This window comes from Physcomitrium patens, chromosome 12, assembly GCF_059467195.1.
Source record: "Physcomitrium patens ecotype Gransden chromosome 12, ASM5946719v1, whole genome shotgun sequence".
NCBI lineage: Eukaryota > Viridiplantae > Streptophyta > Bryopsida > Funariales > Funariaceae > Physcomitrium > Physcomitrium patens.
In genome coordinates, this window is record NC_143421.1 from 7,751,106 (window position 1) to 7,804,353 (window position 53,248).

The 53,248-nt window shown below is 36.2% G+C and overlaps 4 protein-coding genes and 1 long non-coding RNA gene across 10 annotated transcripts; 2 read left to right on the forward strand and 3 right to left on the reverse strand.

Moving 5' to 3' along the window:
• Window positions 1-5,445: 5,445 nt before the first annotated feature.
• On the reverse strand, window positions 5,446-18,520 carry LOC112289699 (uncharacterized). Of its 5 annotated transcripts, none has more exons than XM_024535165.3 (26): window positions 17,529-18,520; window positions 17,258-17,344; window positions 16,265-16,345; window positions 15,144-15,243; window positions 14,877-14,961; window positions 14,274-14,323; window positions 13,769-13,816; window positions 13,428-13,510; window positions 12,992-13,051; window positions 12,716-12,815; window positions 12,174-12,251; window positions 11,938-12,005; window positions 11,614-11,682; window positions 11,383-11,460; window positions 11,146-11,241; window positions 10,718-10,788; window positions 10,068-10,145; window positions 9,765-9,858; window positions 9,318-9,428; window positions 8,847-9,076; window positions 8,469-8,583; window positions 8,123-8,254; window positions 7,593-7,700; window positions 7,289-7,467; window positions 7,057-7,164; window positions 5,446-6,918 (listed from the first exon to the last, which is right to left on the reverse strand). In XM_024535165.3, exons 2-26 carry the CDS (start codon window positions 17,276-17,278, stop codon window positions 5,904-5,906), a joined length of 3,258 nt encoding a protein of 1,085 aa, XP_024390933.1. In that variant the 5' UTR covers window positions 17,279-17,344; window positions 17,529-18,520; the 3' UTR covers window positions 5,446-5,903. The 5 variants fall into 5 exon arrangements, with proteins under 5 accessions (XP_024390933.1, XP_090110887.1, XP_024390932.1 ...); XM_090254761.1 differs by having other exon boundaries at window positions 13,751-13,816; XM_024535164.3 differs by having other exon boundaries at window positions 13,751-13,816; window positions 17,258-17,334; window positions 17,529-18,478.
• Window positions 18,521-20,898: 2,378 nt separating this feature from the next.
• Window positions 20,899-22,352, forward strand: LOC112289267 (uncharacterized). Its single transcript, XM_024534348.3, has one exon. It carries the CDS (start codon window positions 21,088-21,090, stop codon window positions 22,129-22,131), a length of 1,044 nt encoding a protein of 347 aa, XP_024390116.1. The 5' UTR covers window positions 20,899-21,087; the 3' UTR covers window positions 22,132-22,352.
• A 786-nt stretch (window positions 22,353-23,138) lies between these two features.
• Window positions 23,139-24,661, forward strand: LOC141045988 (uncharacterized). Its single transcript, XM_073537520.2, has 2 exons — window positions 23,139-23,609; window positions 23,909-24,661. The coding sequence occupies exons 1-2, from the start codon at window positions 23,341-23,343 to the stop codon at window positions 24,018-24,020; spliced, it is 381 nt and encodes a 126-aa protein (XP_073393621.1). The 5' UTR covers window positions 23,139-23,340; the 3' UTR covers window positions 24,021-24,661.
• A 12,088-nt stretch (window positions 24,662-36,749) lies between these two features.
• Window positions 36,750-40,656, reverse strand: LOC112289363 (uncharacterized). Of its 2 annotated transcripts, none has more exons than XM_024534519.3 (5): window positions 39,260-40,656; window positions 38,760-38,813; window positions 38,339-38,645; window positions 38,108-38,206; window positions 36,750-37,972 (listed from the first exon to the last, which is right to left on the reverse strand). In XM_024534519.3, the coding sequence occupies exons 1-5, from the start codon at window positions 39,391-39,393 to the stop codon at window positions 37,220-37,222; spliced, it is 1,347 nt and encodes a 448-aa protein (XP_024390287.1). In that variant the 5' UTR covers window positions 39,394-40,656; the 3' UTR covers window positions 36,750-37,219. The 2 variants fall into 2 exon arrangements, with proteins under 2 accessions (XP_024390287.1, XP_024390288.1); XM_024534520.3 differs by having other exon boundaries at window positions 39,314-39,973.
• A 5,375-nt stretch (window positions 40,657-46,031) lies between these two features.
• Window positions 46,032-49,525, reverse strand: LOC141046050 (uncharacterized). Its single transcript, XR_012218725.2, has 3 exons — window positions 47,898-49,525; window positions 47,585-47,769; window positions 46,032-46,774 (listed from the first exon to the last, which is right to left on the reverse strand). It is a non-coding gene; the product is annotated as an uncharacterized LOC141046050 (long non-coding RNA).
• Window positions 49,526-53,248: the final 3,723 nt, after the last annotated feature.

Below are 53,248 nucleotides of genomic sequence, written 5' to 3' on the forward strand. Positions count from 1 at the left end.
ATTAGAAGCTCAGCATGAAGATGCACTTACTTCCAAAATTTCATAATGATCCAATTAGGATGCACTGAGAAATGCTTTTTCGAAGGTGGTTGGTCTAAACTGCCAAGGCAGCCGACCCCCATGCACTCAAAATTCCACCAAAATTCCGTCCTTACTCCAAATTAAGTGATTCTTACCTTGTTGGAAAGCTAACAACAAAAGCTACAACTTAAAAAAGAATTAATATAAAAAAAAATGAATGACTGATTGAGGGAAATCCGAAGCTCTTGAATCCTTGAGGTACTTGGGAGGCCAAGGGAACTATATACCACAATGATCTATGTCTTAAAATCCAATGACTACTCTAAATCCATACATACACAACCACAAGTTTACAATGAAATCAAAAAAAAATTTAAGATTAGGATTTAGGGCCAAAATTTGCCATGGCTTTGCCCTTCATCTAAGAGGAGAGAGAGAGAGAGGGCTTGGAAAACCAAGCCTCTCTTATACAATTGAGTAGAGGCTCATAGAAGGGTGGCTGCATCTCCATTCTTAATTTCTAAGATCTCTAATCTAGATCTACGGCCTTCATTCATCCAATAGTTAATCTCGTTATCAAGGCTGATTGCTCTTGTAAGTAGTCAAGAAAGCATTTTTTGGTAAATCTAACTTCGCCATTGTGTTCAAAACACCTTTTTAAGCTAAGATCAATTACTCATATGCCTTAATTCATGCTCAATTATAATTTTCATGGAAGTATTTATTTACAAGGATCTTGGCAATTTTTTTGTAAAATTTTTGTACAATAGTATGAATAATATGTCGGTCATGGCAATAGCTGGAGAATACCTTTTCCTTGCACTAACACCAAATCCAAAAACTGGTTACATCAAAATAGAATCATTGAAAAGCTTGCATCTTCTTAATATTTAAATTTTTTTCTACTTTCGGTGAAGAAGAGTCATTTTTTGATTGGTATAGAAAAATGTTACAAAAAATTCAACTATCAGCATAATATCCATTTCCTTTGAATTAAGATATCTACCTATTCTAAAAGCATTAGAATATAATAGATCTATCATCCATATCACTTTAAAATATCCTCCATCTCATCCGGAACCTTTTTATTTGGAAAAAACTTCCTAACAGATCTATCACCATTGGTTTAAATCTTCCTATCTGTATTTATTTATATTTTTTATTGGAAAAATCTATTGAAGAAGAATAAATGGAAATACTTATAAAAAAAATTGTTCAAAACTACTATGTGATAAATGTTGTATAATCCTTTGAAGTACCATTGAAGAATGAGTTGGATGAAATATTAAATAAGAACATGTGTGTAATTAATGCTCAAAAAATTATTCAAGCTTATAGAAATAATTTCCATGCATTCTTCACACCATTCTTATGGCTACTGTACTAATATAATTTGATCATACCAAAAATGGTTTCACAATTTAAGTATAAGGAGTGATCCTAAGTTTTCTGAAATATAAGCAATGGCTCTTAAGCTTTCAAAAATGTAATCTACTTTTATGGAGTGCCCTAAGAGTATGTAAGATACTTCATACATGCAAGACTGTTATAGAAACAGTGTTTGTAATCTACGTTACAATTACAATCAAATAGTAAATTTTCATCTGAATTATTAATTCCAATTGTGAGATCTTTAATATTAGTATTTATATTAATATGATTCATTTATTTAATTTTCGTAGTATTAATAATTATTGCAATATTAATAATTGCTCATTTTTATAAATTATCTTTCATAGATTTCAACATCTTCAAAAATACTATAAATATTTTCTAACTTCACATCAAAACATGTTAAGATTTGTTGCTTAAAGAGGTGAAGCATAGTTGACTTCATTACAATATAAAAAAAATTAAAAGCATAAAAACATCATCGTTCATTTTCAAGTGTTTGTGATATTTGAGATTGATAATATTCTATCTTGTATTATAGTCACACAGCTTTGTAACCCATTGCAAGTAAATTAGATAGTTTAAAATTCATTATGTATAGTAGAATATTTTGAATTAGTTATTATATGACTAAATGGTTGCTTATAAAGTGGTTGAGGATGTTGAAGCTGAATTTTGTCTTGTGATCAAATTTGCATAAGACTTAAACTATCTAGGCCTTGTTAAATCAACTATCTCAGTTTATATGGAGCCTTAGATCAAATTATAGTAGATGATAGAATATCCTTAAATTGGAAGATAAGAAGTGATTTGTTTTCAAGACTAAGATGTATATAAAAAAAATAAAAATAAAAATAACTAAAAAGACAATAATCAAGGGTTAATGTTAAGAATAAGAAAGCCTAAAGGCCATAAAAAGAACTAAATGAAGAAATGAGTTGATAAGACTAAGGAGGGCCTCAATCTTATCTCTACTTATACTACTTGTAAGACCTAAGGTTAAGAGTCTAAGCATTTCATGTCTTGCCATGCAAGCTATTAAATATCTTATTAGCCAAAAGTCTCAAGAAGCTCTTTAAGAAGATTCCAAAATAGACTTGTGGTCCAAGGTAGACTTCATTCTTATACTATTCTATAATTTTTCTATAGCTCCAAACATAAGGGACAATTCAATTTTTTGACTAGTAAAGAAGATATTGTATAATGAGTAGAACTTAGCCACCTAGCTATCTTCATACCGAAATATTCTTGTGATAATTAATTATATGTCGTGCTCTATGCTCCTACACTTATAAAAGAATCGTAAATACATTTTACAACAAATAAGGATTCAATTTCTATTTAAATCAATGACATAGTCAAATAGAGGTAAGATTTAGATATTCTAATCAAGCAAAAAAAGGCACTAATAATGGCTAAAAAGTCATAGATACAAAAAAAAGAAAGAAAAATAAAATATCTATATATATATATTTTTGCTATTAAAATTTGCCATCTATGATAAGTCAGTCTTGTCCATTATCAATGTTGAATAAAAATGTAGAATTTAAAAAATCATGCGTATTTTTATTTATATATTAATATTATTTTAATATAAAAATATAAGAACGCCTTTTTTGTGAAATAAAAAAATAAATAGTTAACAAAAAAAATATTCTTATTATATTTTTATTTTTTATTATAAATTATTTTACTTTCTATATAGTTTGGAAAATAAAACATATTAGAATTATCAACAAAAAATTTAACAGAATAAAAGAATTTAAAAAAATTATTGAATGAGTGACAAGTTGTGACAATAACATAAACTTTGGTGACATATGATGGATGACAAAGTGTGGTGACCAGTAACATCTCTTAGAAATGTTAAACATCAATGTCACACAAATCTGTATTTGTTCTAAACCTTTCACATATGGGATACTTGCTGCTAATTAAGGTTTTGCACAATCAAAATCAAATGAAAATTTTAATCCAGTAAAAAGACTTGTCTAATATCCAAGTAAGCACCAATAAATATATAAATATATATATATATATATATATATATTTTATACAACAAATTCATACAACATATCCACTGCTTGTATATAAAGTTGAAACTGCAGAAAACTTTAAACTCTAAATAATTATATTTTGAAACACAAAAGATTTAAAAATACTTCCTAAACCAAAACCATAAGATTTGTGCAATTGAGCTTTCAAATGATAAAACTTAAACGTAGATTATCAAATTCAGAAGAATAAAATTACCTCGAAATACCAAATATTTATACCATACTGATGTTGCACAAAAGGAAGATATTATTTCCTAGTAAGATTGTTGCGTACATTATTTCATTTGGATTATTTCATTTGATCATAATTTAATAATTTAAAATTTATTTAAATTTTATTATTTAATTTATTAACAATCATTTTTAGTTGTAAATTCATTTAGAAAGTAAAATGAACAATTATCTTGTCACACAATAATCATAGTTATCATTTAATTATCTTTTTTAGTATATACAATGTATGTACATATTTTGAGAAATTTCATTTTTGTCCAAAATCCTCAATGTGAAATATTTTTTAAAAAAATTACTAAAATATTTTATTATTATTATAAACTAAATATGAGTACAAATATAATTGTACATATGTTTATACTACTTTTATACTGAATAGTACCATGAGTATTTTATTAGATATCTTTTGATATATTTCTTTGACAAATATTGTCACAATAATTAAATCAACAAAAAAAAATAATAAAAATAAAAATAATAAAAAAAAATTTAAAAATCCTAAAATAGAAATGCCCAACATGGATATGTTAATGTATATTGAATAATATTTTTTAATTTCTATTTTTAAAACTTATTCATTACTCAAAATTGGTGATAATTTTAAAACTTGGGTTTAATGCATAAATAAATATATATTAACATATCAATTAAGTGGAGTTGCAGCTAAATATAATGTGTCTGATTTTATGTTTATCACATGCAACTGACTCCCTCCAATCTTGTTTTAAAATGCCTTTGACTTGCTACAATCAGCTCAAAGAAGTACACATAATACATCAGAGGACAAATATCATCTGATTTTTAATTGGAGATTCACAAATTGCTCCAAATAAATATATTTCATGAAAGAGTTCTTAGATGAAAAAAAGCCTTCAAATATTTTGATATCCAGCATTTGTAGTATTGTCACCTCAAATTTTTCATGCGACTACAACAAAATAAGTGATGAAAGGGCCTTATAAAGAAAATGTGATCGGCAATGAGACCAAAAAGGAAATAAAGGTATGTGCTCAGTGATGAACAATTCGTGATTTAATTATGATGATTAATATTACAATATATTTTGATATTTGTTTGATTGTTTAATTATAATTTTCTTTATGTATATTAAAGGAAGATGACTTTGATATAATGGCTACATTGGCAATGTTGCCTGACTGAGCCTCCATAGATGGTCCAAATTATAAAAATAGAAGTTGATGCTTTTGAAGAACGATTCAAGCTTCCAACCAAAAAAGTCATTAATACAAGCTTATGTCTTGGAAAATATAACCCATCTTTAGGCACAAACAATAGAAAAAGGTCTAATGTTGTTGGTCTTAGACAAATTTCAAATCTTATACCATTTGAAAACAAAACCCACATTTCAGCAGATACTATTGAGCCTATTAAGTTAAACAATAAAAGACTGATTCCAAATGGACTTAGTATAATGAGGTATAAGAACGAAGTTGACAATATAGTGATGAACATGAGGTGAAATTGAGTCTTAATACTTCTTTCTAATGTACCCATTCTATGTAACAGCAGTTAGATCTATTTTTCATGATTGTGAACAGATTCCCTTAGTGATCCTCAGTTTTAAGTCAAAGCATATTAGTGAATCAAGTTTGAAAGTACTCTCAACACATGGAATCACTCTAGATGTTAACTAAGAAGATCTATAACCTATGCTCGCTCTGGAATCATTCAAGGAATCCACATGAAGTTTCACTAGCTAAGCTCATGGCCATACACAGCGTTGAATCAAATAGATCATGTTTATTAGTACAAAGGAGTGAGGCGGAGTCAACCGTGAGGGCCATGTGTAGGCAGAAGATTCTCGGCAGTATCTATTATTGATTAAGTACATGGCTTAAGATAACAATTCCAGCCAATGTCTGTTATTGGACCTTGCAATAGTAACTATACTGTGACAGAACGTGTAACGGTGGTCAATATGAGCTTCTCTACAGCCAATACGCCACATGCCCTCGTGAAATATGCCCAGTCAGCAACTCCACCTCTGTCTTGAACATAAGACCCATCAGCACCATGCTGATTGAAAGAGACAGAAATCTTCTTGTGGGTTTAGGTTTAAAAGAAGAGATAGCAACAATGAGGTGGAAAAAGGAGCTGGAGCAGACGGACAAAGCAGGAGCAACGTGAGTTAAAGAGATCCCGAGAGGGGTATGCGCCAGCGCTTTCAAAAATTTAGGATCATACTAGATGAGACCCAGGGGATGTCGGAGTTACAGTCATATTATCAATATCTAAGTTGGACAATCCGTTGCCTTCACAACCTGAATTCATATTCAGTTGTTGTGGAACACTAATACTGCTGTCATTGACACCTTTGGTAAGTAAGGTCTCAGGCCTCTCTGTGACCTCAAATGCAGATACACTACAATCTTCACTTGAGGGAAAATCGGCTCCATTGCCAGTGCCACCCCTCTCTAAAGTGGGACTTTCGCCCCCGTTTGCATATGTCTCTCTCACCACATCTCCTGTTACGTCGTGAAGACTCTTGTCTTCACTAAGACCTGCAGATCCACTAACCATCACATTTTCAGTTGGTGCGACCGCAGTTTCTGCGGGCTTGTCATGTGACAAGTGCGTATCCATAGCGATCAAACAAGCATTGACACTAGGCAATCCAGAGCAGAGGCCTGGGGGAGCTGTGTCCAAATGTTGATGCGTATGTTCACCATCCATGTCAGGAACCGCTTCAGGGCTGCAACTGATATGATCTAAGCTGGATGCCTGATTTGCAGTACCCGATCCATGTTGGTCTACAGAACATGCCTTCAAATCCTCTGGTTTCCTTCCCTTCGAATCAACATCTTGTACTGTTGGTGATGTAGAACCTAGCATTGTAGGTTCTGAAAATCCCAGGTCCTCTGAATTCGTTGTACAAGACCCAACTCTATTGGTATCAATGATATTAGAATAAGCAAACTGACCAGTAGAACAGTCAACCGCTTGAATATCATCAGGCTTCTGCCTCTTGGAAGAAGTACCGTCAGTTTCCTCCAAAGTCGGGGCAAGCGGAGTCTTACGCTTGACAAAGGTATCAGTTTCTACTTCTAGCAAAGGGCTTGTCAGTGGGACTGCCGGAAGTAAATTCTCCGTCTTCTTGTCCAATAATTCTACTAAATTTTTGCCATTAATACCCGATGTTGCAGGCATGTCTTCGTCCTCATCGTCATAGTCCACGAGCCCAATGGTGCTCTCCCTGTCAAAAAATAATAATAATAATAAGACAAAAAGACAAAACATAAGCTTTGAATGAGAATCTAATGTTGTGAAGAAGTTCACAAGAATCTGTAGCCTACAGCATTCAATTTCAAAGTGGATATCACAAGATAACAACCTGAGAGATGAACGATCCACAGCACTGCCGTTCAATACAACAGCTTTTAAGGATGGAGGCTGGGAAGCAGGGCTGACTCCTGCAGTCGCTGTATCCTCCTCATCGTCACTGCCCACGTACACACGGACTTGTATAAATCAGATGAAAAAAATTATCCCAGAAACGTACCTAAAATCTGAACTATCAAAAAGAGTCGTGCATCTAAGTAAAACATCAACTTCGTCAGAATTACCTATCCTCGTTGAAATAGTCCTCTTCATCTTTGTCCAATGCACGCTCGTCCTTCCGCTTGCGATAATCGACAAAGTCTGTCAGGTTGTGCCTATTTCGACCTGTCCGTATGCCATGATCAGGACTAACACTTGTAATAGTACCTGCATCTCTTGTGCTCGGCAGAGGACCTTCCAAAAGCTGCAGCGACCATCGGAGCTCAGAGTTAATGCCTTCAGTAGCTCCTACACGTATTAACTCGACCACCCTACGTTATTATAAGGTTCAGCAGATATCACTTTGTTACTTTAAGTGTTAAATTTCACCTGCTCATATTTCAACTTCAATGCTCGAAACGTATCCACATAGTCAATGGATTCTAATTTTGATGAAAACTTTTCGATCAAATGCACTACGAGAGTTTTGATGCCCTCCTGCACAAGTCGTCATTCAAATATTTAACAAGATGTAAAATCATAGTTCAATAGTCTTCACACTTGGTGGTCAAGCATAGGAAAAAATATTGCCGAATATCTACACTAAAATGTAATATTAAATCCAAAATATAGTAGTTTTCATATTGCAACCAGTTTCTGTTACTGGAATTCTGACAGCAATTCATCTAATCATTGACCCGTGAGCAGACTACGTAACAAGGAAATGTAAGCTCTCAGGCTATAAAGAAGGTCAAAAATCTTAATTGGTACACGCGAGTTAAAGAGACATAAAGGTTCTTTGAAAAGTTCCACCATGTCTTCATGATAGGTTGTTAGCTCCAAGAAACAAGGAAAAATAACCACAGAACCACATGTCCAGACGAATAAGAGCCAAGAATTGATACAAATAGAGGACATGCCTTGCGGATGAAGTCAATGAGCTCCAACACAGCAGAATTGAGGAGATTGTAACGATTGCCATTCGCCATGAAGACTCCAATAATAATTTCAAACAAGTTGTGCTTCACTATGTACCGATAGTAAAATTCGTCCTGCAGCACATCACATCATTGCACAGAAGTGAGACATTCTGCTGCAGTTAACTTGTTAAAGGCCTTTCTTCTGAATAGTTAATTCAGAACATTCGTTGAGTTTTTCAATTGTAATAACAACTAACCTCTCCGTCCATTTAAACTTATATGGTTCTGTTCTCGTTGATAACACTCAATATAAAGCTAAGCAAAAGCATACTTCCACCAAACTAACCTTCAAAGCAACACACGTCCTTAAAAATCGCACAGCAGCCACAACCAAATATTTTTCCTTCCTGCGAGTCAATCTCAATACTTTCTCCACAACATGATTCCTCATCACATAATACCTGTGAAGAAACACAAACCAAAATATTCATAAATTTTAAATCAGTAATATGTTTCAACTTACCAACAGCTAACGTACAATTTTGCAAGCAAGGGAATTCATGAACATTTACATAAATTCGAATAAAATAAAGATCCAACTGATGCACTTGTTAAAATTTACAGTCAGATAACAAGCTAAAATACTGGGTAATAAAGATCGACGCTACTGTATTCACACCAATCTTATGCTGAACAAACAATTCTAAAATTACACAAAACTCACTTGATTCTGAACTGATGATGCTGGACACAAAAACACATCAGCTCGCAAACATTTCCAAGAATTTCTGGAGTAATGGTCCGCCTGGTCCCTTTTCCAACATCGATTGACGACTCATTAGTAGATTCTATGCTTCCCGCTTCTGGGGGACAACCATCAACAAGAAGTTGAACCATCTGATCCATGTATCTCTCATAAAATACCTCCAGAAAAAGGCTTTTGTCAGCAGGCGGCTGCAATCACGTAATGACAAAAATAACATCAGTGACTCTTGCAATCACAAGACATATGTCAGTTCACCATAATGTACACATCGTAAACAAAGCAGATGAGGGATAAGGAATATAATCTCCCTATTCCAGAATTCTGGATGCCTCACATTTGTAAACTACACCATCGGCAATCAACATTTAAGCCAAACCCCAAAGTTCTAGGATTAAATAACTACAAATATACGTGGAACTACAAACCGACCAAGTGTTTAGAACTTGCTGTCTCCATTGTCTCCGTATCCAGCAGCATCCGCATAACTTCCAGAAGCTTTGCTTGCAATCCTCCTTTGCTAGGAGTCAACATTCCATCCACCTGTTAAGGTAACCACATCGTTAGTGCAAGATACTCTAATCAACGTCAGTTCATGATCTAAAACTTTTCAAGCTAATTTATTTCTTCTGAATATATATATATATATATATGACAGAACATACTTTTGCATATGCCAATAGATAAGCCTATATCAAGTCAATCAGAGTAACCTATCAACTTATACAAAACATCTCAGTTCCAAAAGTCTTAAAAAAAGAAATTTTTAGATATGAGAAACAAACAAACCGAAGGTGAAGGTATTACAGAATCTGAATAACTTGAAAATAAAAGAATCAACAAAAACAAATATATAGACAAGTAAATAAAATCACCCACCAGTACACTGAATAATGTGTGATCCGGTTGGTGCACCAGGAACGTCCGTAGTAATGCGGGATTGTGGTTCAAAACTACTATTAGAATATCACACCTGGCACCAAATCACCAGCTCGTGCAAATCAGTTCGCCTGCAACTCTGCATAATCAATTGGAACTTGACCTGTCTCTGAGAATTTAAACAGAGAGGACTGATCAGGGATACCAGCTATACGAGCTAGCCACTAGCTTGCAACGGCTACTCTTAGAAACAGCGACTGTAAACAAAACGTAACACCACTAAGCATAACGAACGATGCTCACCCACTGAGTCGGATAACCTCATCTGCGTCCTTGAGAATGTCCTCTACAATGTCAAACAATCCTTCTTTGACAAGAGCACTGCAAGGAAGAACAATGGCAATTTCTGACGTATGTTGAGAAAGTAGAAGTGTTCAGAAGAAAATGAAAAATTTGAAAAGATCGATAATTCAGCTCAGGTCACGTACGAAACTGAGCTCAGTGAAACACAAAATGAGCCTTCGAAGATGCAGGGCATCAAAATCAACAATTAGCTCGAAGATCGTTTTAAGCATTTGGTTCACCAACCATATTTTAAAATGACTCCTAACATAACTAGAAATCTTTTTAAGTTTTGAAACTATGAAGAAATAATTCTCTTCAAAAAAATCTAAAAAAAATCATGATTTATAAGATAATAACAAAAGAAGGAACCCAGATCTGTAGACGCCAAAAGACCTATTCAATGCAAAGAGTAGGTAACCATCACTTATCTATCAATAAACACCAATCAGAAATGGGCCAAGCAAAGGCAAGATGCAGGTTCTCTACATCACCTTGTCACTAATGAACAGAGAGTATAAGAACGCGACCCGAATTCTTAAAGCACAACTCGAAGGAAACATGTGTAATTTGAATACCCATATAATTTACAAAGATATGTAAAATGGTACCTGTAGAGCTGGCTTCCCACTTCCGCTTGCAGGTGTTTGCTCAGGTTGCAGAATTCTTGAACAAAAAACACCTGCAACAAATAAATCTGCGAATATTACGGGAATGCTACCAAAACCTAACAAATTCTAGTAGAGGCCAACAATATGAACATAATTGTGTGATGTTAAATAACGAAATGTCTACAATTACAACTATCCCGCAAGGTATAACAACCAGTAGTTCATCAACAACTTCATGAAAAGCTATGTGCAGTTGTAGAAAAGACACTACACTTTGTCCTTTAGCATGGAAAGACAAACAAATAAATATATGAATTCAAAATTATCTTACGAACCAACTCCATGTACATAGATCTGATGTAATCCAACATTACCATCTACAACGCTTCTGCCCAACCTGTCTATTTGTCAGCGAACATAGTACTTACCAAGTCCCGCCAAGTTCTATCCGGGGTTTCGGATGAACGAAGCCTTGAGAAAAGCTCTGATAGAAAGGCAGAATCGTTTTGAAGAGCAGTCACTACCTGCATGAAGCATATGAGACATTAACATCTTCTATCCAATAACATAAAATACAAATGCACATGCACAAGAACATTAGCACACAGAAAGTACATCACATTGGCAAAAGGCTGCTCAAAGAACCTTCCTGCAAGGAAACTTACTGAGACATTGTTGAAGAGCACGATTGAGTTGATTGTAGCTAAAGTTGCGTCATCAAGCAACCTAGATAATATTACATCCTGTGTACAAAAGCATGAACATTCAAAAGCTGCAAATGACAAGAAAACAGTAGCATTTAGCCAAAAGGATGTACAAGATCATGACGAACGCATTTGGCAAAAATCTGTGAAATTAAAACTACGGGAATGTGAAAGATATAACATCAGCCCAACCTTGATATAGCCAATACGATATGTCTGGTGGATCTTCGACAGGATTGCTGGATCACGAATAGGAACAGCCTGTCACACCAGATAACATCCATATGTGACAATGACCTCTACATTTGAGCTGATAAACATATATTATTAAGCATAAACTCTACCCTAGAGAATACTGTTTTTTTTTCATTCCTTAAAATTTTCATTCATAAGAAGCTTCTATATATTCTAATCATTCATAATTTCCTGGAACAGTGGAAGATACTGGATGGATCTTACAGAGTAATACTACAGAGACGCATAACACTGGAAAAGAGAAACATCAGCCGCACATACCTCCTTGAAAATAACTTGCTCCTTGAGGAAAGTGCGGTGATCTTGGCGACTTGCAGCATCCGGATCATCTAAACACGGACAAACAACCGCTGGTGAAGAGACATTATGAAGGCATTTTATCCGTGAAAATTAGCTTAACGAAGAAATGTACGTGAGAAACCAAAGAGGGCAAATCAAAATCCACTACTACAAGCCCTCACTACGGACAAAAATATTAAAAGAAAAAGTGTACTCACATTCCAAAGCTCCAATGATATCCATCATATATTCATCACTGAAGATGATGTCAAATATGTGCCCATCGTTAAGTAACACTGCAAACAGAGAACAAAGAGAATACTGCTTCTTTAAAAATAAAAAATAAAAACTTAGGGAAGTATATTTGCATTAACAGTTGAACACGTAAAAACAATTGAATGTCAACATCAAAGGATTCAAAATGACTGTTACAGTAAACCTGCAGAATAAACTTGCCACTTGCAAACAACTTTTATTAAACATAAACAGGATTATTAACAGATTACAGTCTCCATGACCTAATACACAAACTTTGAAATAAACAAAATAATCAAACACCAGTTCAACCTAGTGACGGTTCTCTGTAAGCACACATCATGATCAAGTTCCGCTAGTCACTTGACTTTGCATATTCATGTTGTACACGACAAGTTTACAAAACAACGAAATGAAAACCAAACCTTTAAAACATAGTTGCGCTGAAACTCAAACAAAGAACATAAGAGATTTCAATCAATTAAGAGGTCAATTTAGAACTCACTGATTCCTTTAACAATCTTGAACATCAAACGCAAACATTTGAGGTTCTTGAGGTCTTCACAAGTGCGAAACAGCTGTACAAGTTTGGGTATGTAATTTTGCTGGACACACGAGCCACCAATCCACTTCAACTTCCATGTCATCCGCGAAACAGTTCCGAGAATACATGCAGAGATTGGAAGAAAGACTTTAACAAGAGGCACTATTAAAATACTTTAAGTATTTGAAAGGATTTAAATAATAAGTACAACTTGAAAGAAGGGTTTGTTCTACTTACATCCCGAACAATCACGGAAGCAACTCTATCACGATCAAAAGGTGCAACTGCTGCAACCGCCTGCAATAAATCACAAACTATTATATTAACAAAATTCATCTGGTAGAAAATGTCTCCCTCTACTAGCAAGGTGTTCCTTCGCATGTATAATTTATCTCAAAGGAAAAATATTCAGAGAAATTGCACTAAAAATAAGTTGACATTTGCAAGGGAAGCTTATAAGGAGAAAAAAATAAATGCAAGTTACCAAGTTGGGTCTCATCTGTACCCAAAAAGGCATGCTATCACAGTAAAATATTAAAGTAAAAAACATGCAGAAAGGTAGCTCATGCATGGACAAAAAGGTGAAGTCCTAAGATGCAGTGAGTTCACGACAAAAACTTTGAATATAAAAAGAAAGATAGGTGTAAAACTCCTCGCTCTGGTTGGTGCACACCTTTACAATGAGAAGAAGGTTGGAAATCTCCACCGGTGGGAGTTCCAGCATTTCAGGGGCTACACCTTCACGAAACGCATCATCTGCGACATAGTGACCGCATGGGGATATTCAAAATTTGCAACTGAAGCCAATCCTCTTTGACAGTTTGATATTTGAATGTCTATAAGCAGAAGGACCAGCACTATAGTGCTCAGGTGTGCCTGCAAGAACTGAATATTTCCTTTATATTTGACATTCACATATTGAGCGTATTAGAGGCAGTAGTTCCAAAGAACAAACACGACTTGAAAGCACTTAGGAGAACATTAATACTGGGTTACCATCATCTTGCGAAGTACCAGAATTTTCCAAATCATCACCAGCTGAACGAGTATTTCCCTCCATGCCTGGAACATAAATAATACGATTCTGTGTCGTGAATTTCAGACTAAGCGATGAAAGATCGCCTACAATGTTCGAATACAAACAATGCGACCTATTAGCAATATTCAAGCACTTATATATACAAACAAGAGAAGCGCACGTAAGCTCTATCCATGTCATCCACAAGGACTACGTTATCTCTAAAACTGGGTGTCCAAGCTACATCTAATTAATGAAACTCCAACAATTTAGAGGAAGCTTTAAGAATCTCAAATCTCATTCGTTCTAGACAGCATAATTATGAGAGGCTATTAATAAAACGAGATCATTCCACAACAATTCCAGCATGCCAGACACTGAATGTAGATAAATGTTTCAAAACTACCAAAAGCAGATACAAGATAAAAAAGCACATCCGGCATCGACCACTTTCATTGTAGGATAAAAACAGAGCATAAAATGCAACCACTACGAACTTACCACCGACTGATGGGAAGTGGGTTGAGCGTTGCACACTGCATATTTGATCCCTGCGGTATTGACGTACAGCTGGTGTTACTCTCAAAGCAATACCATTTTGAAAAATTGAATCAAGTACCATTAGCGTTATAAAATCTTTTAAATTACCACTAGGACTTGAGAAGTCATGAGAAACAAGCGACCCAAGTCATACTTCACATCAAAAACAGTGCTACCTTCCACAGGCTCATATGTGACGCTGTCAAGGGGAACCTCAAGGAACATCGCCTCATACATATCAACTGTCCTCATAACCTGAACCAAATAACTTCAAAAGTACACATGACATAATCCACTCCCCACAGAAGTCGAGCTGTTCCCACTTTTAAAGATAGAGAATATTGAAGAGATAAAATTGACTCCAAACATAAATGTCCACTATAAAAGACTGCCAACTCTCTAAAGGCCATCCCCTCCTTTCTGATCGTTTTGAACATGATGAAGTAACGCTAATAGAATGCAAGAAACGCTATTTGAAACGTCCAGACGGGAAAGGGCAAGAAATGTGACATGACCGAATCAAGCCAATCAATTGAAAATATCCATTTCATACTCTTTACTTACCAAATGAAGGAACAACCCATGGTCTCTTGGAAGCTGAGGGCCAAATCTGTTGCCACTTCTGGATCCGTCCATGATATGATAGTGTCTACAGCAACCACATACGCAATAAGATATAATTAATTAACATCATAATATGTAAACTGTATCAACAGCTGCGTCTACCACAAAACTAGACCATCATTGCAAAAACTGAACAAGCAACAAACATCGAACTAACTAAACCTAATAAAATTGATTAATTTGCAGAGAGGAAAGTAATAAACACGCCTTCTTGGCGCCTGTATATGTCATCCGCTGAAATCCGATGGACCAGTAAGGTTTGATTGTCTTCCTCATCAATGACGACTAAACCTACTGCATCCGACCGCTGCATCAACCAACAAATAAGCTGGTAAAAATATATTAAATATTCCATCCAAATTACTTAGGAAATCGTTCTGTAACGCTAAGAAATATACGCTGACTCAACCCTCGCACCTGACAGCAATACATCTACGTAGTCTAGGCTCTCATCCAGCTTTCCGGACCTGAGAGACTCCCTGTTTACCTACATCTTCCACATTTTCTCAGATTATCTCCTGCAATTCACTTTCGTCAAAATACAGAGGAGCAATGAAGCCCTAAAAACCAACAGAAATGGTGTTCAATTACTCTTGATTCTAAGTAAAGGCTAAGCTAACGCCCAGTGAGAAAATGTAAGCCCCAGACTGAGCGAAATAAAAGAATATCCCCTGACGAAATAAAGAGAAAAAATTCAGCCTTGTTAATCTCATTAGCAAGGTATGACCAAAAGCTCGTCGACCTTGCCACGGAACTCCTATTGCTTCTATCCTAAAGCTAAACCTGATTTGCAACCAGTGCACCTTCAAAGAGAGGTCACATGACCAAAACTACTAGCCACTAAATGTTTGCAAGTAGTTACCCTCTATCTTGCACAAGAAACTTCCTCTGCTGGTCGAAGACATATCAGTTCCTCTAGAGACTACCCTCTAAACTCTTGTGATCAAGTATAAAAAGCGTCGAGATTCATAACTATTAGAGACAAGATTAATCAATAGATAGTAAGTACTAACTGGATATAGAAACTAATGCATCTGTGTTTTAGGACTCTGCCACCGTGTTAGAGGGTGGTTGTAGCCAATTGCAATGCCATAACTTCTAGACTCACAATCCTGCTCCCCAAATGAGATCCACCAGCATAACCCAGAAAACCTGAAAAGATTTGGTGGCATCTCCAATGACCTAAAGTTTGCGGAGTCTTACTTTAAATAAATTTAAAAAAAAACACTTTATTATGTAATTTCCAGAATTTCCTTTTTATGTTATTTCTTCTTATCAATGACTAATATTAAAATCACTCAAACATGACCTTGGGTGCGAAAACTTACTTCTAAATATTCAACAGATACGTGACCAGTTCCTTTGTCATCCCATTTACCTTCGTCGTTAAGGCGGTAAACCTTCACTCGCTGCGGAAAACAAAGAGTAACGTCAAATCTGGTGCTCAAATAGGTCATGCATTCAACGTATAAGGCAAGAATACAAACGAGTAGTGCATACACAAATATCTCCGAACAATTTTGTCTTAAAGCCAGACTCCAGCATCAAGCATTGGGCAGATCTTGGCAGCTTTTCGTAAGCAATAAAAGCAGCCAACGTTGCTCATACATAACATTGGACCCTTCTGCTTTAAAATTCAGGTCAAAGACGATCTCTATGCATCATATCCCATGTTTTTAAGGATCCTTAGAAACAGCAGTAAAATTTACACTCAACGATAACATGGTCTTCATAAAAAGCGACTCAGTCATGAGAATAAAGACTTATTCTTCAGAAGCTGCTTTCTAAGTTCAAAAAGAACCTGAATTTAAACAAGTTGTAAAATGACAAGGCATTACAAGGACCTACACTCAATTGACTAGCAAACAGTTGCACCTCTGAATGGTCAGTCAAAAGCTCTAAATTTATCCCCAAAAGTGTAATAGAAATCATTTTTTCTTAAACCTCCCTAAAGATCACTCTAAGCACTTGGAGACTTAGTGTAGATGAACATGTTCGATACCCTTGAATTACACAGCAGTGACCAAATGACGATCTAAATTTATCCCCAGAAGTATAATAGAAATCATTTTTTCTTAAACCTCCCTAAAGATCACTCTAAGCACTTGGAGACTTAGTGTAGATGAACATGTTCGATCCCCTTGAATTACACAGCAGTGACCAAATGACGATCTAAACTTCAAGAAACGAAATTCTACGCATATATCTACTACTATATTACCTTGAATTGCAATTGCACACTTCGACAACCCAGCTGTGATAAAATACAATTTCACAAAGGTTCTGGAAAAATGCCTATTCCTTTCTCAGAAATGCAGTACCTGCAGATAGTTGAACTCCATGTGATTCGAGCGCGCTGTCAAATGCTCATGTACATTCCTTCAAGTTTCAACTCCGGCTGTGTACCTCTATAAATAATAGTTTTGAGTTAAGAAAAGAGGGATCCAGTGCAAAGCCTAAGAGTGGAGCTAGAAAACATGCATTTTTTCAGTCATGCTTTCGTCTCTTGTGTCACAATTCAAAGCAAAATTCAGATGTGTACGTGTTTGCTTTTTCTTTTTCTTTTTCTCGCAGTCCAAGCTGGAACCTAACCTGTCTTTACGAATGACCTGCTAATTGCGCCCAGGCAATTCTCGCAATAACCAGCACAGCGCACATTCAACACGCTTCCAAGAAACAGTCATGGTGGCAAAGCTTCTGCCAGATTAACCGCAGAAACCCATGGAACGCGTTGTCATCAATGTTGTCCATCGCCTCATGTGGCTTTGAATTGAGTGGTGCGCAGCCTTCAGAGCAAATTTCTGCATTAAAACTCCTCTTCGCAAAAATTAACTTGAAAAGCTCCACCACTTTAGTGCTGCTTTGTAATGTAGTCAATGAATCTCATGAGTTTCTAGTCAGCTGGAAACGATCAAAAGAGCGATCACGCTACATTTCTTTGCGCCAATTACGTATATGTTTTCAACTCAAAACAAAAATCCGCAAACAGCCGCACCACTCCTCTGTAAGCGTCATCAATAATACCCCTTCCCTCCCAAGCAAGCAACGCAACACAACATCACATAATCTCCATCCCTACTTATCTTATGCGTGCTGTGCCTCCTCTGCCCTACTATGAGCGACCAGTTATCAACGCATCATGGCAATTCACACTGTATCCTCTACATTCCGCACAACCATCACATTTCCGTTCACCCGCACCTTGCAAACGACCTACTTCCTTCCATACACAACCCTACACACCTCCATTAAAACCTAACACTGACCTCCCAACCCAGTACACCCTCTCGGCTCAGCTGCTAACACGCCTCGCACCACACCAGCACCCCTCCAGTCCTATTCCCTCTCTTTCCAACGACCGATCTCCCACGAGGACTCTCTAACAAACCCTAGAAAGCCTAAATTTCGAAAGTCCCGAAAGTCCCGCAAATGACCACCAAATCGGAAAAGGAGAAGTGCGACCAGGAGGCAGAAGAAAGCGGGAGCAGCCTGGCAATGGCAGCGTGTGGTGTCAGAAGCGGTCGGTCGAATGGATGCTGCTGCGAGAGAAGGAAGAAAAGGAAGGCTGTGGCGACCAAGACTGCACTGCACTGCGCTGCACTCCCCCCCCCCCCCCCCCACCCCAAGGCGATCCTAACCCTATATTTGAATGCAGGATGGATTACATAAATAATTCATCTATAATTCTCCTTATTCATCCACTGTCATATAGTGAGTGTAGCAAATAGTATTCTTGTTGACATTTTCTCTCGTTTCAATGAAAGACGTGATCCTTCATTCATTCAACCCAAGTTGTTCTGGTAAGCTTTTTTTATCAAAGCTATCCTTCATTTTCCATCAACACTGCTGAACAAGCAGATTTATCAATAAACGAACGAATCGATTATCCACATCTGTGTGAACATCTTTTTAATATGTATTCTGTGATAATAAAACAATTAATTAATTAATATCAAGGTGTGTGATCTTAGTAAATTTTTAGGATTCCGTTCACTGAAAACAAGGTGTATCGAAACAACGTTACCGTTACAGACAATGAGGATTAGTTTTGAATATCAAAACAAGATGAAAATTTGAGTTACTTTAAAAGTTTCATATGAAGAAAAATTATTCTTGTCCTTTACATCCACTTTGAAAAAACTTATACATTCACAAATGTACATTAAAAAAATTCCCAATTTTTGTAGCATATTCTAAATTTACAAATATTATTTTATATTTTCACTTTTTTTTTTAACTTTTTGAACTTCAAAGAGTTACAATCTTTGTACTAGCACTTTAGAAATTTATAGCTCTGATTTAATTGTAACAATTGATATTTCAAATTTGTGATATCTATATCAAATATAAAAAATCATAGGTCTTATAATCTAAAAATTGATCGAGATATTCATTGATTATATACAAATTACTCATCTATCTACATATATATATATATATATATATATTCACACACATATCATTTTCATCTGTATGTATATATATATATATATATATATATATAATTGACTAGCATACATTTAGATGGAGCATCAAAAATTCCATTGACTAGAGCTAATTAGGGTGGTAAAATCCAATTATTGCCAAGTTACTCAATTATTGGGATGGGATGGAATAAGACAAGTTGGAATGGGATGGGACGGGCTAGTGGCACTGGCATAAATGAACCCGACTTATACTTGGTTGATGTGGCATCATTTTTTTTGTTTTTTATTTTTATTTTTATCGCAATATGAGGGACTAATTGACTGCCAAGGTATATTGTGTGTATGTGCCAAAAACATACTCAACATTAGCAAAACCAATGGTTTAACCACTAATCTGTATGTATTATATACTCAATAAAAATTAATCACACAATCATATATGCCAAAATACTTTTTTCTTCATTCATTCACAATTTGATTTGAAATCAACACATGAAAACTGTAAGTCAAGAAGAACAGTAGCAAGCATTTTTTTACGATATTCAAACTGAAAATCTTATTGAATATCAAATGACAATACATTTCTCATGATGATGTCTTTAAATTTATGTTGAGAAAGTAAATTCAAATTCTATTTGTTTCAGATCACATTTATTTTTAAGTTCTTCATGATTTATAATTTTGAATATGACTTTTCTTTACAATTCTGAAATATTGATATATCTATATTATAATGCAGAATCATGCATGGATAACAGAAAGTTATTATAAAATTAACTAACTGAAATGATGTTTGTGACATGTTTTCAATCACCTGAAGGAACTCCAACCCAAGTCAAGTTGATGAACAACTTGTTTACCTTAATTCCTCATTAAGAATTACTTGTTTCATTCACCCACATATACATATGTATATATATATATATATATATATATTATGGAAATGTGGTCAATTTTCATGCTTACATCCTCACTTGAATTTATATTTGCAAAATACAATGACATTGCATAAGCCCAAGTGGAAAAAAAGGGGAAGATGCATGGAGTAAGACCAAAGGAGAAGGTAAAAAGGATGAAGTTTGTGTAATATTTGCACACAGTAGTGTGCCATGTAGCTTAAATCTTCAATGGGAAGGGAGCCACTTCGGGTTTGTTTTGTTTTGTTTTTGTTCTTTTTTTTGTGTTGCAATTTCGTTATTCAGCAAATACATTTTAGAAACACATTAAGTTCTAGATTAGTATCGATTTACAATACTTTTTTCACATTGATAGTTTCACAAAAAACGATGAAAAACTAAAGAAGAATAGTAAAGCCCTAAAAAAAGAAGAAGAAAGAATTCGGCAAACAGCTTCTACTCTTTAAGAGTACGGTGCTGGTTAACAACAGGGCATCAAGAATGATGATGACACACCCTTAAGTTTTATGAAAGTCAGCAGCACCAAGCTCTAATTTTAACCCCATATTCAGATCATCGTTACAAGGCCTTTTTAGGGTTGAGAGGGATCGTGCACAAACCATAAGCCCTAATTGCTCCTACTGTTGAGGTTTCTTCTTTTCCTCAGTTGTCGTAGTCGCTCCACTGGGACCATGCGATTCGACGCATTCTGGTGAAAATTATGATCCTCCGACGTGCGCAAGCTGCTTTGTAGTCTGTTAATCAACCGTGGGAGGGACGCCAACCAAATTTTGTAGAGGACATGTGACGGAATATTGAAGGATTCGGATGCGAACCGGTGTCTCTAGGGCTATGGCGGTGACGACGGGGACGGAAGGAGGCGCTGCGCTGAAGCCGAGTGGTAAGGTGGACTCGGCCTTGGTGGAAAAGGCTGTAGATGCGCTCCTGAAGTGGAGTGGGTCTTTGAAGGGGAAGGATAAATCGCAGCTGCTTGAGGATGACCAGTTGTTGTATGTTGTGGTGGGATTGAATAAGGTGCCTGACAGGGGTAGGACGAACCCTTACAGTGTTACGCTTCCGCACCCGCTCTTCCAGTTGGATGAGAACCTCGAGGTGTGTTTGATCATTAGTGATAGAGAGAACACGAAGCTAAAGATGAGTAAGGAGACAGCCAAGGAGAGAATTGAGAAGGAGGGGTTGAACATTAGGAAGGTTATTTCGTCATCGAAGCTGAAGAAGGATTACTTTTCCTTCGAGGCGAAGCGGAAGCTGTGTGGGTCGTATGATCTGTTTTTGGCGGATGATCGCATTCTTGGGGAGCTGCCGAAGGTGTTAGGAAAGGGTTTTTACAAGAAGAAGAAGCATCCCATTCCTGTGAATCTTACGCGGGCGCAGTGGAAAGGGCAGATTATGTCAGCTCTGAGTTCGACGTTTGTGTATGTGAGCGGAGGTACTTGTAGTGTGGTGAAAGTAGCTAAAACATCGCAGCTTAGGGAGGAGATTATCGAGAATGTGAAGGCGGTTTGTGAGGGCGTGGCGCAGCAGATTCCAAAAAAGTGGGCCAACATTCGGTCGTATTATTTGAAGACTCTGGAATCTATTTCTCTTCCTATATATCAATCTCTGCCTGATATGCCATTTAAAATTGATTTACCTGGATTGTCACAGCCGGACGCAAATCAAGGCATGAAACAATCCAAGAAGAAAGTTAGATTAGCTGAAGTGAAGAAGGAGAAGGTAGATGGGTCATTTATGAGTGAAAGCGAGGACAAAACAGTTGTAGTTCAGGATACTGTAGCATTTGATAAGTCGAAGAAGAGGAAACAAAGAAATGTTGAGGGCAAGCCGAAAAAGCCTCGAACAAAAGCCTAATTTGTCTTTTTCAGCTCTAACTTTTTTAATTTGCAGTTCTAAGAAAAAGGTTTGGGCAGTTGCGTCTGGTCGTGCAATTCCATCTCAATGTTTCACGTAGTCGTTCCTAGCAAAACGGTTCTTTACGGCTAGTTTTCTCATTCTTCTAAGGTAATTAGTTCTGGCTTGGCAAGGAGCTGCTGTAATCTTACAAATACACTTTTTTACTTATTTCAATTCAACCTGCATTTGGATGGTGTGGTCCAGGTGTTTCTTCGTGTGGGCAAATCTCTTGTCTGGGATATGTCAGCTAGTCAGATTATTAGGCATCACGTGTTCAGTTGGCTGGGTATGATTGTTACTGTTTTGTTTCTTGCGTGTGCACAGTATGCTCGGTTTCGAGGTTATTACTTCGTTGGATTCCCAATCACCAGCTTTTTTTCGTCTTATAAAATTATGTTTATTTTTTCCACTGCTTAGTTGTTCTAACGCAGAGTGTTTCTTATTGTACTTGCGTCTGAATTATCCATATTAGGTTCTTTAGCTTGCAGCTTTTTAGACAAAAAAATCAACCGTGGATGTGGCGTTATTTTGATGCTAGCGGAGGAATCTGGTACTTGCAGGCAACCTGAAGATTTCTACCAGTGCGACTGAAAGGATGTCTTGTTTGCTGTCCGCTGATCACAGAATTGTCTCTAAAAGCGTATGAATCTGCAAGTACTTGGACACCTTGTGTTTGTTCTCCGAGCGTAATTGTTGTAATTGCGACGTGCTTATTTGTTCCTCTTAATAGAGCACATGTTTGAACTTAATGCTACGGGCAAATGTACTACAGTATCTCTCAGGTGCATCTGTGCTCCTGAATCGGTACTTCTTGAATTCATGCTAGCGTCTTGCTTCTAAGATATGCGTCCTGTGATTGTTTCTGCTGCTTCTCTTTCGCCTTTGCTTTGCACTCTGCTATTTGGTTTGTTACAGTATCGTTATCTTAGATGTTGAAATTTTGGGAAGTCTGAATTTCACTTTTCCAGTTAACAGTTTGTCTTCTTAATCTTTATTTTGTTGTACTTTCTTTTCTTCTCTTTTCTTTTCTCTCCCTTTCCCCAAAACTTTCATGTGTTACCTCACAACGCGTTCCATCATTGCCGCTGTTGAATGAACTCTGCCACGAAATAGAAATAATGCTTGTTTTCATTTTTTGTTTTCATTGTTTTCGTTGTCCGTTACGCTATGGATTTTCACCAGGCTATTGCTGGTTGTGCAACTTCGAGGTTTGCATGGTTGCTCTATTTGTGTACACATCGAGCGAGCTGTGATTCTACACTTTTTGCTGTCATAGCTTGGATAATCTGTTGCCAGATATTTTTCTGTGTACGGTTTTACCCATTATACAATTCTTCTGTGACTGCAGCTGGAAGTATACTCGAGACATCAAGCTTTCACCATCGTATTCTTTGTGGATTACTTACCAAGGATACTAATTACGATTTTAAGGAACGGTATATTCGCGTACATTGCCGCCCAGTCGAATCTTACATTTTATTTGTATTCTGTTTGTTTGTTTGTTTGTTTGTTCTTTTTTCTTTTCGTTTGTGTCTGTTTGACTATACATTAGTCTCTTCTTTTGTTCTAAATTCGTCACGGAACATCTTCTCGACGTCCAAATTTATTCAAAACCTTAACTTGCACCATCTTTATGCCCTGGAGTGGTGGTATTTGTGTCCTATGGATTCGTCCTAATTTTTGGAGGCTTCTAAGTTGACTCTGACTATTTCTGAACTTTATTCATCATTTCCAGGACTTCTGGCTTTCGTATATACTGTAGCCACGAGTCGTTGCATCGAGTGCTTGCATCTTGCACAAGCAATTTGCTTCTGCTTCGGGTACATTGGCGTGGTGGAAGACATTAGCAATAATACGGGACAAAACGGGAAGTTGTAGATCATCGAATCAGACACTTTCAAACACACCGCATCTCAACAAGTTTTCATGTTAGTCTCCTCTTCACTTAGTTTCTATTGATGCAGTGCATGGATGCCATTGTACATTCTAAGAACCACCAACAAAGAGAAGAAACAATCCATCACATCAGCTACTCATTGGGACCAGACTCTGCCGTGGCGAACTTGCTCATGAATGGTGCCGGGGTTTAATCTGCAGCACGATTCATGCCTGATGTTTCAGATTGTCTTGCGTCTTCTGCGACAAAATTGATCCGGTGGTTTTGTCAGGGAGATGATGAATGCTGGAGTGTAGAGAGGATAAGTGAGAATCTGAAAGGGGGAGAAAGGGATGCTGGTGGAGGAGCCATTGCAACACGACCACAATGTCAGGCAGCATTTTGACCACACCCATTTTTAATGCTCAGGGTTGTGGTCAAGTCTCAATTCAACTGTCATAACTCGGACAGTTTGTTTCAACAGGGCACGGTGATGACTAGTCAGAATCAATATATATATACAGGAACACACATGATGCCTAATCTGATAGAATTGGGCATACTCACCGTCTAAACTTAAACATAAATGGTGGCAACACAAATTTGGATCTATTCATTGAATTTCTGTTCCCTCCGTCACCGTCTGAGGATTTTAATGATTCTCATTGTTTTCTTTCATATGTATCCTAAAAGGTTCCACATGGACAATTTTTTAGTTCATGTACAAAGAAATATTTGCAGTTTAATGCATCTGTGTTATGAAGGACCTGGTTTGAACAACTCTCATCGATGATCTCTAAATCTTTACCAACACTTTCCTCGCAGAGCCTGGACATTGATCCCCGGGATGGACTGCTTCTGATTACTGGGTCGCACATGAAATGGCCGTGGCTTGACCATTTGCAGTTACCTCGGTTGAGCATCAGAAAGGCAAGCGGTGGGCCGCGCATGGTCGGTGGCCACCGCAAAATATGAACGGCTCACTCTTTTCCTCATCAGAACCAATTCACAATGAGAAACCCCCTTGCGATCAACACTAGAACGGTCATCAAAGTCGTGGTGCTGACAAACGGAGAAAGCTCGGAGGGCGGAGCATCGATATCTCAGAATCCACGGTTGCCGCGACGCTCGATGCCTCTTATGCTCGGCAACTAGCTTGCTGTCTACGACTTAATCCCCACAAACCATGAAGGTCCAAGTGGGCCTCTCACAAGCGAACAGGAAGGAAACAAACACCAAAGGATCTCACGATCGTTCAGGCGTTGCGAAAACAAGATTTTGATGGTCAGAGAGCTCATAAAACGAAACACAAATTATAACAAATACGAAATAAAAACACATGCTCATTTGTGTACAAACCGAAAGGTGATGGGGCTGTGGGGAAGGGAAACTCTACAGGAGACCCACCCAGCCATGATCTGCGTCACACAATCAATCCTGGGGACGATTCTGGAGCCAGTGATGAAGCACAGATTGCTGCAGCTCTGAGTTTCAGGTGGTTTCACCGACACTGTGCTGAAGCCTGAGCGAAGCATGCGGGGATGGATGCTGTCTGCCATTCTTTGCTTTGAAATCCCGATCCTGAAGTAAACTGGTAGTAAACCATCCTCCTAACCGTTGAGTTGTAAGCAAAGGTTCCAGGGCTTGCTCTGATGTGGGTATCATCTCCACACAGTCACCGCAGATTGTACCGACACTGTGAAGAATGAGCATTGTGGAGCTCACAAGCCTTTGAAACAACTCAACACAACACAAAAACAAAATATGGCAAAACAAAAGAAGGAAATGTACACAGAAGAGTGGGTACTGAGCACGGTGATGTTGTCAAAATGTATGTGGATATGGGCATGGAAAATTGATTCGGCTGGGAAGGACTTGGAGCTCCGAGAGCGAGGTTGACCATAAACGTGTAGCATAATAATATTATGTTTGATTAGCATTATATTTATTAATTCCATGTGTATTTATACATATACACATCCCTTTCAAACCTAAACTGTCAAATTAATTTAATTTTGCAGCTGTGATAGCAATAAGATACCCCAATATTAAAATAAATAAATATACATAAAAATCAAAATACATAAGTATTATTTTATTTTATTTTTTAAACTTTAATTATAAGTTTAATATTTTTTATATTTATATAAAAATTATGTATATAAAATAGTAATAAATATTAATTATTTTGGATACTTTTTAAAGATTTTTCTAATCACTAATATTATTTCTATAGTAACACTTTTATTCTTGCTATGTATCATACTTCAAATATTTATATCATTATAATTATGAGTTTTACTTATTTATTTATTTTTAATTGTGTAAATATGCGCTTCCAACGAAGTTGTTTATGTTTTATTATTTCACTTAAATCTAATCAATGCATAGTTTATTTATTTGCTTAAGTCTCCATTTTACTTATCTTGTACATTGTTTAGAGCTTTGCACTCCATCACCAATCCCTCAATCTTACACTTGGTGATGTGCTCATTCTACAAGTAAGTGAGAGAAGTAGACTTGTCAACGTTGAAGAACTCGTTTTGGATTCCTATAGCGCACTCTCCCAAGTGCCTGAAAGCCTTGCTCTGTTACCCCACTTTAGATTGTTGAGAATGAGGTCGTGTAATGCTTCTATCTCTGTGCAACTGAAGCAAGCAATTTTGGAGGAAAGAGTGACATTGAAGCGCTAAATTACTTTCTCTCATATAAGTAATTCCACCTTATGTATAAGACATGAAGCCATTCTATTTTCTTCGATAAGGTGGGATGTCAAGATTGCATGCTAAAAAATGAAATGATAATTAGAGAAATTCAAAAAGTGAGCCAACAAGATACCTTGAGTTCTGCTTCAATGTATCTCCTATTTTGTCCCTTCTATTAGAAATTTGTTAAGTATAATTAATCCTTGTTTAGTATGGAGGCCCTTGGTGGTCTTTAAACTAAAGGAAAAATAGTTTTGTTGTCAACAAAAATAACTAGACTAATTTTTTAGAGGCCATTAAGGTCTTTCATACTTAATAAAGTTCTCTAATTAATTAAACTCAATAAAATTTGTAATTGAAGAGACAAAATAGGGTATATATTGGGACAAAACTCGAGGTATCTTGGTTTATATTTCAAATTTCTCTAATTACTTTTAGCACAAATATAAGTCGTAAGAAAGCTAGGCAGCAAAACATCCAATTTTAATAGCATACTATGGAGGAAATTGCAAGTAGGTTAGAGATTTTTTCTGCGATCCACTTATGTCTCAGCTTTTGATAGTTTGCGAGGCTGCAAATGGTCACTGTTGATTAGCTTGGTGGCACATCGATATCCTTCTGGGTATAGTTGAGTATGAGATTGTCATGTACTTTGCATGTTCTTAGGAAGATAGAACGGTACTGTACTTTCTTGCCACGAGCCCATTTCTTTCTAGAGATTATATGTGATCAATCTGATGTAATCAATAAATTTTATGTACTTTTGTGATTATCGATATTATTTTATCTAACATTTACGCCCACAACGCTTTTATTGCAAAGATAGATGAGTTGGCCACACACATTACACATCATCTCTAAATGCAGTGATGAACCTATTCTTACTTCATCCAATTGGATTAGCCCATCCATTAAATCATCTCAACATCTCATCAAAGTCCAATTACAAAAAATTCCAAATTTTTTTCATACAAGCACCTGAGTTAAGTAGTCATATCACCACCTTCTTTCTATTATAGCTAGTTAAGTTAGTAAAGACCTAACACCACCATGCCTGGTTCCAACTGCCATCAAACGCATGCCACCAATGAAATGGAACAGAGGAGTGGTGATTATTGGTTGGAATTTGATACAAATGAAATGAGAGAGTAGTGATAATGAAAATATAGAAGAATTTTTCATTATTGTTGGAAGAAAAGCACATGGTAGAAATAAGACTTGTTACATGGTGGTTTCTTGAATGATATTAAGGTCATTATGTACACAGTTGATGGAGGTTACAAGTTGGTAGAGTGGTTAATGGGTTGCTTTGTTGGTGGTCTTGAGACTTTTGCAAAACACTCTTTGGAAATTCAAAATTAATACAATTTTTATCAAAAATAAATAAATAATAATAATTTAAGTTGCATTGATCTTGGAACCTTATTTTCTATCTATCAAAAAATAAATGAATGATATTTCATATAGTATTTTGTATTTTGTATTTTGTATTTTTTTTTTTTGTGGTGGTGATAAGCCTTTATTTACCTTAAGTTTTCTCTAGACAATCTATGAGGCTATCCTACGACCAATATCCTAAGTTTAGGATTTAAAGTATTAGAGTTTAGATTTAGGATTTAAGATTTAGGATTACAAGGGTGTGTCTAATTTTTGGGCATTAGTATTTTTAGATTTTGATTTGATTTACACCATATTTATGATATCTAAGATTTCAATGGTGTAATTATTTTCCTATACATGTTTATAGTTTGTAAGATATATCTACTTTGACTTGGACTTTAGGATTTTGACTTTTATCATACAAGGATTTTTGAAATTTTTGAAAAGTCTATTGGATCCATTTGGAGATTGTCCATACTAAATACATGCTTGAAGTTTTCAAAAAGTGCATATATTTGTAGATATTAAGTGTTTGACCATTTTGGCTTTTGAATTGACTTTGCATATGAAAAAGAATTTTTAAGTTTTGATTTGACCTACCCTTCTATTTTAAAGGTTTGAAAATCTAATAGTGGATTTGAATTCCTATAGATGTTTTTCAATTTTGAGATATAAGGCATTTGACTTGATACAATTTTCTATTGACTTTTCTTATACTTTATCTTTTTGAGTTTTGATTTGACTAAAGTTTAGGATTTTGGATTTAGAATTACATGCATGTCTTCAAAAAATGACCATACTTTTTTAGGGATTTTGAATTAACCTACCCCTCTATTTTCAAGGATTGTGATTCTAATGGTGCAATTAATTTTATTTATATTTTTTTCATTTGGTAGATACAAACTCTTGGACTTTTGAAGATAGAGTTGACTTTTTTATTAGTGATGAATTTCAACATTTTGAAGTGACCAACTATCAAGGAAAAGAACTTGATAAAAATAAATAAACAAGTGAAACTTTTCTCAAAGAAAGATGAAAAAATAGGAATAACTAAATATGTATATTAAGAAAGAAATTGGAATGGCTATTGCCAAAAGACAAGAAAACTAGAGACCCTTGAAACTAGACTATAAGCAAAAAAAGAGTTGACAAGAGTGAAGAGGGCTTCACTCTTGTCTCTATATATACTATCTAACTAGGAGCTATGTGGCGATATTCTATAGGACCTCTAATATATGTTGACTTTGTAAGATACATGCCTTGACTTACAAGGTAAGTTTTTCTACGTGTCGGCCACATAGTTAGCTTGGTCTTCAAGCTAATAACATGTGTGGCACATGGCCAACTTGTTGACCTTGTTTTTAATCCAAAAAGTCAATTAAAGACACTTATAAAATCAAAGCAGCATCTATGAAGCTTCTAGGAAGTTTTTATAGAAGATATTATAGAATTAACTTATTTTTACCTATTTTTAATTACTTCTACTTATTTATATATGTAATTATTAGCTCACATGTGTATGTCGGTGACATTACCCCTCCTTCTAGGGATGAGTTCCACAAAGACCGGTGATCATATGTGGAGGAAATCTATGATGCGATAAATTATATTTGCCACATACTTAGATCTTTGTTCTCTTCAAAGATGGTTGATAAGGCCTCTCAATAATCGATAGTATCTTATATCAGGGCGGGAAGACCACCTTATTATCTGATTGTTATTGAGGCCTTCATAACTTCCTTCAAATAAAATATTTGGAACACCATCAGGAATTGTTCCTACCTCTAATAAAATTACCAAACATTGGGAGTTTCTTCCAAGGTCGTGATACCAAGGGTGTTGTACCTTGCCATCTATTCGAGAAAAAACATGTCGTTCTTGAGGATCTTCATCTCGATTGTGTCGTCTTAGAGGTTGTGATAATCGCAATGTATCATTCGGTAGGTCAACAAATGAAGGCTCTTCAGTCAAATTTACTGGTTGTTGGTTCTCCATTTCCTTAGTGTCACAACTACAAAGAAGCTAAAACAAAGATTAAAAGTAGAATGTTATCTTGCCTAGATCTTGTTTCTTTTATAAGGAAGGTTTTCATCTTGATTTTGATGGATGTCATCAATGAAAAGCCTCCACTGCCTTTGTTGCATTTGCAAGATTCTTTACTGGCTCCCATGTGTGTTCACTAATATCATATCCACGCCAATGGACAAGATATTTCAATTTATTTTGGCGCCGCCTTGAATCTAGGACTTCTTCCATTTCAAATTCTTCAATATTGTCCACTCCAATAGGAGGAGGTGGAGTTTGTCTTCTTCTTAGTATGTCCACTATCTTGTATGATTCAAGAAGAGATACATGGAATATTGGATGGATTTTCGTTGACTCTGGTAGGTGTAAACAATATGCAACTGGATTGATTTGTGAAGAAATAAGAAATGGTCAAAGTTTACGATAGTCCAACTTGTCACAAGGATGAGTGGTCTTGATATTACGATGAAGTAACTATACCTTGTCACTCGTGTGGAATGGTGGTTGTTGCTTTTGATAGACATCTGTATTGATCTTTTGTTGTTTTGGAACTTCTTTTAAGTGCACCTTCATTGTTGCATGTAGCTCTCACAAATGATTTGCCAAATCTTCCGCCATAGGATTATCAGCTTTTGAAAAGTCAAAAGTATCAAAGTCATGGATGATAATCATAATTGGCAAAAAAAGGTGTTTGTTTTGTAGAAGAATGTACCGTGTTATTATAAGCAAACTCTGCTAATAGCAAAAGAATTGTCCAATCATCTTCTTGGTTGTCGATAGTACATCTTAAATACTGCTTCAAAACTTTATTAATACACTCCGTCTATCCATTAGTTTGAGGATAGAATATCAAAAATAGTTTTATATCTACTTTTAGAATCTTGAAAAGAGTCCACTAAAATCTTGATACAAACTTAGTTTTCTTATCGAATATAATATCTTTGGATAATCCATGATAGCGATAGATATTATTAAGAAAGAACTTAACTGTTTCTTCACTTGTGATAGATTTTGTACATGGTACAAAATGTGCCATCTTAGTAAAATGATCTACTATCATGAATATAGAGTCATAAGCACCTAAGATTGAAAGATCTGTGATGAAATCCATAGAAACAGAAGTCTATGGTTGTTTTGGAATACGTAATGGTTGAAGAAGTCTGTAATGCCAATGATGAGGAGTTTTTGATCTTGAACAAATGTTGCATGACTAAACAAAATCTTTTACACCCTTTCACATTTGTGGCCACCAAAAATCTCTAGATATTAGTTCCAAAATTTTATTTTATCCAAAATGTCTTGCTACTAGAAAGTCATGACGAGTTTGAAGAACACATAATCAAGCTTCACCTTCTTAAATATATAGGCGTCTTTTGAAATATAGTAGATTTTTCTTGAATTCAAACTTGGAAGTATCATAAGACTTTGAAGGATTTTCCTTAATATCACAAATAGGAGGATTAAAAGACATACTTGATTGAACTTGCTTAATAAAAGTTGAATCAACAGTTAGTATTGATTTCATTGCTCGACGATAAAGATGCTTTGGCTTCAAGAGAATTGTTCATTGTTGATCAAAAGTAACATCTCCTTCCTTTGCTACAAGGTAAGATCGTCTAGAGAGTGCATCTGATAAATCTTGTTGTTTTTTTTTATCAATAAGTAATCTTGAATTCGAATCTTGACAAAGACATACTCCAATAGATTTGGTGACAATTCAAAATACATGTTGATATAAAATATTCAAGGTTCTTGTGATTTGTATACATAATAATTGGATTAGGAGCACCTTCTAGATAATGGTACTATTATTGAAACAAATCCACAATTGCAAGAAGTTCTTTGTCATAGATCTCGTAGTTGATCTTGACTACTAAAAATTTTCTGGAATGAAAAGCTATTCGGTGAAGTTTAGCATCTGTTTCCATTTCTGACAGTACCACATCCAAAGCAAAGTATGATGCGTCTATTTCCATAAAAAAAAGCTTAGAAAAATTGACGCAATACAAGATTGATGTAGAAACAAAGGTTTTTTTCAAAGCTTCAAATGCTACTTTCACTTCTTGATTCCATTGAAGTTTGTCTTTACAAGTCAAACGTGTATGTGAAGCTGCAACTTGAAAGAAGTCTTTGATGAAGATTCGATAGTAGTTGGCAAATTCCAAAAAGCATTAAACATCTCTTATAGTTTCTGCGATCTTTTAATCCATAATAGCTTGAATTTTCTTAGGATCCATCATAAATCCATCATTTGAAATGATGTATCCTAAGAAGTCGACTTGAGTAGTTTGAAATACACACTTTTCTATCTTCGCAAAGAGTCTCGCATCTTTTAGTTTTTATAACACACAACAAACATGAAGTTCATGTTGCTTTGTGTTCTTAGAATAGATTAAGATGTCGTCTAGGTAATAAACAAAATCATCTAAAAACTCCCAAAAGACATCATTCATTAGATTTTGGAATGTTGCTAGTGCATTTGTAAGTTCAAAAAGTATGACATTGTATTCAAAATGTCCATACCTTATTCGAAACGCAGTCTTCTATTCATCTCTTTTTTTGATGCTTATCAGATTATATGCTCCTCATAGATCTATTTTTGTATAGATCTTAGCTTGATTCACTTGATCAAGGAATTTAGCTATCAAAAGTAGCGGGTACCTATTCTTGATGGTGATTTTGTTGAGTCTTTGATAATCGACACACATCCGCAACGATTTATCTTTTTTCTTCACAAATAAAACTGGAGCTTCTATTGGAGATTTGGAAAGGCATATGAAGTTCTTGGCCAGATTTTCTTCAATATATTCCTTGAGTTCAGCCAATTCATTTTGTAATAAACTGTAGATTGGTCCAAATGGTGGTTGTGCTCATTGTTGAAGGTTAATTGAGTAGTCATAAGAACAATGTTCCAAAAGAGTATCTACATTTTTCTTTTCAAATACATCTTAAAAATCTTGATATTGGCTTAAAATGTGACTTGAAGTCTTTCCACCAGTAGAAACACGTGTGGCAAAAATGACACAAGGTGATCCTTCTTTTGCAGCATGCAAGAAAGCTCTTGTACCTACAAATATAAGTTTAATTGTACTAGACTTATGACTTTCTACTTGATTAACTATGCTCTTAGTTATACTTTCAGAAAAATCAAGACTACAAGAAGTCCAATCTATTTTAGGGTTATATTTTTTTAGCCATGATAAACCTAAAATAATTAGATTAGAGGGAGATTTAATGATATTAAATATTATAAAGCTAATATGACCATTAGTTGTTACTTTTATAGGAAGAGTTTCATGAGTAATATCTCCTAAAGACAACAGACGACCATTTATGACTTCTACATGAATAGGTTTAGTTTTCTTCATTAAAAGTATGCTATGTCTTTTACCAAATTCTTCTTCTAAGAAACATGTTGAGGCTCTTGAATCTAACAAGACAAAGGCTTTGTGATATTTAGGTCCTAAAATAACATTTATCGTATAACAAGGAGAAGGTTCTGAGGAGAGAATAAGACCTTTATTAGGTGTTATATAAGGTTTCAACTGCATGGTTCCTATTGTAGCTAGAGAAACTCGTTTTTTGATATACTATCTTCTTTGATAGCCGTACTCCTCATTTTATGGTTGGGTTGCTTCTTTGAGCAATGCTGAGCATAGTGCTTAGGTTCTCCACAATATAAGCACAATCCTTATTGATGACAACAAGTCTTTTCTTGCTCAGTAAGAGGTTTGAAATGTACTGCATTAATTTACATATCTTCTACTTCCGAATGTATGTGTTGAAGAGATGTTGGTGTTGCCATTGAATTATAGTAATGTTGAGGTCGACTTGTACGATTCTTAGATCAAAATTCAAAAAGATGATTATCGCACTTCACAACAAAGCCAATTGCTTGACTCAATGTTTGAGGATCAAGTAAGTTGAGCATTAATATGCATCTCTTTTGAATTAAAAGGTTTTGTAAAATACAAAATAAATACATAGTCAAGTAAAGATCTCAATATTTCTAATATTTCTCTATATATTTATACATATACATACATAATCTAGATTTATTGTACAAAAATCATATAAAAAGTTCAAATGTATAATATACAATACAAAAGATTTTAAATTTAAAATTAAAAAAAAATCAATTTTGCATGTTATAAAATAATTGTTGGAATTTGAAATACATAATTTAAAAAATATTTTTACTATTTAAATAGATAAAAAATATATATATATATATATATATATATATACACACACACACACATAGATGTTATTATATTGTAGCAAAATTCATAATTGGACTTATCTAGTTTAGAATTTATTATCTATTTATTTAATAATTTTTTCCTTGATTTTGAAGTAGTATCCTACAACCAAAATATGATTTCTTTTAATAACTTATTAAGAAAACAACCACTCTTTTTTCTTTTCTTTTTGTCTTTTTTATTTAAAACTCTTTCAATATTAATATTGTGTATTGTGTTATGTCGTTAGGAGTTTGACCTTGTGTTCTCTCAAAGGGCTTAGTTAGGATTTTATCCATAACACAAATGGACACTTCAGTACAGCACAAATTGTACATGTTCTTTGCATCCACATTTGTAATTAGTTCCAACAATCGATCACTTGGTGTGCACCTCTTCATGAGAAAATGTTTATTAAACCCCCAAAAAATTAGGGGAATCTCAAAGTGGCACCTGAAAAGTACCACATGCTGCAATGAATGAGAATGAACAAAAAATATTATTTGTGGCAATAATATCTGAATACAGTAAAAAGAAAATAACAAATCTCATGTGGAGATATCAATACAAATCACCATTCAAACAAGGCAGTGGTGATGAGAAACAAGAGAGTAGTATAAGTCTTCTACCTGCAAAGAGACAAGCATTTTTTCTTAATTGATTTTGAATTGGTTAAAGGTAATTACAGTAAACAAAAAAATGAAATAAAAGATGAAATCAAAACTGAAATGAAATAATTGGTGAAACATCGTGTAGTGCCGCTCACAAAAATCAAGGAATTTTGAGACGTAGAGGAATAGCAGAAGAAGAAACTGATGGTGGCTGGAGGTACAGAATAAGAGCAGGCCATGAAGTGAAACAAGCGTTAACTTAGCAAACCAAAGGCACAAAAAAGAACACATAGAAAAACAAACAAAAAACCAAACAAACATGATCACCCCCCTCCCCCTTGGACCCTTTTTGTTGCATTGAATGATCAGCACTGGGAACCATCAGAACCTTTCACCATTATTATAATTCTATTATATATATTCTTTATCACAGCTCTTAAATACCAATTGAATCATCATGCACTTATTGAATTTATTAAGTGCTCTTCAGTGTAAACATTTGTCTTTGTCTTTGGGTTTGACCCAAGCATTGTTGGGGTCTATGGGGACTCCTTTGTGATGTAAGAGAATGTGGACAATTCTACTTCATCCAGCATGTGTGAATGAGTTGATAATTAAAGAAGTGAGGATAGTTTTAGGGTTGATCAATGTTGGGTTTTTTGGTCATGGAAGCCTTTTGTGAACTAGTCTTACGATGACATCAACTTTTTTTCTCTTATAGAACACAGAACAGTGTTTAGATTCCTTGAGAGTTCAGATTAACAGAAAAGGAATGGCAAATGGTTCATTTTTGCTTTCAGTTTGACTGCATTCTGTGTGCTGAAAACCATTTCCATTGTAACATAAATAAATAAGCTAAATAACTAAATATATTGATTGATGGTCGGAACATTGTCAGGAGGAGCCCTCTCTTAGACCACGCTTTCGGAGACGTTTCAAAAGCGTCTCGAATTTCTACGGATCGGGCATTGTTCTTTTGCTGATTCACTACTGAAACTGCAATTTATGTGCATGATATTAAACTCGTCATTGCAAAAAAGGAGAAAAAATCCACAGGAACATCGATGCTCAATATTATCTCAGTACGCAAAGGCGAAACAGTTGGAGGCACTGAATCGACTCCTTCCATCAAAAGAGAAAGACATAGTTATGGGAGCGGCTACACTTTCTCTGATCGATGTTGAAAATCATCTAAAAAACCAGACGATAAGCTCCGCTTGTGAGCTTAAATTGCAGATCATAATATCATCGCGTCCAAATATGATTGTGACGAACCCAGCTCGAGAATATGTGCGATGTCAGGCGGCTTCATGTGTTGCGGAGCAGTGTTGTTGTTGCCCAGCTACAGATCCCACCACTAAGTTGAGAGCCATTGGGGCTGAAGCTTGGGATTTGTTGATGATGTTGTTGCAAGCAAAGGGGAGACAGGAAGTCGCCGCGAGCCAGTGCCAGTGTACGAGTGACGAGTCTGGACGAGGTGGTGGTGGTGGTCTTGTCCTTGGGCACTGGCCACCACTTGTAAACCAGTTCTTCATTCTCTGTTGATTGATTCTCTGCGTCCTGTCGTTTGTGTTACATAGCGGTGACTGCTTAGAATAAATCTCCGGTGCAGAGTTCAGATCGACAGGAGGAAGCGACAAGCACTTTCTAACTTGTAGTGACTCCATGCAATCATCGGATAGACTGCTAACAATTTGTGCATGTAATTTTTCGTGTGGAGAAACTGCATTAAAGGCTATTTAACTAAAACAGGCTCTTTACTCAACACCTTCGGCTCAGAAAGACCATATTATACTCAATTTGAAGCCCAGGCTTTTTTTGACAGGCACGCAACACGCTAACAAAATCACAGCTGGTCCTAGTTATTCATTCACTGGTTATAAACTCAACGCGGTCATATTCAATCTAAAGCTGTACAACGAATCCCAATTCTACGTCCAGGCTACGATATGAGCACCATCTTACAGTTGCTAGTTCTGTTGGAGGGGGTGGTGGGGAGAACTAACTTCAACATCGTTACAGTTATGTTGATCCTGGCTACCATGCTAAGAGCTGGCTAGCAGTGTTATTTTTGTACATCTTAAACTCAGATAGCTCGTCGAGAGTGTGTGCGCATCACCAAAGCGCGGCCAAGTTGAATGAAAGTGCGTCGCTGGGAGATTATTTTACCCTAGGCAGATTGTACAGTGCTGGCTGCCTCAAGTTTCATCAGCTGCAAATCTCATTGAGGAATGAGTTGTAGCTGGAGTCGCTGTTCTCCAGCGCTTCCTGGATCCCGAACTCCCCGAGGTGATCGAACGATTCTAAGAACTGCGACGCGTTCTGAGACCTTGCCACACTAGCAGGCAGATCATGACCATTGGATGATGATGCCACCGGACCTGGAAGTGGAAATGGGGATCGATTGGTGGTAAAATTCGCCACCGCAAAGCCATTGCCCGGGTGCAATCCTGTGGAGGCCACCGCTTCTAGACACATCACGCTCGGAAGCTTAGACAGCAATGCTTGAAGGCTCGACATGGAAGGGCGGAACGCTGGTGGTATGGATTGGGGTGTGGAACCTTGAGGGCTCGCGTGTCCCGTGTTTAGAGCTTTTGGGAGAGATGGGCATTCCGGCCGACTCGGATCGAAGCTGCCGCTCGTGTATGCACACGGCTCCGCCTCTGAAGGTCGCTTCGTGCCGGCGGCGCTGTTGCGCCATGGCTCTCGAGGAGTCAGAAACTGCGCTCCGTTCACATGGCCTTTTGGCATTGGGAGTGCTCTCTCATACTCTGGCATGCTCCACTGGCCGTGGTGGTATCCACCGTTAGAGCATATTGCTGACGATAACTCGTTGGTCCGTCTCTTGCCCTCTCCTGCTGCCGTGGATGCAGGCTGCGAGGGCACAAACAGGCTGGGGACGGTGTGCAATGGGTTGAACTTCCGTTGCATGTACAAGACGAAGATCAGATCTTCCACGATCTGCCCCAGTTCGTAGACAATCCATTCAGTACAGAGAGTGGGGAAGGGGATTGCATATGGCTTTGAGTGGCTGCTTCGACAACGCGGCAACATCATGAAAACATGAGAAGTATGGCAATGAGGTAGTGCATGTACCTTTTGGGTAGAACCTAGTTGAAGCACGCCCTCCTGCACTGCCACCACTGCAATTGTCTGAATTCCTGACTTGAATTGTGCGTCCCAGGTACGCGGATGCTGTCACACCATCAGTGTCCCAGTCAATCACCGTTTTAAATGAGGTGAATCAAGTACCCAAGGACTCGAGAATTTTTTTCATGAACGGCTATGCCAATTACGCCTTGAAAGTGGGAGTAAAGGGGGACTTACAGGATCCAGGGAGCCTTGCCAAGGAGAAAGGAAGCACATCTCGTTCTCAAGGGGCTCTCGGTACACCCATTTGTGGCTATTGTCTACGGCTACCTTCCCCATCAAGCCTTCTCCGTAGTTGTAGACTTCGTGCGACATTTTGAAGAAGAGCTCCGGATTCATGGTGTCCGGCCTGTCGGCGTCGTTGCCGCGAGGTAATTGTCGCGTTGACAGGAAGGAGGAGGAGCTGCCTCGTAATCCCTCATTGGCTGTCCCCGCAGTGCTGCACGCCGGGAAGTTGCAGAACCCATCCTCCCAAACCAGGATCCTGCACACAATCAGCGAATTCGCAGGCTTTTTTTCAGTGAATCAATTGAGTCTACTTGACTAATTTTCCACCCAGGTGCTCAAGCAACAAGTACGATGGGTTCAGGATGGGTACCAGTTGCGTTTGTTAGTCTTGGATCTGTCCATGATGCCGGCTTGGGTGTCCCATCTGCGACGGCATTCCCATTTGCGATCAATAATTAGAACCCAAATAGCAAGCATGGAAGCTTTGATACTTCATAATTGCCATGTGAAAGGTATTTAACTGGAGCCTCTGAATGGGAGCCTAATATACGATTCCTGGCATGGCTTGACCAGACCAGCGTAGTGAATTACGACTCCTCTTTACTGTGTTAACCTGATACGAGTAAGCTGCTGAAATCAATCAGCTTTTGGCTACCAACTTTTCTATGCAAGGCCGGGCTTATTCTATGGAAGCAAATTTAAGGCGTTTAGCAAAGACACCACTTCGTCACAGTGAACAGGAAAAGAAGGGGCTTTGACCAAAAGTTGACTGCATCCAATGTACGCTAGGCAGAGAAATTAAGGCGATGGTAGGGGAGAGAAGGACATCAGCTGAGGCAAATGCTAAGGTGTCGAAGTGGAGAGACGCACTGGGGAGGGGGGTAATTGCGGGGCAAGATGCGCCAGAAGACAGCATAAACCCACCGCTGGTCGGTACACAAGCTGCGCAAGGCGTGTTGGAGCAGCATGGGGTTCATGGTCGACAATCCCTGTCTCGAATCCATGATGCCTAACACCAGTGTGCCATGCGGTGAATCGTTAGTTGGTCACAAAATCGACAATGTGGGTGCTCTCGGAAACTCGAGCACAAACCTCGGAATCCATGGTACGACACTCGATTCTCGCGACCCTGACTTGCAGATTTCTCTTCCCCGGAGGAGCTCCACGGATGACCACCGAACGCTAGCTAGGTTATTCTTCCCTGTGAAAACAAACAAGCCAAGCCGAACCTGCGTCGGTCCAAGAGCGACTATGACTCTACTGTATTTCACAGTTAATCACGGAACCACCTCCGGAACAATTAAGCTGATATCTAACAGAAAAATGCGGACCACTTTCACAATTGACTTCAAGGAAGCCGCTAACACCCAAAGGAAACCGAACCCAGCTTGTGATCGAAGAACACGGTTCAGGGCCTCAGCCTTCACAGTGTAGCCAGCTTCCAGTTGCACGGACCCCACAAGCCTGACGAGACCTACACGGCGTGGATGCGCTCGAGAGATCACACATGATCACGAAATCTAATCCGTAGGCTGGAAACATATACAATCCGCGGCATGGGCGGGGGCGGGCTAGATGCTGTGAATGTCGGTGTGTAGAGACCATGAATCAGTCCGCACACATTGGTGACTGGGGGTGATTGAAACCCATTCCTGTCTGCCTGTCCCTCTCGCTCGCTCTCTCTCACACTCTCTCTCTCACACACTCTCTCTCCCTCACGGGGCCACCACCACAGGCTGCCAAAAAGCTTCTACGCTTACTCAGAATCCATCCCAGTACACGTCGAGTTCTCGGCTCCAAGATCATCGACAGCTGCAACGGCCCCGACGTTAGGATCCAAGCTTGCTACCCCCCACCCCCTCCTCTCTTGCTTCAATCACCCACCCCTCACCATCGGGCCCTCAATCAAAAACCACCCCTCAGTTTAAATCCGCACTTCACCCCAAGTCGTCGTCAACAGCACACTCCACCACAGTACTGCTGCTCCTCCCCCCACAAGCTCCAGCTCTGCCTGCAACGATCGAGACGTGATCACCACTACCCTGTCATAAATCAGTCCCCTCTCTCGTGCTCAACTCAATCGCATTCATTCCGGGATGCAGGTTCGATCGAGACGCAGGAAGAGAAGAAAACAAGAGCAGATAAGAAAAGAGAAGAGTGGAGTCATCACGAAGAAGAAGAAGAAGAATCGGCATCAGCATCGGCAAGGAAGTCAGTGCTACTTCTTCCTGGGTCCGGACATGCAGACAGATCCACTCTCCGCAGGGGCACTGGTTTTGTAGCAGCAGCAGCAGCAACAGGCTCTTCTGCGTCCATCTCTACTCCTGCTCCTGCTGCTCCAATTCCATGGCGGATGGACGACGAACGAAGGGGAAGGGAAAAACGCGACGTCGGCGAACGCTCCTCGCTTCCGTCCCTCGCCCCCTTCCTTCTCTTTCCGTTTCTTTTCTTTTTCTTTTTCTTCTATTTCTTATTCTTTCTTCTCCTGGTCTACGTGGCAGGGGGTCTGCTACTTCCCACGCGTCCTTCCACCCGTCCACACCCGGTGCCCTGCCCGCGCTGCCCACTCACCCTGCCCGCCATTGCTGCCCGGCTTTTCACTCCTTTTTCTCTGTCCCTTTACATATAATTGTGTCGTGTGGATTGTTTCTAGTAGAAGAATATGTACAAAATACATATTCTTATTTTGTGTAAACCTTGGTATGTGCTTTCAAAAAATTGTGTTTTAATCCTCTTTCAAAAAAAAAAAAAAAAAATTCAACAACCTTCTAGAACTACAAATATAATTGATAAATACAAGAAAAGAAAAGGTAAAATAAAAAGTCATCTTCAAACTCATTGCTTTTATCTTTTATCTTTTCTTTTTCTCTAGATTTTTTTAATTATTTGGAGTGATTAGTAATATGTTTATTGGTTCTTCATTTTGATCATCTCACAATCATCCTTGTACATTGATGTACGTCTGATTCTTATTCTAATTATTTACAATCTTTTTGCATGACCCATGGATTTGTACATAGAAGTGCCCCTTTAGTCCTCCCCAAAAAAGTTTTAGTTGTGTCATGCTTTTTATAGCAAAACCTCTTGTTTTTTCCCATGAAATACACATACACACACACATATATATAAATATATATGATACATACATGATTGATAGATGTATGTTCTCTCTGTTCAATTTTGTTCTCGTATAAACTCACAAATGGGGGATTTTGGTCCAGTCAGCATTCATTATGTACTACAAGGCATGGCCATTAGATGTGGTCAATAATGTCAAGTAACAGAACCCATTTATTGTTGTTATTATTATTATTATTATTATTGATTTTTTTAAAAATTTATTTTAAAACAAAAGATCCATTGAGGAAGGGATTCCATTTGCTGGCAAGTGTGTACATCCATTATATTACTTTCAAGTAATCTGCTCCAAACTCTAAAACCCCCCACCCCCTCATGATCATGACCATTTCCAAAATATTTTTCAATATATACATATATATATATATATATATATATATATTGAAAAAATTTAGTTTCGATTTTAATTTTTAATTTTGAATTCTTTTAATTTATTTTTTTTCACACCAAGCACATGTTATAATTAATAGTTATAATTTGGAAACTATTAAATAAATGAGATGTTTGGTGTGGAACAAATTCTTTCCCTTACAATGACTTTGTGGGGAAGGTGGTACACGTGGAATGGCACCTGGGACGGCACCTGGGATAATTTGGGGTGGGGGATGGAAAGAGAGAGAGAGAGAGAGATTTCATGAATGGTGCATTTGGATTCATTTGGTACCATTCTGATGGATGGATGGATATATGTTTTATTATTTTTATTTTATTTAAAACAATTTTAAAATCTTATATATTGTGAATAATCTATTAACTAACCAACTGATGTGACTTTGCCAATTTTTTATTTGGTTTTGTTTTCCCTCCCTTTTAAAAACTTTGTTGAGCGTGTTTGTTGCTATCTCTTCATTCTATGTCTTGCTATGATTTGACCACTAATGGATGATACAGACACATTTGAGACAAGTTCCAACTACAAACAATGTGTGCACAAAACCCTGATCTAAAAATAACAACTTTTCAGTTTTAATCTTTAATTTGTTTAAATTAATGAGTATTTTCATAGATGAAAATAATACTTCTAGACCTAAAACATTAGCATAGAATCTTCATAACCTTGTGGTTGAACATTTCATTTAACTACTTTTTTTTTCCATTTAATTCTTATTTTTTAATTCAGAATATACCTAAATCCCCTATACTTTGGAATTTAACTTTTTAAAGTTTACTACCATTTGAGATTTACCAAATGTACTTGTACTCAATACAACAAAAGAACTGGTTACTTTGCATTTGCAATATGGGATTGAGAAACAAGACAGATAGGTTTGAAAGAAGATAAATAAAGGATAAAAACATACAATTATTGATATATGGGTTCATTAAACAAAAAACCAAGTATTTAATTTATGTTTTTAAAATAGTTTAAAAAGTTTAGATATCAAAATTATCTTTTCTTTTCCTTTTTTTTTTCTAAAGATATCGTAATATATATATATATATATATATATACACACACATACACTTGTTTCAAAATTATTATTATTGTTATTTTTTTGAAATGAAACTTGTTAATTGCTAAACACATAATACATAATAAAAAAAGGAATAGGATAATTCTGTATAAAAGAATCAGAAAGTGACATCAAAGATTGGTTGTGTTTGCACAGTACAAATAATCATAGTCATGATATAACATAAGAAAAATTGCAAAAACTTAACACAAAAAAAGTTTTAAGAGGACAATTGACAAGACCAAGGATGATTTTAATTTCTTTTAAATACATTTTATTTGGAAGACTAATAGCTTGTTGTCCATGCTTACTATGATATGTCACACAAAATCATATTATAGAGTCCTATTATTTGTAGTTACACAATATCACATACTCTTTTTATTAAACGATTGTAATAGCAGTTTAGATTGTGACAAGTTTCTTATACTTCTTTATAGAAATTAGTGCATACAAAACCTTGATAAAATTCAACATCAAGGCTCCTAATTTCTTTTTAAACACGTTTTGCAACCTTAATAACTCTTCAACTGTGCTCTAAAAAAACAACCATTCTTCTCTAGAAATTTAATCTATCAGTGAAGAATAATCATCGAATAAGATTCAGCTACCTCAACTTGGAAATTCTACGTGTTGCGCTGTTTTGTGAGACATTTTGCTTTTCACTTCTCATTGTTTCTCTTCAACCCATGTATTAACAAGATCGAAGACTTATAAATTGTACATAACTGTAAAATCATACATATTAGTCAGTGCTTTCAAGTATCATTCAATCTCTTCCTACAGTACACAATCCCTTCAACAAATTCCTTTGTTGAATCCACCACAACCTCCTCATATTTATACTGAAACATAAAAACTTTCACTCACACACGCACACATATTCACATACATGCTCAGTCAATTCTAGCCGATGGGTCCGAAGTTTGTCTTGAAGATTAACGTCTTGAATAAAATAAATAAAAAATCCATCGGAAGTTGAAGCGCAGATTGAAGAAATTCCACCCCATTCTGCTTTGAAATGTCATGATCGGGGAATTTGTTTATTTATTTATTTGTTTTTCTTCACTAGTCGATCGATGAAGCCCGATCGACATTGCTGAAAGTCCGCCTCGCCGCTTCCACACAGGGTCCCACTCTGAATTGGCGAATTGTGTTGTATTGTTCAGTAAAACTGTGTAGTATTCTCTCCATGTGCGATCCAGATACTAGTTACTCCATCGTGGATCGAGTGTGCCGTGTCGCCGATCTAATCACGAACTAGCATCGTTTGTCTCCTCTAAACCTGATGAGTAAAGGCCACGGATCTCAATGAGGAGATCGTGCCCAGTTGATTAGAGCCATGGATGAGCTGATACTGATATCTTTCCTCGGACCGCAATTACGAGTCCCTGTGAGGTGGGCTTGGTCGATGAACATGGTGGTCAGCCGCCTCGGCTTCGGATTGCAACAACTACAACAACTCGGGTTCTCTGTGTCACCGAAGCTTAAAAGCCACTGCCATGGACTTCCTTCCACCAAGTCATCCGATGCATGCTCGAGACAGGAAAGCGGGGATCATCGCCCTTGTTTCGTTTCCATGACATACTGCGAAACCCAGCTCTTCCTCGCTATTAAACCCTTTCCCCTTGTTGTATCTTTCCCCAAAGCTTCTTCTTCTTCTTCTTCTTCGTTTTTTTCTCCATTCGGTGAGGTGTCGGTGAAGAAGAAGAAGAAGAAAAAGAAGCAGGGTTCATCGACAACACCCAAAAGCCCCGCCGACTCCTCCCTCCCTCCTCCACCGCCACTAGATGTATGGATGGATGATATTCATCTATTAGGATGAATGTACGGTGGTATCATTTCATTTATTTGCGTGATTGATGAGGTTGGGTTTTCTACACACAAAGTCAATTAATTATATGAAGTTATCATTATTTTTATATTTTTATTTCAGCTTATGTAAGGTTTTAAAATAGTGGCCTATCACCGTGTCTGCTTCAAAGTACGAAGTTCTTCTTGTTAGTCATTCCATTGAAGTGGGAATGAGTAATTTTTATGGTAATACATACTCATACAGATTCATCACCTTTTCTTTTATCCATAGTAAAGTTCAATGAGTCTATTTACATTTAATACTTATCAAGATTTTTTCTAACTTTTGAAATGTAAGATTTTTATGTATATATTTAGAAGTTTAGAAGTTTTTATTACCCTTAAAGGATTAGAACAATTCTATAGAATGCTTAAATTTTATTATTATTATTATTATTATACAAATATTGTAGTTTTATGATGAATTTTTTGCTGACTAATCTTATACTTGGCTCTACAAGGTTGATGTTGGTAATGCATCAAATACATATAGTTTAAGTTGTATTTAACTACTAAGAGAATTATATTCTAAATTTTACTTGTTGAAACTTATAGTTCATTCTTTTACTTTATTTACCTAGCATATATATATATATATATATATATATATGTACTTATATATAGAAATAAAGGGAAATATAATATTCTTTATTATTTTTGCTAATAGTCTAGAAAGAATGCCTTTCTTTCCACATCTCTTAAAAAATTATTAAAAAAAAAAAAAAAAAAAAAAAAAAAAAAATTGAGGAATTTACTTTGAAATATTTTTCTTACAAGAATTATTTTGTAAAAAATTATATCATTAAGACGATTTTATTAAGGTTCTGAAGAGGAATAATCATTTCTTTTGTCAACTACATTCTAGTTTTAATTGGAGAATACCAAGTTTCTATTATATTTAATCTTATTAGGTTTTAACAAAACCATTATTAAATAATTTATTTCATATATCACTCTATTTTAGTATACTTTATCAAATTTAATCTTTTTTGTACAAAGTCAGAAGAAATTTTGATTCAGTTTGAGCATTAAATTTTTTCTTACAGCAAGCTGGAGATTTTTTTATCAAATTCCTTCTCTTCCATGCTAAAAAAAAGGTTTTACATCCTAAGAATTTTAAGATTCAATTGACATGTTATCTAAAATTTTAGTTCCTTTTTCTTTTTATTCTTTTTTATTTTTATTTTTTTATTTTTTTAAAATCAACATTATATAAAAATTAAGCAAGTGTAATGGGTGGTGTTCTCAACCAACTTTACAACAAAAATGGATATAATTGTTGCAGGGAAGTTTTTTTAAACTATCAAATAGAAGAGTTTGAATGCATTTATTTTAATATTAATAGACTCAACTCAAGAACGTTTACAGTTAGTGTGATGTTGGTCACAATTTTCACAAAAATAATATTATGATTGATCATACATACTTCCCTTTTATATTCATGCCTCATAAATAAATTATAGGGCTCAGCACTTTACAAATGACTGAGAAGGACTTAGGCAAAGCATTGTAATTCCTTATTCTACATAATTATAAATGCACATCTTTAGTACCACCACATCTAATGTAGCAAGGGCCATGTCACCCCACAACATTCATGTGGTTTCTATAAGTTGAAAGTATAGATCTTATGGGAGTAGGACTCATACAAACTCTTCTCCGGTATTCTCCATCCAAGGTGGAGCCATGTCATAAAACCCAATTCACAATAAGAATGAAAAGGAGAAGTTGAATGTGGAGGAGGAGGAGGACGACGAAGAAGACAACAAACACAATGAAATTGTCGTCCTTTTGTGGCCGCATCTGCCTCATGACCTCCACATATGTTGCCCTCATGGATAGCTTCACAACTATTCCATTGTTTGTCTTGCTTTTCTTCCCTTCGCTTCTATCCATCGTTATCATTTTTATGGTGATGGTTCACACCTTTTCATGCATTCTATGGGTCACACACAATTGCTTGTTTCCTTCATCATCATTGTTGAATAGAAAACAAAACAAAGTTGAAGAATAAAAGAAAAGAGAAAAAGGTTTTCTATACATGTGTACATGTGTATGTGTATATATTGTTGCAAATAAGGTCTTTATCAACTTTGTATGTGATTTTTCCAAATTGAAATACAAAGGTCTTCTTGGTTATATTTAAAACATATAAAAAGATGAGTAGCTAAATGTTGAATTGTGTTTAAGGTAGAGTGGTTTTTTTTTATTGGTTTTTGAAATTGAAGCTCTTCCAATATTACATACATGTAAGCTTTTTATAGTTTTGAAGTTTTAGTTTCACAATATGCAAATTGTTGGGTTTGTACATGAGGTGGAAAAATGATAAGGAAATACAAAAATTCTCTTTCAATAATGTACTATATAGATTTCAAATGCTTACTAAAGTTGGATTGAAAAGCACTACCATGTTTATGTCTTTCAGCTTTGGTAGTAATACAATAATCCACAATCTCTAAAAGAATACTTCTACTATTTACAAACAAACATCAATATCTACTATTATTATTATTATTCTTCTTCTGGTGTATTCTATGTATGTGAGAGGTCTATTCTATTTGTCCATGCATTTTGTGTTTATCACCTACACTTCCCAAAGGAAGCTCATGTGGTCCCATCCCTTCTCTTGATAAAGATGGGAGGAATGGCACCGATATTTATGATTTGACACTTTTATAGATATATATATATATATATATATATATATATAATTAAAAATGCACAAAAGAGGTAGAATTATGAACTTTACCAAAAACACCAAACCCCAATACCAAATCCAATGTTTGTCAAAGCATGCAAGGAATTGGCATTTGAGAAGTTTTTCATTTGAAAATATCTTTACAGTTTTATAGTTTTATTATTAATGTGGGTTTTTGAGGACATCCACATTTGATCCTCCTTGTTTCCAACAAACATTTGCTTCAGCTTAGGAATCTGCACTTGACCATTGAGTTGATTTTTAAATAAATAATAACAATAAAAGAGATAATCTTGCATGATGCCAAAAATGGAAAAAAGTAATGTATGATTTCTATTTTTATTTTAATCTTGATTTTGTATACATTTAAGAATTTTGAGCACATGTCACATGAAAAAAAATACTAAAGATACATAGAGTTAGGGAGATGATGATGTTGCTATATGGCTGGGTAACAAATATGTTTCATGTTTTCATTTAATTACTTAATCATTTACACTTGCTTGCTGATTCATAAACATATATCTCAATTTTTTGGATTTTTATTTTTTGCATTCATTCATGGTTTTATTTCAAGTAAATAGATGAGTGAATAAAGTTATAATGCATCAAAGGATTATTTCATTTTTCTTATATATATGTAAATATATATATTTTGTAAAGGTCCTTGCTACATAAATACAAATCTGGGCATGAGGAATCTAATAGCTTTTTAGGGCATGACAATCAGTGTATAGTTATTATGATTATTATTATCCGTAGATGTACTTGAATTTTCACAACTTCAAGGATTTTCGAAAATTTTCGTTTTCTTTATTAATTAAAAGGACAACATCAATTTTGATGAAATCATGACCCCCCTGTTCTATTTTCTATTAGGACGTTTGTAAAAATTAATTTTACTTGTTTTCTATCCCAGAATAGGTGTGATTTGTGTTCAAATCAATTCAATATTAAAATCATAAGTTTGGCATAAACACAATAGTGATTCTTCTTGTTTCATATTATTCAAATTTTTATTTTTTACATGTTTTCTTATAAAAAAAAAAAACAAGTAAAAATAAAAATAAAAATATGGTGTAACTAATGCCACCACAATTTTTGCTACCACCACAACTCACCACCCACTTAACATTTTTTTTTTTTGAGTTTTTAAATTCAAATCAATATATATATTTTGAAATGGTTTAAAAAAAATTGAACAAATATAACATATAATGGATGGGAGGTTGTGGTGGCAACAACAAAAATTATGGTGGTATTAGCAATATTCTAAAATTATAATACAATCTAAAATTTTCTACTTTTATTATATTAATATATACATTTTTTTATATTTGAATTTTTTTAATTTTAAAAATCTTCTTAATATTAGTTTTGAATATTTTTTTAAAAAGAAAATACTAAAATTATTTTATTTAAAGGATTTTGTTTCATTTAATATTTTTAAAAATTAAAATTAAAGAGAAAATATTAGATGTATCATCAGCATAAAGTATCACACGTATGCTAATAAAGTTTTGTACTTAATCCTTCAATTATACCTCCATATTCAATAGTATCTTATATTTATCTGTAAATATATAAATGATGATTTTAGGATTTTAAATATCCTTATTTTTCTTCATTATATTTATTATTTTTAGTATATTTATAGCTTGTATAAAAAATTGTACAAATAATAAAGGGATTGTTCCACACACATAAAAATTTATAATTTAATGATAAAAGAAGTTTCATTTAAAACCCATGATAAAATTCCTATGTGTGGAAGTAGACATAAAAATAAAATAAAAACTGACCTGTTGGGCCCCATTCGTGCCCCACTTTTGCTGTGTTTGTTTGTCTGTCTGTTGTTGTTGATGATGTTGCAGTCGAAGCTTCAATCTCTGCAATGCTCACCTGACTTCATTCAATGCCACACCATTCCCACCACAAACACACAACCTGCAGCATCATCCGCAGCATCAGCATCAGCAATGCCACGCAGCTCTCCAAACCAAGTTGGTGTCCCCGGAACCAACGAACAATCTGGGGAGCCAGTTCGGTGGAATCAAACTGCACCCTTCCACAATTCAACGAATCGTTGTACCACAGACAGTGAGAGGGAGGAGTCATGAGCAGGACGAGGAGGAAGAGGAAGTGGTGTCGGTGTTGAGGAAGTGAAGAAGAAGAAGCGGGGGAGGGTGTGTGTGTGTGTGTGAGGATTGTGACTCCGTTTGGAGGAGGAAGAGGAGTCCCCTTTTTTCGAGCTGTGTGTGTGTGGGATTGTGAGCAGCATAGAAGGGATCCCGTTTGAGACAGACAAGGCCCTCATCTCTTTCCTCCCCCGCATGCTTGTTGCCATGGCCTTGCTCATGCACTGCAACCTGTCCTCCTCTTCCTCTCAAGTCTGTTGGATTGATTCTGACACTAGCGGTTTGTATCATGCCTTGCCTTGGGCATCGTCTGTTGCCATGATCTTCTTTCAATACGGCCAGTGACGCTTGTTGGGTAGACTCACGCTTTTGGCAATCGGATCACCTTTGGAACAGTCTCGGCGACAAATGGGTTCCCACGGCACAGTACTAGCAAATCGTGAGCTCAGATTATTTGTTTGCAAACATTAAAAAAAATGAAAACACACAAATAAATGTAGAAATAAGTAGAGAAATAAAAATTGCTTTGATGACAGAATTTTATGGGATGCTTTCTGTCAGTACTCTTTTCTGTAGTTCATTGAATATGTTCAACAACCCAGTTTTGTTTGAAGCGGTGTGATTCATCTTGCGAGTTTGTCTTTGTGTACATGGACGAAACTCATTTCTTTGAAATTGAACTCAAACCCGTACTCGCTCATAATGGAGATAATGCTTGCTGGTGCAATCTTATTCTTCCCAAGCAAAGAACCTGAACATTTCGAAACCCATAAAATGTGTTGTCGTTCTCTGAATCTTACAACTCTTGATATAGTTTCTGCAAGACTTAGATGAATGGTTTTCAGATGTTCCTTTCCCCAAATCAAATCCATAATTAACTTATTCTTTGTCATTTCATCATTCGAAGCTTGGAAAGCTGTCAAAAAGCATGATACAAACAGAGAATGTGGTTACATCTACGTACCGCTGCACTATTACGTGTACCAAAAAACTCATGTTCCTTCAACTAAAAGGACAAATCTATGCTTTTTACAAGAAGATTATACATATAAACACACACAGAGTTATATATATATATATATATATATATATATATATAATGAATGAATGAGAGAGAGGATGCACCACTTGTGGATATTTCAAACAAAGCTATGAGTCCCAAAGCCACAGCGAGCTGCGCCCGTCGCCGTGCCAGCCTTTCCAGGATCCCAGCGTCGTCCTGGCTATGGTCGCTGCCAGTCCTGCCTTATCCTGCGCAACAGACGAGGAACAGGGAATTTCACCTCTCGCTTCCACCTCTGCCACATCCACCCACAGCACGGAACTCTTGTAAAGCCTTTTGACTCTCTGCAGACGAACTCTCTTGCAAGGTCTGCGGCCATCATTCCTTCGCTCCAGAATTTGCGCCTGATCTTAAGTTCTCACCTCCATAAGAATCCTCCATTAGGTCCCAAAACCTGGAGCTACAAACGACGTGTTTTGGAAGCTGAGCTCCAGACCCACTGCACAGCACAGGCAACGTGGGGCCCATGTGGACGGCCAGCTCTTGTTCATTGTGGTGGTTCAGACTGAAGAATCCAGAACAGTGGTGTTTTAGTTCACCGTTTTGGGAGCACGATCCGCACAGTCTCTCTCTCTCTCTCTCTCTCTCTCTCTCTCTCTTGCAGAAGAAAGCTTGTGAACGATGTGCAGATGGTTTGTAGATGACGCATCTGCCCAGCATGTATAATTGAGAGCAGCGTATGAACTGGTTTGGTGTTCATGAAGGGGCCTGGGCAAAGTGAGGAAGGAGTTGATGAACACGCATGTGTGTCTAGCTGTCTAGAAGAGGGCACGACCAACTTATTCTGCATAGTTTCAAAGTTGGGTTTGTACATTTGAAGAAGTCAAACGTTGAGAGTGGGATTCTTTCTGATTCCCGTTAAGTTTTATCGGAGTACAGTCCCGTTATTCTGCTTTTGGATCAGTTAAGGTGAAGCTCACTGGACTGTAAGTGGAGATCTATGCTCTAGGACCCACTGATATTGATCCGCACGGCTCTTGTGTTTGGAAGGTTGGGCAGCTATGGGCCCAACAATGAGCACTTTTGTTTCACGCGGCATAGTTGCCGCAGAATTCCTCTCAACAATACATTTAAATATTTACACAAAGAAGAACATATATATATATATATATATATTCATACACATACATACATATATATCACTATCCACCTAATTTACTAGCTCTACGGCAGTACAATTTCATGTCGAGGAAAAGTTTTGTATTTCTCCGTTTACATCCATTGGGGAAGTCTAACTTTACCGACAAAGTGAGAACTGAATGCGGACAAGGGTTCCTCTGTGGATTCGACAAAGGAACCGAGTAACTGCTCAAAGCATCTCCTGGTTTTGTTTATTTGGGTATCTCTTCATGCTGCTTTGTTGGAAGCTGTTCTAGTGAGCTAGACTTCCTCCTGTCGTTACGTAGGCATCTACTAAGCCCAACACTGGAACACTTCCACTCGTGTTTAATTAAGGCTACAGAATCCATGGGACGCGTCACTGAAAATGGTTATTTCTCCAGGAGCTGCAGCCATGGGTGTTTTTTTGCCAGAGGCACTATTGTTGTGTTCTTCTATAAAAAGGAGGAACCCGGAGTGTAGTATATGAGATAATCCCATTGCAACCTCTCACAACGTCACAAGACTGATCTCAAAATCGTCACAAGACGGATCACAGATCCACAATACCCACTCCAATTGGCAGTGGAATGAAAATGAGGAAAGTCTACTTTGCCTTGTGCGGGTTGGATTACTGGATTTTAATCAAAATTTTAAACTCCCTTTAGAGTTTCATCACCAAATGTTGTGCTGGATAGTTTTTGATTTGTTTAGTTTTGTTTTTGTTTGTCATTGGTTGACACTGAAGGGGGTGTTTTGGGAGTGTTTTGGGTGTCATGTCTCTTTGTAATAAATATCAATTATTTTCTTTTATTTTTAGCAAAAAACATTTTGTCAAAAAAGATATTTGTAGTAAAGAGATGAGATGCTTTGATATAGAAGGTATTGAAGGATACAATTTGTTAAGAGGATAGGAGGAAGATAGGGCATAATTTTCAGAAATTATTGATTGAAGACATTTAGGAGAAGTTGGAAAGTCATGAACATTGCATAAAGTTTTTTTTTCTTTTTCTAAAATTGTCTTTTTAAAAAAATCATAGTTTAAAAAATTCATTTGTAATTAAGATATAAGATGATTATATATATATATATATATATATATATATATATATATATATATAGTTTTAAAAAGATTTATATCCTTTTTTAAAAGAAGAACATTTAAAAAGCATCAATTTTTTTTGGATTGTTATTAAATCACCTATTTATTTATATTTTTTAAAAAAAAACATTCTTGTGAGTGCATTCTCATCCTTTGAAATCCTTGATTGTAGATGAATGTGCAAGTTTTTTATTTGATGAATTTTTTTTAACAATTTATCTCTTGGTCAATTTTCTAATTTGTCAATAATTATTAATTTAAAAGATATAATATAGAAAGTGAATCACTAATTTAAATGAATATTTCACAAATCA

Coding starts and splice junctions, on each gene's coding strand:
- LOC112289699 (XM_090254761.1), bottom strand. CDS start 17,278: ATGGAGTTCAACTATCTGCAG. Junction 11,683..11,937: donor AGCAAGTTATTTTCAAGGAG/GTATGTGCGGCT, acceptor CTGGTGTGACAG/GCTGTTCCTATTCGTGATCC. Junction 8,584..8,846: donor CATCATCAGTTCAGAATCAA/GTGAGTTTTGTG, acceptor GTTTCTTCACAG/GTATTATGTGATGAGGAATC.
- LOC112289267 (XM_024534348.3), top strand. CDS start 21,088: ATGCGAACCGGTGTCTCTAGGGCTATGGCGGTGACGACGGGGACGGAA.
- LOC141045988 (XM_073537520.2), top strand. CDS start 23,341: ATGGATTTTCACCAGGCTATTGCTGGTTGTGCAACTTCGAGGTTTGCA. Junction 23,610..23,908: donor AATTACGATTTTAAGGAACG/GTATATTCGCGT, acceptor CATCATTTCCAG/GACTTCTGGCTTTCGTATAT.
- LOC112289363 (XM_024534519.3), bottom strand. CDS start 39,393: ATGGATTCGAGACAGGGATTGTCGACCATGAACCCCATGCTGCTCCAA. Junction 38,814..39,259: donor CGCAATTACCCCCCTCCCCA/GTGCGTCTCTCC, acceptor ATGCCGTCGCAG/ATGGGACACCCAAGCCGGCA. Junction 37,973..38,107: donor AACTAGGTTCTACCCAAAAG/GTACATGCACTA, acceptor GAACTGGGGCAG/ATCGTGGAAGATCTGATCTT.